The sequence below is a fragment of the Microcebus murinus genome, chromosome 16 (assembly GCF_040939455.1).
Source record: "Microcebus murinus isolate Inina chromosome 16, M.murinus_Inina_mat1.0, whole genome shotgun sequence".
NCBI lineage: Eukaryota > Metazoa > Chordata > Mammalia > Primates > Cheirogaleidae > Microcebus > Microcebus murinus.
Genome location: NC_134119.1, coordinates 50,723,646 through 50,794,934, shown reverse-complemented (window position 1 = coordinate 50,794,934; position 71,289 = coordinate 50,723,646). Strand labels below are relative to the sequence as shown.

Here is a 71,289-nt window from a genome sequence, read left to right as displayed (position 1 = left end):
CTGACTGTATTATCACTTCCTGCAGAATGAAGGACTCCAAGTCATAGCCACTGGCGAGAGTCTTTCATCAGTTCCTCACACCCTGTTAGAACAGACGCTGTGAGGCTGCTCTGGGCTGTGGGTCGGCCTGGTCCCCGTTGGAGGGGCCCTCCGCAGGGTGAGGGCATCGGCTGACAGGACACCTGTAAAATCCTATTATGTCCTTACTCTCAGGGCAGCGCCAACATCTTGCTGGTAACAGTCACCTCTTTGCCTCCTTCCAGGAGGATTAAAGGCACTTGTTTAAAAAAAAATGTTTAATGGCAATGATTTCTACGTTGAAATAGTGGTAATTACAGTATTGCTAACAATTGGCTGTTTCAAATATTTTGTTTTTAAGATCAAGATACGTATGTCTGTGCCACCCAGAGTCAGGAGCTGTAGGGCACGGTGTGAACAGATGCCGGTAGCCGGCCAGTAAATGTGACAACAGGCCTGCCATCTGTGGTGCCAGATAGAATGGCGCCCCTGATTGATGAGTTACAGATCACAAAGCATACATTTGTATTAAAAGAATAATTTCACGATAACCAAGTAGTGTTGAAGCCTCCAAGCATAATATTAAATTACATGCTGAGGGCCAGGCGCGGTGGCTCATGCCTGTAATCCTAGCACTCTGGGAGGCCAAGGCAGGTGGATCACTCAAGGTCAGGAGTTCGAAACCAGCCTGAGCAAGAGTGAGACCCCCGTCTCCACTAAAAATAGAAAGAAATTAATTGGCCAACTAAAAATAATAAATAGAAAAAATTCGCCAGGCATGGTGGCACATGCCTGTAGTCCCAGCTACTCAGTAGACTGAGGCAGAAGGATTGCTTGAGCCCAGGAGTGTGAGGTTCCTGTGAGCTAGGCTGATGCCACGGCACTCTAGCCAGGCAACAGAGTGAGACTCTACCTCAAAATAAATAAATAAATAAATAAATAAATAAATAAATTACATGCTGAGCACATCTGGCATTTTGTGCAAAATAAGACTTTCTACAGCAACCAGGGAGGACAGGGGCCGGCAGTGACCATAAACGCGCTTTATAAAGCAGCTGCCAAAGTGACACAAAGCTGGAGCAGCCCTCCCAGGACTGTTTCCATGCTGAAGGTAATGACTTTTTAAAAGCCATCTCCTCGTGCAAGAAATTATTTTCACTAACATCTCTGATGTTCATGAAAAATCTCATTATTTTTATCAGTAGTCCTATCATGAGAAATTATTGCATAACAAATTAAATCCCTATTTTGAGCTCTTGAAGATACGTTATTATAGGTTTAACTACCATTTTTGTAGTATCTACAGTATTGAAAATATTTTGATGTAGAATACCAATATTTGTGTACTTAACATATGACATTTGTTCATTTTAAAACTACAGCTGGGTCATGAGGCACTGTCCTTTTGAGTATTTTTTCAAACATTTGAGTCCTTCTCTGTCCGCCCTGTGGGTCTGGCCCCATTCCTCCTGGTTAGGAGTCTGACCGGGCCCCCATGCGGTACCCAGTCCCACCCAGGCCAGACCCAGCAGGCCCCGCCCCCTCTCCCCAGGTTCTGGCAACACTGCTCTCCGGGCCCTCTGGCCTGGAGCGCTCACAACTTTGAGCACTGTTTTGGGGGGCCATGCCCTCAATTTACCTCTGTAAATAGCCTCTTTGTCTACCTGTGGAGGGGCCCTTGGTTCCTGCTGAGTCGCTCCTCTGTGTGGTAGTTGGTACCAGTTAGGGTGCAGAGTAGGGAAGTGCATAGCCCTCAGCTTCCTCACGGAGGGGCGGGGGGAGACCTGACATCTGGGGCATGCACGCTTGGATGGCTCTGCTGGGCGCAGGTGGAGAGCCAGGGGCTCCAGCAACAACAGAGACTGCTCTGAAGATACCTGGGTGGGACGGAAGCTCCAAGCCACCCTGGGAGCCACAGAGAAAAAGATGAACTTCCAGCTTTCATCCCCCAACTCAAGCCCTGGTAGACAGCAGAGCGGGAACTTCTGTGTCCCTTGGTCACCACTCAGGCTGAGGACCCCAGCCCAGCGGCGGTCAGGGCTGTGGAGGGACGCCAGGGGAGGTGCGATGCGGCCCCATGGGGGGCTGGGGCCTGGGATTTGGGCAGACATGAGTGAGTTGGTGTTTTAATAGATTTTTCTCAAGAACCTAAAGTTGAGTCATTATAAGAAAAGTCAGGCAGATCTTCACGAGTGATGGTTGAAACTATAAAGGAAAATGAAAACCTCAGCGCCCCACCACCACCTCCTCATTCAAAGGGAAGGCAAAACTGGGCTGAGCCCTGCAGCTCCCGCCAGCTGGTGCTGACGGCATGTGTCGGCCAGGGTCCCCTGGGTAAACCAAGGCACCGCAAGGACTGCCCCACAGACCGTTCATAAGGAAACCCTTGCTGGCCTCCCGTGAACAAGGACTTGCAAATTGTAACTACAGGCTGCTCAATTCCACACTAATTATGTCGATGACAGCTTTGTCGTCCCAGGTGCGGAACAGAGAGGAGGTGAGATCAGTCAGTCCTGCAGCCTCCCAGGGACAGGTCGTCCTTCATCACACACTCGCCTTATCTTATGCAGACTGTGGATTTCCTGGGTCCCACAAGAATGGAGCCCTTTGCCTCAACCGCCCCTCCTTTTCCTTTCTGTGTGCCCCTCCCCTTAAACACTGAGGTTCCCAAATCCCTCTCCGGAGCGCACAGGTCTCAGGTGCGTCTGTGGTCTGTGTTCTTCCTGGCCGTGTCCTCAAACTTTGGCTTAATAAACCATGGATTGAGATTTCTGCCCCAGTCACTTATTTTGGCTTGTCAAAATCTTCGACAGCTAACCCTCAGGAGTGACTCTGAAGCATTTACTGCATTTACTGCTAGAAATTAAATTAAATTTGTTCTGGGCTCAGGAGACAGCAGGGGTCTTTCCAGGTCAGAACACTCACCACCCGCCCGCCTGCCTGTGTGGGGGCGTCCCCAGCAGGCCGAGGAGGGGCCGGGCTGCCGCAGGGCAGGACTCCGTCGGGTGTCCTCTGCTGCCTCCGGACAGGAACACACCCTCAACCCCTGGGCCTAGCCAAGCACAGGCTTCTTCACGAGTTCCCAGAGAAGAGGGCTTTCCCCACGCCTTCTCAAACGCCCACCGACCACCAGCAGACGCCCGGACGGGGCCCTCACGCTCACCGAGGGATCTCACCCACCTCCAGTGAGGAAAGGCTCAGTCCTCAGCCTGGCTCCCGGCCCACCCCTCCTGCCCGGGGACCCCAGCGCATCCCTGCAGCTGCCTCCCCTTGGGTGGCATCATCTCAACACACACAGGCCCCTCCCCTGGCCGCACACCCCTCCAGCCACCACCATGCTAGTCTCCTTTCCGTGGCCAAACTTCCTGGAAGATTTGTATTTTCCCCTTTCCTGCAGGCCGTGAGCCAGGCCTGTCTGGCGCGGCTGCCTCCCCCTGGACACCCAGCTCTGCCTCTGGACACTGGACCAAATGGCTTCCTCTAGTGCCACATGTGATACAATCTGAGGTGTCCAGGATGAAACTCAGTCACTCCTCCCAGCCTCTCGTCCATCTGCCACTCCTACCGGCAACCTGGGCATGACCCCAGCCCCCACCCCAAACTGGCCCAGCCCTGCCCTGCCCAGCCCAGCTCCTCATCCTCATGTCTTCCTGACCTGATCGGGCCACTGTCACCTTATGCCCAGATCACTCCAAGCACCTGTTACAAATAAACATTTGGTATTTTTATTGCATTTTCTGATTACATAGAAAAAACAAAGTTAATAAAAGCTCAAATATTGCCAAAGATTAGATAGAAAACTCTGGATAAGATAGAAAACCCTGGATAAACTTTTTTTCTTGTACAGACCTCATATTGTTGTTGTTTAACCTCCTTCCCTAGAGCTGCTACAACAAAGTACCACAAAATCGTGTCTTAAAGCAACAGAAATTCACTCCTGGAGGCCAGAGGTTGGAAACCAAGGTGCCGGCAGCTTCTAGAGGCTCTGAGGGAGAATCTGTCCCCATCTCTGCCACCCCAGAGTGGTCCCAGGCTTTCCTTGGCTTGTGGCTGCTGCCTCCAGCTCACAGAGTTTCTCAGTGTGTCTTAAATCTCCCTCTCTTTTTTCTTAAAAGGATGCTAGTCATTCAATTTAGAGCCTACCCTAAATCCAGAATGACCCCTTAACTCTCAAGAGCCTTAACTTGCAAAGGCCCTATTTCCAATAAGGTCATGCTCAGCAGTTCTGGGAACGTGGACACATCCTTTGGGGTCACTGTTCTGCCGGTAAGTGCTGCACATACTAGGCAGACTGTCATACAGCCTGCTTCTTTCCCCTAGTAACATATTGGGGTAGTTTTTCATGCTGATACATCTATTTCTTCCTCTTCCCACCCCCATGTGGCAGGACCATCCCCATGGCGCAGCCATGCCCACATGTGGCGGCTGGCTCTCCTGCGCTGAGCAACAGCCCACGCTGCGATCAGTCTCCACGCACCTTGGGGTGTTTCTGCAGAACGCATTTCCAAAGGTGGGTGTGCTGGGGCCTAAGGCACAAACGCTTACACACGTGATAAGTACGGACAGAGTAATTGCTATAGATAACGTCCAAAATAAATTAATTAGAAAGTTAAGGCTGGGCACAGTGGCTCATGCCTGTAATCCTAGCACTCTGGGAGACTGAGGCGGTGGATTGCTTGAGGTCAGGAGTTCGAAACCAGCCTGAGCAAGAGCGAGACCCCATCTCTACTCTAAATAGAAAGAAATTAATTGGCCAACTAATATATATAGAAAAAATTAGCCAGGCATGGTGGCACATGCCTGTAGTCCCAGCTACTCGGGAGGCTGAGGCAGCAGGATTGCTTGAGCCCAGGAGTTGGAGGTTGCTGTGAGCTAGGCTGACGCCACGGCACTCATGCTAGCCTGGGCAACAAAGCGAGACTCTGTCTCAAAAAAAAAAAGAATGTTAAAAGGCAAAACCGATTAATATGAGGCTGAACCCACCAAAATTGCTTATGTTCTACAGTTTTTGACCTATAAAAATAACGCATTCATATAATTTAATGAATTAAAATATAATGGAGTCTTTTAAAAAATAGACGAACTTCTGAGAAGTCTCGTTTTTTTAATGTAAAATAAGAGAACAATGAACATTTGGAGTGAAACAGCAGTAATTACAGCACTTCTGGATTAGGAGGGAATTCTATGAACAATTTCATCCCTCTGCACTCTCGAAGCAGACGGAGGGTGGCTGTCCAGGAATGCAAAGCCGGGGCACTGACTGAGGAGCCCACCCCCAGGAGGTGAGGGAACGCTGAGCAGGCCACACACGGCCCCACCCTGGTGTGTGAGGGGGCTGGGGAGAGCCCAGAGTGTGTCTTGGAGCTCGCTTCCCCTCTCCCGCCTCCGCTGCGAGGTCCCTGCTTCTCTCTGAGAAGTGGCCGCTGGCTGCTCCACTGGCAGAGGACAGAGAAGTGGCCGTCTACACAGCTCTCCGGGGACAGGGCTGGGGAGGAGAATGGCCAGGCTTGTTTCAAGGCCTGTGCAGGGGGTCACCGGAGAGTCGGGAGACTCTTAGCAGCTGGGAGAAGGAAGCAGCTCACTGCTTCACGGAAGCTGCAGGAGGAGATCCCCAGGAGGGCGAGTTTCTGAGGACCTGTGAAAGGGCCCAGTGAAAAGGCTTTGACACCCGCCAGGCCCAGAGAGGCAGACTCTGGCTCACAACAGTGCTGGTTTGAACAGTTTGGCCTTTCTCTGCTTCTCCAACTCTAAAGCGGCATAGAGGTTTTAAAATACGCCCGCAAATTCTCTGCTACCACCTGCCCCCCCACCCCCGTTTCAAGAGGAGCAGCCTAATGCCCTCTCCTTAAGCATTCGCTGCACTTAGTGACTCACTTATAAAATTCGAATCTCATGACAAGCGCAAAAGGAGCACTGCAGCCTCCTCCCCGCTCACTCTGGGGCGGCTCACGCTAGGGGGAACCAGCCACTATGCCCGGGAGCCCAGCAGCCCTATGGGGAGGTGGCAATGGGGACAGACTGCCCTTGGCTGCGAGTGCTTGGGAGTGCTCTGCCTGGGCCTCAGGTCCTCTAGATGGGCAGCCTTGGCCGGTGTCTTCACAGCACCCCCAGGACCTCCAGCCCAAGTCACTCCCAAATTTCTGACTCATGGAAACTGGTAGATAACAGATGTGTTGTTTTAATCTACTCCATTTTGGGATGCTTTGTTACCTAGCATTAGACAGAATCAATACAAACGGCTCAAGAAACCAGCCCTGGAGAGGCGGGGTTGCTGCCGGAGGGACGAGAGCAGCCGGCCTGCTCTCTCTCCCTCTGCCCCTGGGCTTCCCAGCGTGCCTATCTACACCAGCAAAAAGGCGATAGTGACAGAAACACCAATTTATCAAATACCACAAAAACTAGCAATACATTTTTAAAAAGGAAGTACAAGACCTCAACACAAAAGCCCACAAAGCTTTTGAGAAAATCTAAAGAATGTTTAAATATAGGAAAAGATATACTATGTTTGTGGTATAGAAGACTCAATATCATTAAAATGTCCATTTCCCACCATTGATCTGTAAATTCAATGCAATCTAAATCAAAATCCCAAAAGGACTGTTTTAAGAAGTTGATAAACCCAATTTAAAATTTAAGTGGAAATGAAGAGGATCTGAAATAGTAAAGATGATCTTAAGAGAAAAAGAAGGAAGTTGGAAGACCTAAGTTGTGTAATTTCAAGATTTATTAGAAAGCTACAGTCATTCAGGCAGCATGGTTCAGTTCAGGGATAGACAAGTATACATCCATGGGACAGAACTGAGTCCCAAAATAGACCAGCACAAACATTGTAATCAATGGATTTTCAATAAAATTTGAATTTCACTGCAATTCAATGGAGAAAGGAAAATGTTTTAAACAAATGTTGCTGGAACAACTGAATAGCTATGTGAGGGGAAAAATGAAACTTAACTGCTATCATGTACAATCTGCAAAATTAATACAAGGTAGATCATAGAACTCAGTGTAAAAACTAAAGTTATTGAACTTCCAGGAGAATGCTTTATGATCTTGGAGTGGTCAAAGATTTCCTAGATGAGAAACGAAAAGCATGATCCATTAAAGAGAAAAAAATACTCTTAATTAAAATTAGCATCTTCTGCTCATTGAAAGGCAAATTAGGTGAATAATAAGGCAAGCCATAGAATGGGAGAAAAACATCACAAAACATGTTCCAGTCATGCACCACATAGTGATGTTTTGGTCAACAACATACCACATACATGACAGTGGTCCCATAGGATTGTAACGGAGCTGAAAAATTACTGTTGCCTAGTGACATCATAGCCATCCTTAAATTGTAGTACAATGCCTTACTCACGTGCTTGCGGTGTTCCCTTAGGAGGTATTGCAGAGGAAGGAATTGTTATCCTAGGAGATGACAGCTCCATCCATGCGTGTTATTGCCCCTAAAGACCTTCCAGTGGGACAGATGTGGAGGTGGAAGACAGTGATATTGATGATCCTGACCCTGTGTAGGCTCAGGCTAATGTGTGGTTTGTGTTTAGTTTTCAACAAAAAAGTTTAGAAACCCCAGCCTGAGCAAGAGCGAGACCCCGTCTCTACTATAAATAGAAAGAAATTAATTGGCCAACTGATATATATATAAAAAAAAAAATGAGCCGGGCATGGTGGCGCATGCCTGTAGTCCCAGCTACCCGGGAGGCTGAGGCAGAAGGATCACTCGAGCCCAGGAGTTTGAGGTTGCTGTGAGCTAGGCTGACGCCATGGCACTCACTCTAGCCTGGGCAACAAAGCGAGACTCTGTCTCAAAAAAAAAAAAAAAAAAAAAAAAAAAAAAAAAAAAAAAAAAAGTTTAGAAACCAAAAAAATAAATAAATAAATAAATTTGAAAATAGAAAAAGGCTGATAGAATAAGGATATAAAGAAAGAAAATATCTTTGTACAGCTATACAAGGTGTTTCTATTTTAAGCTATTATTACAAAAGAGCCAAAAGAGTCTATAAAGTAAAAAAAGTCATAGCAAGTGAAGGTGAACTTATTATAGAAGAAAGAAAAAAAATTTGAAATAAATTTAGTGTAGCCTAAGTGTATAGTGTTTATACACTGTACCTAGGACATTACTATAGTGCATGGCAGCATCCTAGGCCTTCACATTCACTCACCACTCACTCCCTGACTCACCCAGAACGACTTCTGGTCCTCTCAGCCTCGTTCATGGTAAGTGCCCTATACAGGTGTACTACATTTTACCTTTTATACTGTATTTTTAGTGTACCTTTTCTATATTCAGATATGTTTAGACATAAATACTTATCACTGTGTTATAAATGCCTACAGTTTTCAGTACTGTAACATGTTGCACAGGCTTGTACCTTAGGAGCAATAGGCTAGACCACGTAGCCTGGGTGTGTAGTAGGCTACAACACCTAGGTCTGGGTAAGTGCCCTCTATGATGTTAGCACAAGGATGGAATTGCCTAGTGGCATATTTCTCAAAACGTATCCTTGTCGTTAAGTGACATATGACTGTAGCTCACAAAAGACTTGTATCCAGAATATATGAAGAACTCAATATATGAAGGTTTCAAAAGGACACTTATAAATCAATCATAAAAAACAAACAATGCAATTTAAATAGAAACAAAACATTTGAACAGGCATTTCACAAAAGTATATACAGTTGACCTTTGAACAACTGGGGGGTTAGGGACATTGACCCCCTTGCAGTGGAAAATCACATATAACTTTTTTTTAAGGGATGCTCAGTTTCCTTATTATTTTTTTATTTTTTAGTTTTTGTTGAGACAGAGTCTCACTCTGTTGCCCTGGGTAGAGTGCCCTGGCGTCAGGCTCGCTCACAGCAATATAGCTCACGTGGGTGAACCTAGCCAACCTTAAGTTTAACGATAGAAGACAGATGAGGAAGTGTACATATTGTATGGTGTTTTTATTTTAATTTAGCTGAAGTTTTTATTTCATTTATATGAATTTTGGAGCATAAAAATTAATCTGTAGAGATAGTGAGCAGTGGTTGTTTTTGGTGGGAAGGATTGACTAGAAAGATCACTGAGGAAGTTTTGGAGGTAAGAGTTCAAAATGCTGACGGCGGTGATATTAACGCTGGTTTTATGTTTGCTGAGACCCATCACACATTTAAGCTCTGGACACTTTACTGTACTTAAGTTATATTCGCACATAAAAGCAAAAGTCATAATTTAGGCTGCTTTGTGCGATGGCTTTAAATGTAGGAAATGAATCGATTGTGCCATCATTTCTGGTAGGCTGCAAATCGACGTGATAGGACGACCTTCACTTATTCAGCCTACATGTCAGCAATGCAGTGGCAGCCACGTACAGCCACGCGGAGCTCATCGGCACAGCTCCCCTCTGCCCCAGAGAGCTGGCCGGCGTGCAAGGCAGGGTTTCACTCAGTTCATTGTGTTTTTTTTTTTTTTGGAGACAGAGTCTCACTCTGTTGCCTGGGCTAGAGTGCCATGACGTCAGCCTAGCTCACAGCAACCTCAAACTCCTGGGCTCAAGCAATCCTCCTGCCTCAGCCTCCAGAGTAGCTGGGACTCCAGTCGCATGCCACCACGCCTGGCTAATTTTTTCTATATAATTTTAGTTGGCCAATTAATTTCTTTCTATTTTTAGTAGAGACGAGGTCTCACTCTTGCTCAGGCTGGTCTCGAACTCCTGAGCTCAAGCAATCCTCCCACCTCGGCCTCCCAGAGTGCTAGGATTACAGGCATGAGATGCCTCGCCCAGCCGTAACATTGTGCTTTTAAAAAAATTAGGTCAGCTAATAGGATTATTTATTTTATTTTTTAAACAATCATATTCTATACTTATATTAGCTTCTACATTTAAAATGTTCTAACCTTTTAATTTCTGATTTTATCTTTAATGTTTCTGCTTGCTTTATTTTGTTGTTGCCCCTTTAAATAATTAGAGTAGAATGCATAAGTTATTGTTTGTTTCTTTCTTCCATAATTAATACAACTCTTAAAACCTATGAACTTCCCTATGTGCACAGCAGTAACAATATCTCATTAGTTCTGATATAGGTATGGTTTCATTATTACTGTTTTCTAGAAATTCTGCAATCTCCTTTTCTGTCTTCTCTTTGACACTAGAGAGAGGGGTTTTTCATTTCTGGATGGAAGCACTTGGTTTTATTCTAGTTTGGGTGCGTTGTGATAAAGAACATCATCTGTACTCTTTCTGTGTTTTGCAATATTTTGACATTTTCATCATAGCCTAATACAGGAATCATTTTAGTGAGTATTTTGTAGGCACCCTCTTTAATTATCTGCTGAGATCAATTGTTAGCATTAGGAAAATAGTGGATTGATTCCACTAATATGACCCTCAAATAAAAAGAAAACCTTTTTCAATGACTCCATGGCCTCACATCAGACAATCCACTTCTCATCCTACTTCTCCTTTCCAACACTCATTTCCAGAATAAAACCATGGTGAGGTGGCCATCTTCACTCAAACCTCTCCAATGACAGCCTTTGCATCCTATCGGGTGGGCTTCGGCTGGTGGAGGGAAGAACCCCTCCCCCCACTCGCACAAACACAAACACGCATACACATGTGTGCACACACGCGAGCACACACTCCTGGTTTCTTTAGCCAGGGTCACAGCAACCCACAGAGTGGGGGTGGAGCTTTTCCTGGCCGAGGGTCCCCAGACGGGCTGCCCTCTGCCAGTGATGACCTTGTCCACCTGGGATAGGCCCTTCTGGATCCAAGACACTTGATTCTGTCCTGTGCCAGGAAAAGTCACTCAACTTTTATTTTAGGGCTCATACCACCTACTAGAAGGAATTTCTACAACCTCGGCTGACAGGACGTCCCTGGGTGCCTGGCTGCCTCACAGGGCATCTGGGCCTCCTCCTCCAGGCAGCCTGGGGCTATTCCTTGGAGACATTTCTAAGTGGATGTTGTGAAAATAACAATTATGTGGTTTGGGTGGATTCAATCTCTACTGCTAACCATAGAAACTAATTATAGGTTGTATTACTAAATAATTTCAAGGGAAAAACAAATCATGTTACTTGCTTACTGATAAAACAGTCAAGTATGTGTGAAGTCTTACCATCTGATGTGTGGTAGATTTCATTCAAGAATTAAGTTTTTAAACAGAATTGGCAGGTGTTAACCACCTCCTGTGTGATGTGCAGGTTAAAATAACCACAGCAGCAATTCTGGCTCAGGAAACCCTCCTGGTCAGGTGAGAGGCAAAGTCATCACCATCAACCCTCATGGGGTCCCCTTCAAGTGCCAGATGCTCTGTGGCCCATCAGCTGACTTGAGGGAGGGGCCCACTAAGCAGCAGGGGACTTGAGTTGCTGGGACAGCACATGCCAAGGTCCAGACACAGGAGCCAGAGGAAGGGTCCTCCCAGCAGTGACCTGTACAAGAGACACCGCTGAGGTCTGCCTGCCCCTCTGCTCTGGTCCGCCTGACCCACTTGCAGGAGGGGCTCCTGGAACCATCAGTGCCCCAAAGCCCGTCCCTTACAGCTGACCTGCAGTAAGAAATACATGTGGTCTCTGTCCCTGGTTCCTGGCTCTGAGGGCCTACAGCCCGTGGGATTTCCTGAGTGAGGGGCCTGTCCCTGGTTGTTACAAGGGGCCTTTGCCATCACACCTGAGCTTGTGCGGAGAAGGTGGCGCTGGGCAGCTTCAGGATGGGGGCTGTCACCAGAGTAGTGGGTGGGACTTCTTAGCCCCACCCCACCTACCCCCACCTTCGGGGAGGGGAGGAGGGTGAGGACTGAACTCTGATCTTTTTCTTTTGCTAAAAACTCTTTCCTAAGGAGGCCAGCTGGGTCAGGCTGACAAATGGTAAATTCCTACTAAGCGCCTTTTGTTAACCAAATAAAGCAGTGGTTTACTTCCCAACCTGATTCTGGTATGGCATTAACATCACCTAAAAGATAGGAAGCCCCTGTCTTAACTCAAGCATCCTAGCAGATGCCTATCATAAATTTAAAATATCTTAACTCAAGCATCCTAGCAGGCGCTATTGTAAATTTAAAATGTCCTCCTGTCTGGACTTCCCAGAGTGCTCATACCCTTATCTTAAAGTAAGCATATCCTTTCTGGTCTTCTAGATAAAGTCTAACTCTCTCAGCCAATTACCAGCCAAAAAATCTTTAAACCCACCTAAAACCTGTAAGCCCTCGCTTTGAGATGTCCCACCTTTTTGGGCCAAACCAATGTATGCCTCTCATGTATGATTTGTGACTTTGCCTGTAACCCCTGTCTCTCTGAAAATGCATAAAACTGAACTGTAACCCAGCCACGGCGAGTCCACTTGCCCAAGGCCTCTTGGCAGTGGCTCCAGGTCATGGTCCTCAAATTTGGCTCAGAATAAATCTCTTTAAAATTATTTTACAGAGTTTGGCTTTTTTCCGTCGACAAGGGCTACAGACTGAGATGTAAAAGTCCCTGAATAACGACATTCAGGAGTGCTTTTGGGTTGGTTGGTGGGTACTGCCTGCCCCTGATACTGGTACTGAGCCCCGGTGATCCACCTGGCTGTTCCAGAGTCGCACCCTTCATCAAAAACTGGTATGCAAAAGTAAGGTGTTTCTCTGAGCTTGGTCAGTCGTTCTAGAGAATTGTTGAACCTGAGGAAGAGTTCATGGGAACCCCCAAATCTGTAGTCTGCAGGGGTGTGGGTAGCCTTGGCACCCCGCTTGCAGCTGTTGTCTGGAGTGGGTGCAGCCTTGCCATTCACCTGCTGGGTCTGCAATGACTCTGGGAAACGGTGAATTGAACTGGGTCGCATCTCAGAATCAAGAGTTGGTTGTGGTGTGGACATCTCCCACCCCAGGTGCTGCACATTAATGCGGAATCCTGGGATTCCAGGAGTGACACCCTCCCCGCCTCTCTGTGCTTCTGTCTCTGCCCCCTCCCCTCCCCTCTACCCTCCCTGGCTTGGGTGAGTTGAGTTCACTCCCATCACTTGTGACCTTCTGTTTGGGGCTCAGTCTGGCTGACTCCTCCTGCCATGTGCCCAGTTCTGTGCCAGGTACACAGAGAGGGAGAGACCCACAGACAACCTGAAGGCATGAGGGATCCCAGGGAGAGGCCCGTGGAGCCAGCACTCCAGGTGTCTCCAGAATACACAGGACAGGGTGGGGCAATAGCCTCCACCAGGGCCACTGTCTGCTGAAAACACTTGTTGCAAAGTGTCCTCCAGGCTCCTGAATACACACCCCGTTGTGCAGCTGTGAAATGATCCCCAAACCAGAGTCTGCCTTGTGAGTGACATGTTTCGCTGCAGCATGAACTGGGAGCAGTTTCCCTTCCGAGAATGTGCGTGGAGTGGCTCTCCCCTGGGGCGTGCCCCTCACACCTCAGCAGGCCCCAAGTGTGACTTGCTGATCTCAACTCCTGGACTTCAAAATACAAAGGAACGCGAGGGTTTGGCAGAGACACAGAGCACAGGCTGGGGCTGGCTGCACTCTGCCAGCTGCTTCTCTGAAGACTATGACATGGCAGCACCCCGGGAGTCCTCAGGCCACTCTTTAAAGCCCCGCAAAACCTCCACCATCCTCTACCTTTGAGGGACGTCCCCTGAAAGCTGCTCATTTAAAGGTATGTTAGCAGCCTCTGAGTGGAGAGTTTTCCAAGTTCTTGCTGAAGGCTAGGAAAAGAATTTCAGGATGTACCATGTAAGCCAAGCAAGTGGCAGCTTTTTTTAAAATTGAAAGTGAAAGTACACTCTCATGGGGAGAGTGGACAGATGCAAGGGAAAAAAGTGGGTTTGGATCTTTTGTGGTCTTTCTGATTGAGGGAATAGTCAAGGCCAAGGGATTGGCTTTTACTAAGAATCTGGGTAGTAATTCCTAGAATTGGATTCCCTCCCATTTTCATACTTTATATCGTTGTCTCAGAACCATTATGGTGATTTGAAGGATGGAGAAATTTTAAAACTGCAATGTAAATGATGTGGTAATTTGCCAAGGTTCATGTAAGGTGGCAGAGAGAGGTGACAGGCGGGTTGAAGCTGGTTCTTTCCTGCAGTTAACCGCCCCTCTGGTCAGGTTCTGCCTGAGGGTTGTTTACTTTAACACCTGCCCCATCTGTCTCAACTCCGTTGCCAGGGCTCCTGCTCTAACAGGTACAGCTCAGGCTTTACCTTCCTCAGAGGCCAGCTGAGCAACTAGATGTTAACAGCTTGGGAACTCATTGTGTGGTTAGTGTGCTAACCACAGGTGTGCTCCCTGGAGGCTGGGTCATGTTATTCCCCTCCCCCTCTGTAAGAATTCAGAATCTAAGAAAAAAAATTCTCTTAGTGTGGCAATACACCCGTGATTCACGAAATCATACTCTGATCATCTTGTTATTTTAACCGTACAAAACATGCCCATAGGACAGGGGCAGTGGCTCATGCCTGTAATCCTAGCACTCCAGGAGGCTGAGGTGGGAGGATCACTTGAGGTCAGGAGTTTGAGACAAAACATACCCATAAATCATTCTGAGGAATGGATGTGAATCATATGAAAGAAAGGAATCTGGGAAGAGTAATAAATGCATGAGCTTTTCCGATGCCAAAAATAGAAATATATAAAATATAAAAAGATGCACATGAAATGACTTGAGTCTTGTTTAAAAACTCCTCAGCAACACGTGTCCATGAGTTCATAAAGACCTCTGTTCAAATATTACTGCTGTGAAACAGCTCACTAGTATGAACGAGGTCTTTCTCCTGACCCTTGGAGACCACAGACAAGCTGCTTCCATTTGGATAATTCTCATTTCTCCTTAATCTGTAATTACCAAAGACTTGAAAGATCTTACATCGCTGCAAAATATCGATACTCAATGCTTCGGGTCAGTAAACAGAGCCCACTCGAGCCCTTACCCTCCAATCCCAAATCAGAGATGTAGGGCGGAGGTGGAAATGTCACACATCAGTTGATATATGTGCATTTAAAAGCTACAAAAACTGTTCATTAATTCACTCATTTATTGATCCAAGAGTCACTGATGCCTACATTTTGCCTGCCTATAGTATCCATAGTATATTTGGATTAGCAAAAAAGTATAATTTTCCCATTTCACCTTCATTTCAACAAGGTCAGTACATATTCCTATTCCTTCTTGCCTGTTAGGGCACAAATTCTGAACTCTGACCAGAGATGGGGCAAGTCAAGGCAGGCCAGCTTCTTTCACAGAGGAGGGTCCCGAGGTACTCAAGCTTTAAAGCCATCCACCTGCCTGGGGCCTTCTTCACTTCCACCCACCTGTGACGGGAAGGGGCATCTTCCTTTGGCCCCAGATTTCTTCTTGCTGTTTGTATTATTAATATTACTTTTACTGAAGCTAATCTTTCCAGAACCAGCTTCTTCAAAAAGAGAGGCCATGCCCCCGAATCAGAAGCATCTGGGGCCTCCGACCTCTCCCACAGAGCTCCCAGCCAGCCCAGCAGGACGTCTAAAGCTGCTCCGGAGCTGTGCACCACATCCACTGTGCCCGTGGCGCCCATGCCTCACTTGCATGCCAAATTTCCAAGATAAACAGTTTTCCAAAACTGGCTCATTCGCATCTGAGATGGCCATTAAAACATAACCTCCTGGCCGTGCAGGGGCCTTTCACCTGCCCAGGCAACAGGACCTGGGGGCTCACTCCCTCAAGGCCTCTGCAGTAGGCTCTGATAGAAGAGCTTCTCCCCCAAAGAGCTGTGTTCACACGAAATGGGTGGCGGGACTCATTGGTCTCACCCAGGTGAGCCAGAAACATGGAGATTCTCTCTACATTGTGAAGAGCAGTGACCACTCACTCACCAGCAGGCAGCCTTTCTCTCTACCTAATTATCTAAATTCCAAACTGGGGGCCAGGGATGGAAACACTTGGTAACTCCCACAGGAAGGTTCTGTCCAGGACTGAGAATAGCTCTCTGACTGCCTGACACCTGCCTCAAGCCCACTCCTCTTCCATACACCAAAGGCCACAGGTCTCTGGCTTAAAATGTCCCACATGCTGGAGCCTTCTTTCTTCCACAAATTCTAGTCCTTGAGCTGTGCCATGTGTGTCTAAATGGCTCTGGCATCAGTTACTGAGACACCAAGGTGCTAGGCACTATCTTTTCTACCAGGGCGCTAGAGTGCTGGGCACTGTTGGGTACTCTCCCTAGTCTACCATCTGAGAAGGAAGTAAGCTTCCAGAAAATGCTGTATCCAAAATGCAACACACCAAAGCACTGTTTATTTTGGAAAAATGAGGTGTGTACTGGGTGAGGTGAGACTGGGAAGACTGTCCCCTCCAATGACGGGCCTGTTACATGAATACCATATATATATATACTCTGCTAGAACAAAAGGCATAAGAGCTTTCTGCTTATGTTGTCAAAACCACAAGAGGGTTTGGTCTAGATCCAGTTGCTTGTTGCACAAGGATCCAATTATTGAGACAAGGATTGCCAAGGAAGAAATTTTAATACAAAAGACATCTTGCCTGGAGAAGGGGAGAACAGGAGAAGCTGCCTCAAATTGGTCTCTCCAACTAAAGGAGATCACAGGCTTTTAAAGGAGGGGCTACATGCCTTGGGGCAGGTCGTGGTGTAACTGACACAGGGCTACCTGCATTGGGGGCAGGTTTGGGGGATGGTGAGTCTTAGCATGAGGAAGTCTGCCCAGGAACCTTCAGAATCTTAGCTCCTTTGTCTTACAGAAAATCCACTATTTCTGGGAAATAAAAGTTCAAGTAGTTAGTTAAGGCAGAGGATACATAGGGGTCATTGGAATTTGTTCAATGGGGCCAGTTACAATATCTAGGGGAATGCTCCCTGGGGTAAAAAAAAAACCCCAATGACTTAAAATTGTTTAAAAGAGGCATCTACTTCGTTCTCTCAAAGAATGGAGTCTCATGGCCCCAAAATCATAGGTCCCTCAGAGTTCAGGGGTAACCATACCCCATAGGGTCCACCAGCCAAGGGCCCCAAGGTTCTAAGCCACACACACTGGTCTGGTAAACATGGCCAAGTTCCCAGCATATTGTTCCTCTGTGCAAACTGGCCAGCCATCCAGGATCTGGGTTGGGGCATGACTAAGTAGGTATCTTCTTTACACTAATAGAGGTTGTTTAGAAAGCACCAAATAATTTAAATGCATTTTTATCTTCAAATACAAAACAAAACCACACCCTAGAATAAATGAACCAAACTGTAGGTTTATACCACTTCTTCAACAAGCAAACCTCTATCTTATCATCCTTAAATATTCCTGACTGTAAATGGCACTAGGTTGTGATCATTTTGCCACAAAAATGAAACCTGCATCCTTTTCTTTGAGTTAATCTTGAATCCCTGGTGAAACAAGAGCAGTCTCTAAAGAGAACACTACTGTATATTACTGTGACCACACATGGCAGAGTGCCAGACATGATGATGAAAGAAAGTGACCAAGAGCACATAGTGCACAGCTACATTTACATAAAGTTTAAGAAAACTAATTTATGGCAGGGAGGTCACAATGATGGTTACCCTTGGGGGATATAGACTGGGAAGGGACAAGGGAGTCTTTTGTGACACAGGAAATGTCTTAAATCTTGACCAGTATGGTGGTCATACATAGGTGAAAATTAATGGATCTGCCTTGTTAAAATGTGTGCACTTTACTGTAAAATATACCTCAAAATGTCTCAAAGTACCTGGCTGGCTGTAGTATGCAGCCACATACTTGAAGAATAATGCTCTCCTCAACCTTGAACTCCTTGATAAAGCAAAAATAGGTAACCACAAAACCAGCTCCGTCTTTTTCAACTTTGTATAATAAAATGGTGAGTTGTTTTTCAGTTGCCATGGACCCCTGTTGCAAGTCATCTAACCGAGCAAGCCCAGATGAACCATGCATTCAACCACAGGTGGAACCAAACTGCTCCGACCAAGAAATGGGGACCGAATTAAGAAGTGGACACCCCACAACATGATCTAGTGGGATCACATCTCCTGGTATAACTCTATTGCAAGGTCCAATCAGATCATGCCACATACCTATGAAACCTTCCCCAGCCCCTAGTTCTGGGAGATGATTTCAGCACTACTTCCTTTGTCTCCTTGTCAGTCGACTTTCTTTTCTCAAAAGCTGGCACCACAGTATTGGCTTCTATGTGAGTCAGGCAGTGAGCCCACTGCTTCCTTGGGAACAAATATTCTATTACCTTATTTTATTCTAAAAATGATGGTAGGTTTCTGGCATTCCACTTCTGATGTGTAGCAATTAAAACTCCTGTACATCTTCCAAGTAGACATTCTCCATTCATTGCTATGTCACCTTAGATGTTTTTTTCAGAAAAAATCTCTAATATTTTAAAAATTGTTTAGAAATGAGTTATGTGAAACACAACAAATGACTAGATTTGGAAGTCATTTCCTAATTAATAAAACTTAATTTCATTTTTATTTTTTAAAAGGTGGGGGAGGAGACTGGTGATATGTGAAAGGATGAGAATGCAAAGCAGCTGAAATCATACTAAAGCGCTGCCCTGGCAGCCAGGGCCGCATCACGGCAAGATCTCTAACCCCAGGGCTGCGACCCGGTACCGGTCCGTAGTCTGTTAGGAACCAGGTTGTGCATCACCGCCTGAGCTCCTACCCCTCCACGTCGGTCCGTGGGAAAATTGTTTTCCATGAAACTTAGGAACCGGCCGCACAGCAGGACGTGAGCGGCGGGCCAGCCAGCGAAGCTTCATCTGTATTTACAGCTGCTCGTCGTCAATAGTGAAAACAGGCCAAAGGAAAGTAGTCTGCTGCACGCACAGGTGGCCAGGAGACGTGTCATCAGCGCCCCGCCACAGGGAATGGCAGTCGTGGGGGACCATCCCCACGGGTCCAGCCGCCACGGGACGCCATCGCCACGGGGCACTGCCGCCACGGGAGAGCCCGAGTGGCCCCCAGCCACGCCCCTTGTGGACCCCTAGCGCCAGGACCCCGAAGTCCCCCAGCCCGTTCGGGCCCGGCTCCGTCCCCCTGAGCCGCAGTCCCCCTGACACGGTCGCCTCCCCTCAGCTAGCCATAACTAATCAACCGGGCAGCCTGCCCGAGCCCCGGCCCCTGCGGCCTGGACCCGGCCGGGAATTCAAGAAGGAAGCGCCAGCCAGGGCTATTGCGATTGGCTGATCAAGAGGAAGACCGGTGGTTGATTGGTCCGCGTCTTCTTCCGCCACCAGGCCGACTGGGCGGTCGCGATTGGTGCTGGTGCGTCGGCCCGCCTCCTTCCCGCCGCCCCGGCCGGGCGCGCAGTCGTCATTACCCGGCGTGCAGCGCGCCTGCGCGTCCCCTCCGCCCGCTCATGTTTTGGCCAAGCCAAGATGGCGGTGCAGGAGTCCGCCGCTCAGCTCTCCATGACCCTGAAGGTGCAGGAGTACCCGACCCTCAAGGTGCGCGTCTGCGGAGCGCAGGCCGGGGGGAAGCGGCTGCGCATCTTGCCGGTGTCCGCGGGCGTGGGGGGCGGCCTGGAGCAGGCAGTGGGCAGGGGTCAGCGGGGGCTGGGCGCGGCCAGACCGGGCGGGCTCTCGGGGGCGGCGGGCTATGCGCTGGGGCAGCTGCGACCAGTGCGGCCGGTCTGTGGCTCTGCCCGGCGCCTCGCTTCGCTCTCGGAGCCCGATTGTGGGTCCTTCCGTTTTATAAAGAGCGTGAACCGAACCAGCGACAACCTTGGGGGTAGGCAGGCTGGTGTATTTGGGGACTGGGGTAGACGCCGGAATTTACGGGCTGCATGGTCGCGGACGCCCAGCCAGAGTGCCCCCTGACTCGCGGTTGGTGTCTAGCTGTCCTCCCGGAAGCTTAATGCTCGAAGGTATGGATGTGTTGGCTTCCGGTCACTAATTAGGGAACCTGTAAGGAGAGACCTAACGACCTAATGGGGAACTCTTTTAGCTGGGCGTCACCAAACCTGAAAAACAGCTCTTGCCACTCGGTTGCCAGTTGCGTGACCTTGGGTGGTCACTTAGCCAAGTCGCATTCCATTAGAATGAAATTTGTGTTTTTAGTAAAAGGAGCCGGTACTTGCTCTTACTCAGTAGTAGAGGGTTTGATGGTGATTGACTAAAATGAAGCACCTGGGAAGACGTTCCTTCAGTGATCAAGGTCGTAAAATTCCTAGGAGAGCTGTGGCTAAGCTTTAGTGAGTCTGCATTCCTTTCCTGGAGAGCTGGGTAGCTTTTCTCTCCTTCCAGAAAATCCTAGTCTTCCCATTCATCTCAGCGGTGACAGGTGGTGGTGTTTGCAGTGTGGCCAGGATGCTGTGAGTCCCCCCAACCCCAAGGCTGTTTAGCAACGGACTGAAGAGCATAGGTCTGGGCCATCCTGCTGGGGTTTGAATACTGCCCTGCTATGTTCACCACGTACTGGTAGACCACAGGGTAATCGTGTAGTCTTGTCAAATGTATGTCAATAATGACAACACCTGTGTCACCTGAGGGTGAAATGAGTGACCATACATGGCTTAGAGCTGTGATGGCACTTATTAACAGGTACCTGTCATAGCTATCACTCTTGAAGTCAGACTGTGCCCTGGCATAGTTGGTCTTCATAGGAAAGCAGAAGCAAGACTCTGTTCCTCTTCATTAACTAGTGGTTTAACAGTGATGTTTCCTAGCACTTGTGTACCCAGCACTGGATCAAAGAAAGGAGAGGGAGTGTTGCTGACTTTACCAAAGGCCTCTTTTCTAGACCCCTTTAAATTGTAAGTGGTTAATTTTTTATATCATTTTCATGACATTGGTGGGTTACTGTTACTTTAGAGATGAAGACCCTGGGGCTCAGAGAGCTCTCTGTGGTGATATCACGCTGCCATAAGTGGGGGAACCTTTAACCACTGACCTTCAGTCTCAGTGCACCTCCAGGTTTGTCATTTCAACTGACACACAAGAAGACGTAAAGATCTCAGAACTATGGTGGTTTGTCATTTTTGATATTGGCTGGTGAATATGGGAAACACCAGACAGGAAAGGTTTCTGGAAATCTGTTCATTGCTCATTGAATGAGCTAGGAAAAGACATGGAAAGACTCAGGAAAAGATTCTTCTTCAAGTTCTCTGTTGTTTCATAATTGTAAATGTAATTTGCATTCTGGAATTACTACATAGCCTCTGATTAGAAGAGTCATGCAGATACCCATACAAGTAAAGAAATACAGTGTAATGATTCCTTTATTCTATTGATGCTTGTATTACTGCTAAGTTAATACTTTTTTCCTAGATGTTTTCAGGAGTAATTCCTAGTGGATAATAGGGAAGTTTTATAGGCAGACTGGGAATCCTAGATTAGAAGCATTTGTTAAGGCCAGGAGTGGTGGCTCACACCTGTAATCCTAGCACTCTGGGAGGCCGAGGCGGGCAGATTGCTCAAGGTCAGGAGTTCGAATCCAGCCTGAGCAAGAGCGAGACCCCGTCTCTACTAAAAAAAATAGAAAGAAATTAATTGGTCAGCTAAAAAATATAGAAAAAATTAGCTGGGCATGGTGGCGCATGGCTATAGACCCAGCTACTTGGAAGGCTGAGGCAGAAGGATTGCTTGAGACCAGGAGTTTGAGGTTGCTGTGAGCTAGGCTGACGCTACGGCACTCTAGCCAGGGCAACAGAGTAAGACTGTGTCTCAAAAAAAACCATAAAAAAACAAAGAAGCATTTGTTAATATAGAATTAAACCAAACATTTGTAGAGCTGATAGCTCAAGAGCTGTACTGTTCAGTCTTAAGAAAGGGTCCAAATGCAGGTGCAGCAGTGTGAATGTTAGAGAAGGGAGTGAGGGCTGAAGGGGTGGGGGTTTTAGAAAGTGTAGGGTAGATGTTGTGGTTCTCTAGTTTAAGAGCATGTTCTCCTTTATGGTAGTAGGAACTGGCATGTTCTAGGCTAGATCTTCACCTGGTAAGAATTAAACTGCTGTCCTGCCGAGTAAATCCTCCACAGACAGGTGGGGCATTCCTCATTCTTCAGAGGGTCCATAACCCTTGAGATATATGCTTCCTCACAGCCTCATGGCTGGTGGTGGGGCTCCTGGGTACCTGACAGATAACTCTTTTTGTTTTCCTTGTGAAGTGGGAAGAGAATAGAACAGCCATGAAGTGCTGACCCTATGTACATCTCTCCTCACTGAGCTTCCATGTCTACCACAGTGGATGGGCTAGCCTGTGAACATTTGGGCTGGATGATTCTTTGTTATGGGGGCTGTGTTTAGCAGCATCCCTGGCCGCTGTCCACCAAATGCCAAGAGCATGCCCCCAAAATGTACCTAGATATTTCCTCCGAGGGCAGAATCATTCCCATGAGAACCTCTGAATTGGATATTGCTTTAGGGAACTTGTTTCTGTGCTCTTATGAGCACAGAGGTATGGTTCATGAGGACTTGCCCTTTGTTCTGCCTGTGCCTGTGAGTCTTTTTTACAATGGAATGTTGACTGCTGCCAGGCTGTAGGTTATGCCCCTCAGGATGGGGAAAAACTTGGATGCGTAGTCCAAGTTCTTTAACTGGAAGCCTGTTTTAATTATTTTAAATTTTTTTCTAACTATAAAAGTAATTTATTTTTCTCTCCAAATTCTGCTGCACAGATCATTTCATTAGTATTCTGGTGTATTTACTTTTATTTTTTTTCCTTCAGTTAGCTGAAGTAAAATAGTATCTTGGAGACATTCAGGTATAGTCTGCATGGCCCAGGGGGTGGAGCTTGGCATTCATTACTGGGAGAGCTGGCTCTGGATCCTGAATCCTCTCCTCAAATCTCACCTGGGCCCTCCATCCTCTCCTGGTGCCCCAGCCAGGGGTGTCCAGCTTGGCTCTGTTCTCTGATAGCCCAGTCAGTGATGCTGTCCTTTGTTCGCAGGTTGACAGGCTGAAAAATATGGGCATGTTGTTCCTGAGCTGGGTATCGTGTGCCTTTGAATTCTCTACAGGAATATTTACATTTTCAGCTTTCAATATGACAACAGTCTGGTTGACCAAGTACTGTTATGCAGTTTCAAAGCCTGGGTTAGTACTTGTCATAGAAAGTTTGAGTGCCAAGTATATGCCCCAAATTATAACTTTTAGTGCAGTTTCTTAAGTTGGTCTTGGCTGGGTTTAGGAAGATGATGTGTTCTGAAGTGTGAGAAACACTGGTAACTGTGAAGCATTTGGCTTAACAGATAAACATGTTGGGTTTGATCCTGGTTATGTTGTGTCCTAGATAGTAGCCATAGACTAGGTCTTCTTTTTTACACCTTAGATTTTTTTGGATTTACATAGTAGAGCCAGTTCCTCCCCAGAAGGTGATTGTGTTCACTAAAGACACTGGTCCTCTGTCTTGCCCATAGGCACTTAATAAACCATAATGCCCTTCCTGTTAGCAGGCTGAAAACCTTATTAGACCTTCAAAGCATGTCTGCTCTTATCTGAAGTAGCCTCATATTACGTTGTGGGATCCTACCAATCTCTAGAGCACCGGTGGAATTGCTTCTTGGAAGAGCCATGCCTACCATTTGTGCCCTGTTTTCCCCTGCTCTTTCTCATCTTTTGCACCATTGTTGGGTATCAGACCCTGGGCTGTGGTGTCCCCTTGGTGTTGGCCCTGGATTGTAAGTATCCATTGACATGCTTCTGGATACTCTGCACTGGCAAACCTTGCCTCTTGTGCCTGGGCCTTCCTAGCAGGATAGATGTAGGCTGAGACGAGGATGTAAAATGGGATTTCCTGCTAGCTATGGGGTAGTTTTTAGTTTGTTGGCTTTTTGTGTATTATTTTTAACGAATTTTGAGTCAGGAAAAGAAAGGACTTTCTAGTAATACTTGATTGTCTGTCTTGGACAGGCTGGGTTAGAGGCAGTACTGAAGTGAGGCCTAGGGACTTGAGCAGTGGCACAACTAGGGGCCTGCAGAGCTGGGGTGCCAGCTTGTTGCTGCCTGATGCCAAAGCCTACACACATACCTTCTCACACCTTCTTATGTGTGCTCCTTCAGCAGCAGTTTGAGAGCTTCCATGGGCCAGGTGCTGTCAAGGGCCCTGGGATGTTGTGAAGAGGCAAGTAGAGTCCCTGTCTTCCTGCAGCTTACTCTCTGGTGGGAGGGAGACATTGAGCAAGTAAACATTGCAGATTCTTTAAGACAGAAATCAAGATTGTGTTGGACAGCAAGAGGTGAGGGGGGGAGGTCTCCCTGGGTGAGTGGGACGACTTGAGCTGGTGGTCAGGGGAGTTGGTTTTGGGGCCGTGAAGCTGCCTGGCTGTTTTGAAGTCTGGGCAGACCCCAACCCCGGTAGTCCCATTGGAAACACACACAGCCAGGGATGTTCCCTGAGCCATGCAGAGAGATTCTAACAAGGGGGACCAGTGAGTACCTAGGCTGGGGACATGGCCTGTGTGTGCAGGGGTCAGCAGAATGGCAAGCCCGAGGAGACACACTGGCGGCAGATGGAAGAGGAGGCTGGCCAGTGTACAGCATGCAGACTTCCCCATCTGCAGAGGTGCAGTGTGGCAGAATGCCATTCTCTCGGGGACTTTAGGTGGAGTGGGGATATCTGGGTGCTTACCTAAGTGTCACAAAGCAGTTTCTGCCAGAGGTAACTTGATTATTTTTAAGTAGTTGTTTCAGAACCATCATACCTAGGGACCATCATTTTGAAAACCTGAAAAAAACAAAAGAATTACTCACTGTTTTAATAAGTACTCAGTGATTATTCAGCCAAATGTGGCTGAATGGACAAGAACACCCAGATGTGCTGATGGCCTGGCTTTGAGTTCCCAACCGTGAACCCATAGTGCTGCCGGGTGCCTGCCCATCTCTGGTCCAGTCTCCCTCCTCTGCTCCCAATGACTGTTGCACACCTGCGCCTCTTTCAAACCTCCTCTCCCACTCCACACTCACCATGACCCCACTACACAGCTTTTGCTGACCCGTGCCTGCTCTTGCGTCCACTGTGGGTCAGCACCCTGTCAGCATTCCCCTGGTGCTTGGTGTCCGTTCCTTCTTGCCTGCTCTCTACCAGTTGGCTCTTCTCTCTCCTGCTTCGTCATTTTCTCCCTATCGACTAGGTCCTTCCATCAGCGTGTACATGGCTCTGACTCTTCCCATCGTGAGCTAAACTGCTTCCTTGTCCATGTTTTCCTGCAGCTCCTGCTCCCTTTCTCTGCGACTGTTTCCCCATGTCTCTCTTCCTGTTTCCTTTAAATCAGGTTTTTCCCCCAACACTCCACCCAGACGTTTCTGTTGAGGACATGATGACCTGATGCTGCTAAAATGTTAGGTCCCCCGTTAATCACTGCCCCTTGAGACACTTCCTTTACAGGGCTCCCTGACGCCATTCTCTGGGCTCTCTCACTCCTCATTGCGGTCCTTGTCCACACTCACTGTCTCCCTCCTGTGACTGGGGATACGTCATCTGCACCATGCCCAAGGCCAGCCTCTCTGTTCATGCACTGCTCTCCACCCCCCACCATGATTTAAAGATGCACACGTACTGCTGTCTTCCAGTTAACCCACAGGTCACCCTTGTTCTGATCTGGCCCTCAGTGTCTCTTGAATTGCTTCTCATCTGGTTTTGCTCCCAGTTACTGCCCCATCGTGGTGCTGTAGCCGGGTTATCAGGTGACCCGGTAGCACTGTTCAAACCCGTGATGGCTTCTCTGTGTTCACCTTGACCTCTCAAAGTGCTACAACCACTGATCACTCCCTCCTTGAAACATTCCTGTTTGGCTCCCAGAGCACCATACTTGCCTGTTTCCCTCCAGGCTGCTGTCGCCCCTTGTTCTCCCTTGCTGGCCTCTCCTTGTGGTTTTGACCTCTTGAGTGTTGGAGTGCCCCAGGCTCAGGCTCAGGCCCAGGCCCAGGCCCTGGCCCTGGCCTTCTCTGCTGATACTCCCTGTCTTGGGGATCTCATATCGTCTCGTGGACTTTAAGCACCCTTGGATATATCGACTCCCAATGACTGTTGCACACCTGCGCCTCTTTCAAACCTCCTCTCCCACTCCACACTCACCATGACCCCACTACACAGCTTTTGCTGACCCGTGCCTGCTCTTGCGTCCACTGTGGGTCAGCACCCTGTCAGCATTCCCCTGGTGCTTGGTGTCCGTTCCTTCTTGCCTGCTCTCTACCAGTTGGCTCTTCTCTCTCCTGCTTCGTCATTTTCTCCCTATCGACTAGGTCCTTCCATCAGCGTGTACATGGCTCTGACTCTTCCCATCGTGAGCTAAACTGGATCGACTCCCAAGTTGATCTCTCCCCAACCCCAGAACCCTCTGTCCAGTAGCCTAGAAGACATACTCACTTGGGTCTCTGGAAGATAACCTTGACATATTTAAATCTATACTTTTCAGCTTAACTACCTCCTGCCAAACCAACTTTCTATGTCTTCCTTTTCTCCAGAAAGGGCAGCCCTTCCATCTCAACGGGCTCAGGCCAGACCTTGGAGTTAGCCTCAACCCCTCTGTTCTCACACTCACATTCAACCCTTGTGCATGTCCTCTTTGCTCTAACTTCAGAGTGTGTACAGAATCCACCTGCTCCTGTCTTCTCTCCTGCTGCTTCTGTGGCTGAAAACATTGTCATATCTGGGGTACTGAAGTAGCCTCTTAGCTGGTCCCCTGCTCTGCCCACACCCACTACAGTCTTTTCTTACCCCAGCCACCAGATAGCCAGGTTATGCCATTCTTCTGTCCTGGTAGCTTCCCATCTTACTTGGGGTAAAAGTCAAGGTTTTTAGAGTAGCCACCCCAGGCCCTTTGTGACTTGGCCCCTGCCTTCTCTTCCACTCTCATTGGGTACTTAGCCATGGCAGCCTTTCTGTTGCTACTAGGCCGTGCCAGCGTGCTGAGGCCTCTGCTCTTGTTGACTTTGTACAGAATGCTCTTCCCACAGATGTCCACGTGACAAGGCTCCCCACCTTCTCCTCTTCTACTCTCCTCCTCCTTAGCCATTGCAGCCCTCAGACATAGTGTATTTGGCTTCTTTGTCTGTTTCTGACCACTGAGATTAGAAGCTCTCTTGGAGGACAGAGAAGAAACACTTCTTCAATTAACAGATGAATTATTAAATATTATTTTGGCCATTCTGTCCCAAGCAGTAAGAATTGACATAGAACTAAGTAACTATTAAGAAAGGTTGGCTGGGTGTGGTGGCTCATGCCTGTAATCCTAGCACTCTGGGAGGCCGAGGCAGGAGGATCACTCAAGGTCAGGAGTTCAAAACCAGCCTGAGCAAGAGCGAGACCCTGTCTCTACTAAAAATAGAAAGAAATTAGCTGGACAACTAAAAATAGGGAGTTTGAGGTTGCTGTGAACTAGGCTGATGCCATGGCATCTAGCCTGGGCAACAGAGCCAGACTCTGTCTCAAAAAAAAGAAAGAAAGGTCAGCACAGTAACTGGGCACTATTCTGTTTCTGACAATAACCAGTTAGAACATATGGGAAATATCCATTCACAACAACCTAACAACAGAAATAAAATTAACCTTAGCAGGCAGGGTAATGAACACATATGTTTTAGTGAAGGCCTGAAGGAAGACTGGCATTAGCAGAGAATATCGTGTTTCTGTATGAAAATTGTGATGACATCATGTTACTTTTTTGTGCTTGATAAAATATTTCTTAATTATAAAAAGGGGGAGCACCAAGAAGAGCTGAGCCCTCTAGACACCAAAGCCAGGTGTGAAACTGCTGAAGTAATGACCTTGTTGCAAAACTGCTGGTTTCCATTTAAATATTTTATCTGAAAGTGGGAAAAGTAAGCTTTGCTGCTGTTATGTATATGAACTGACACTGGTGCCTGCTCGAGGTTTGTGTGTTGTGTCTGGTCAGTGAGCTATCTCAAAGGAGGAGCACACTCGGCTGCATGGAGGCATGACCCTGGCACTGCCCATGTGCTGGCTTTGTGGCTGGTGCCACGCTGCGGTTTGTGCATGCCGGCTGACTAAGGATGTTAACTTATAAAATGGACCAGTGGCATGAAAAGTTTTCTGCAGGGAACCAGCAGCCTGAGGATGACCCTACTAGTGTGAGCACACGAGTGGAGAGTGTGGTGGTGCTAACAGCTCTCTTCCCACAGGTTTTGTCAGCTAAAACATCAATCTCATCATGTCCCCCTAGAAGTTGACCAGAAATGTGCTGTTTTTCAAGACGCCCATTTAAAATAGGGGATTTGAACGATTCTTGTCCTTGGTGAGTTTCCATCAGGGTGTATGCTGTGCTTGGGAAGGTTAGCTGAGGATGGCATAAAGCCACTCTGATTTGCAAGACCGTCCCATGCCATGCACCAGAACATGGGACTGACTTCTCCAGGATGTGGAGGGACATGCGCTGCCATTCAAGGCTCAGTACAGCACTTCAGAAGATGTGATTAGCTTTGTGATAAATATTTAGAAATCTCTTCTGAGGTTACTTGTGAAAGACAAAAAGCCTCATGTCATTGGGGAAATGTTTCCTTCCTGTGCTGGTAAAAATGGCTGAAAACATGATGAAAAACAAGAATGCATGTTTTTGTCAGCAAATACTGTCAGAAAATCGACAGCAAACATTGGAGAGGATTTGAAGAAACACGTACGAAAGCAAGTGACACAGTGTGGGAGGATTGCTATAGAGCTGGATGAAAGTACAGATGTTTTATACAAGTCTCAGCTTACGGTGTTTGCTGGATTATTTCAGTTATGAAAACAGGAAGGATTACTTTTGTGAGTCACTAAAAGGGAAAGATGTACTGGAGGAAATACAATTTAGCATCAGCTGACTTAGTAGAGAAATCCTGTGATGCAGAGAAAAGCTGTAATGGAACAAATTACCCAGGAAAAATTGAGTAGATTTGATAAGTAAAAATTTAAATCTTTGGTATAATCAGGTAAATAAATATGACTAGAATTTAAAACCAAGTAACAAACTTAAAAAAATCACCAAATACAAACCACGGAGAGCTGATTCAAATTGATAAGAAAGATTCATGACCTCTCTATGGAATGTTGGACAAGGGACAAAAACAAAAAATGTGTAGAAGGACAAATGTATTAAGTAGAACCATATAAAATTATTATTTTTGTAGGTTGAAAATGATAACTGAATAGGCCTGTAACAAATAAAGAGATTCAAAAAGACTTCTCACAAAGAATAGACCAGTACCAGATGTTTTTCCCACTGGTGAATTCTGTTAAACATTTAAAGAAAAATTAGCACTATTTATAAACTTTTCCCAAAAAACAAAAGAGAGAACATTTCCCAACTTGTTCTCTGAATTATTACCCTGAAATGAGACAAAGATATCACAAGAAAACCACAGACCAGTATTCCATTGAATGAATGAATGAATATGCTAAAATCCCCGACAAAATATTAACATACTGAGTCTGGCAGCATATAGAAAGGATTATGGTATCATGCATGACTAAGTGGGATTTTTCTCCAGAAATGCAAGGTTGGTTCAACATGTGAAAATTTAGGTAATATACCATATTAATAAAACAAAGGACAAAAACTACATGATCATCTCAATAAATACAGAAAAAAAGCACTTTACAAAATCCAATACCTTTTTATGATTAAAAAAAAAATCATTCAACAAACTAGGAATAAAAGGGAGCTTTCTCAGCCTTACTAAGAGCATTTCTGAACAACCCACAGCTGACATCATGCAGCATGGTGAAAGACTGAAATCTTTCCTGATAACAGCAACAAGACAAGGATATCAATTCTCACTTACATTCAGCATCGTCCTGGTGGTTCTAACTAGGGAAGTTAGGCAAGAAAAAGAAATAAAAGGCATTTCAGATTGGAAAGGAAGATGTAAAACTCTATTTGTAGATGATCTTGTTTATGGAATCCTAAGAAATACACACAGACAAACAATTAAAACTAATAAACTAGTTCAGCAAGGTTGTAGAATATAAGATCAATATATAAAAATAAGTTGTATTTCTATACCCTAGAAATGAACAATCAAAAAGGAAATTAAAATTTAATTTACAATAGCACCAAAAATAGTAAAATACTTAGGAAATAAGACTTACTGTTGTTCAGATAGCAGTACTCCCGAATTGATCTACAGATTCAACATAACTCCCGTCAGAATCTTAGCTGGCTTTTTTGCAGAAATTGACAAGCTGTTTGTAAAATCCATGTGGAAATGCAAGGAACCCAGAGTAGCCAAAACAATCTTGAAAAAGAACAAAGTTGTAGGACTTGTATTTCTTGATTTCAGAACTTATTACGAAGCTATGGTAATCAAGACTGTGTGGTGCTGGCAAAAGAATAGGCATGTAGATCAATGGAATAGAGTTGAGAATCCAGACATAAACCCACACATTTGTGGTAATTAAGTTTTAGCAAGCGTGCCAAGAGAATATGGAAAGAATAGCGTTCCAACAAATGATGCTGAGACAACTAGTTTTCCACATACAAAATAATGAAGTTGGATCCTCTACCTTATACATGTATAAAAATTAACTTAAAAGGGATCAAAGACCTAAATGTAAGACCTAAAATTATAAAGCTCTTAGAAGAAAACAGAGGTATAAATTTCCCTGACCTTGGATTAAGCAGTGGTTTCTAACAATACCTAAAGCACAATAAACCAAAATAAGATAGATAAATTGGGCTTCATTAAAACGAGAAGGTTATGTTTCAAAGGACAGTGTCAAGAAAGTGAAAGGATTATAGTTGTGGGCTGAATGTTGGTGTTCTCCACAAATCCGGGTATGTTGAAACCCTAATCCCCAATGTGATAGTATTTGAAGATAGGGCCATGGGAGGTAATTGGGTTTAGATGTAGTTGTGAGGTTAGAGACCCCATGATGGGATTTGTGCCTTCAAAAGGAGATGAAGAGACCAGAGCTCGCTCTCTATGTATATACCAAGGACATGTCCAGGAAAGGGGCCCTCACCAGAACCTGACCCTACTAGCACCCTGATGTCAGGCTTCCAGCCTCTAGAACTGTGAGGAATAAATGCTGTTTAAGCCACCCAGTCCATGGTATTTGTTATAGCAGCCCGAACTGACTAAAACAACTACTCGCAGAACGTGGAGAAAATATTTGTAAATCTTATGTCTGATATGGGTCTAGTATTCAGATTATACAAAGAACAAGCGTTTTAAATAATAAAAAGGCAAAAATTTTTGAATGAGCAAACAATTTGAAGAGACTTCTGCAAAGAAGATATAAATGGCCAATAAACACATGAGAAGATGCTTGACATCATTAGTTATCAGGGAAATATAAACCATAACCACAATGAAATGTGACTTCATACCCACTAGAATGGCTATAATCAGAAAGATAGGCAATAGCAGGTGTTGGGCATGGATGTAGAGAAACCGAAGTCCACATATAGTGCTGGTGAGAATATAAACTGGTGCAGCCACCTTGGAAAACAATCTGGCAGTTCTTCAAAAAGTTACACATAGAGTTACTATATGACCTAGCAATTCCATTCCTAGGTATATCCCCAAGAGAAGTGAAAACATATATCCACACAAAAACTTGTGTAAGAATGTTCATAGCCTCGTTATTCATAATAGCCAAAAAGTAGAAGCAACTAAAATGTCCACCAACTTACGAATGCATAAACAAATAGGTATGTTAATGCAGTGAAATACTATTCAGCCACTAAAAGGAATGGAGTACTGATACATGGATAAACCTTGAAAACATTATGCTAAGTGAGAAAAGCCAGGTACAAAAATCCACATAACGTGTAATATAATAACATTTATATGTCATATGCAGAATAGATCCACAGAGACAAAGTTAGTTGGTAGTTGATTACCTGAGTCTAGGGGAACTGCAGTGGGCATGGGCTTTGTGGATGAAAATATTCTGGAAGTAAATAGTGGTGACTGTTGCACAGCTTTGTGATTATACTAAAAACCACTAAATTGTACATGTTAAAAGGGTGAATTTTATGGCATATGAATTTTATGGATATGAATTATATCAAAAATTAGTAAAATTAAAATTGATGGCATATTAGCATTTTTTTGTATGATTTGGCTCAGTAGACAATTAAAGAATATCCATGCACAATGCTTGCAAGATTCAGGTGGGTATCCATGCTGTGTAGCCCTGCACACAGGTACTGCTAGTTTTTAGGATAGGTCCATAGAAGTAGAGTAGCAGGGTCAAGAGGTGAGGCACAGTGTGGGGAGCTCCTGTCAACACCACCTCCCCCACAAGTGGCAGGGTAGGTCTCATTCCCTCAAGCCTCACCAGTCACACTCCTGCAGCAGCACCGTCTGCACAGCGGCTGTGAGCCCTGTGTGACTGTTGGGCACCTGAAACATTACTGGTCCAAATTATGTGCTTTTAAAGATTTAGTATAAAGGAAAACATGTAAAATATCTAATAATTATTTATATTGATTATGAGTTCAAATGAAAATATTTGGGGTATGTTGGGTTAAATGTATTAAAAGAAATTTTAGGTGTTTCTTTTTACTCTCTAATGTGACCACTAGAAAACTTGAAATTATACATGTGTGACTGTCATTATAGCTCTGTTGGATGGTACTGACCTGTGGCTTTATCCTTTTTTTTTTTTCTGACTGTTCCCAAGTGATGTTTTGAAAAGGAAAAACTTACTCTGATGTTACCGTGTTTCCATGGCCATCCACATTTACAATGATTATTAATACAGTGGACTTATTCCTCACTATCTTATTTTGCTTTCTATTTGGTATGCTTCTATCTTTTTCATTTCTTTTGGTGGATTGATAAGGTTTTCTTTGTTCCATTTCATTTCCTCTTGTGGTTTGGCCAGTTCAAAGCCACATTCCAGTTGTGACAAATCAAAAATATCTCCACACATTGTATCACCTGGGGAATAAGTTGCCCCAGGTGGAGGCCACTGCTCTAGGTGGGTCCTGCCTTTGTTGGAATGCCATGTGAATGGAGCCCTGTGCTTATTGCTTAGCTCAGCTGCTTTCACTCTGCTTCTGTGTCTGTGGCGAGAGTCCTACCTTTGATTGCTGGTCTGAGTCCTTCGTGTGGGTGCATCGCAGTCTGCCTACCTATCTCTGTTGAACATTTGGAACTGCTGTGAGCATTTGTGTACAAGTCTCTTTGTGGGTATTAGATGTTCATTTCTCGTGGGAGTGGAATTGCTGAATTATCTGGTCTCTTTATCTTTTTAAGAAACTCCAAACTCTTTCCAGAAGGATCATCTAAACCACTGCCAGCAACAGTCCAGGTGTTCCTCAGCTTTGACAACACATGGTGATGGCCTGTTTAATTTGAACTGTTCTTGGTGCCAAGGTTCTCCAGAGAAGCAGAACCAATAGGACGTGTGCATGTTTGTGTCTATGTGTGTGTAAAGAGAGATTTATGGTAAGGAATTGGCTCATGTGATCATGGAGAAATCACAAGATCTGCAGCTGATGAGGTAGAGTCCCAGGAGGCTGAAGTGTAGTTCCATTGTGAGTTTAGAGGAACTGAGAATCAGGAGGGCTGGTGGTGGAAGTTCTGAGAGCTGGCAGGCTTGAGGCCTGAAAGAGCCAATGTTTCAATCTGAGTCCAAAGGCCAGAAAAGACCAATGTTCCAGCTCCGGCAACCAGGCAGGAGGAGTCCATCGCATTCCTCCTACCTGAAGATGAGGCCTACCCTGTTGGAGATGGCAGTCTGCTTTACTCAGTGTACCAGTTCAAATGGTAATCTCATCCAGAAACACCCTCACAGACTCGTTGAGAATAAACTAGGCCATGCATGTCTGGGTACTGTGGCCAAGTTGACACATGGAATTAACCATCACACCTCCTGTTGTGGTTTTAATTTGCCTTTCCCTGATGACTAGTGATGTCATGCATCTTTCTATGTATTGCTAGCCCTTCGTATATCTTTTGTGATGTTTCTATTCAAATTTTTTACTTGTCTAAAAAATGGGATTGTTTATTGGTAATGAGGTCATTGGAGTTCTGAATATATTTTAGATAAAAGTCCTTTGTCATATATAGTATGAATGTTTTCTCTCATTCTGTGGCTTATATTTTCCTTTTCTCAAATTGTTTCTCGAAGTTTTTAGTTTTAATAAGGTTTAATTGATCCATTTTCCTTTTACAGTCAGTGTATTATATTGTTTTAAGAATTCTTGACCTATCTCAAGGTTATAATATTAATATTGTCTCCTGTGTTTCTTCTAAGAACTTTTACAGTTGTAGCTTTTATGTTTTTAGGTAATTTTTGCAGATCATATAAGGTACAGATTGCAGTTCATCCTTTTCCCACGTGGACACCTAGTCCTGGCACCATGGTTGCAGAGGCTGACATTCCACCCCACCCCTGAATTGCCTTGGCCCCTTGGATGGAAAAAAATGGATGCATGTGGGTCCCTTCCTAGTTCTGACGCTGCATTGATCTCTTATCTACCCTGTTCCTAGACCAGCGCCGTACTGGCTTGATTGCTGTAGCTTCACATTAAGTCTGGAAATAGGTGCCATTGCCTATATTTAATCAGCCATTAGAAATTTTTTGTTAAATTTTTTTTATTAAAAAGGTATTAATAACTATATTTTTATATATACATAACATAAAATATACCATCTTAACCATTTTAAGCATACCTTATGGCAGTATTAACTATATGCACATTGTTGTGCAGCAGATCTCTGAACATTTTTGTCTTGCAAAACTGGAAACTGTATACCCGTTGAACAAATCTCTCTCCTCTCTATCCCCCATCCCTGGCAGCCACCATTCTACTTTGTCTCTGAGAGTTTGTTTAGATACCTCATGTAAGTCGAATTGTGTGGTATTTGTCTTTTTATGATTGACTTATTTCACTTAGTATTATGTTCTCTAGGTTCATCCATATGATAGCATGTGACCGGATTTTCTTCCTTTTTATGCCTGGATAATAATGCACTGCATGTTGGATTAGGGCAGGCGTCCTCAAACTACTGCCTGTGGGCCACGTGCCGCCGCCTAGGACATTTATCCGGCCCGCCAGGTGTTTTTGCCGCTGCTGCCTGTCCTGCTTAGCAGCCGACTCATCCCAGCCCCACAGTGCGCACTCTCCAATGGTCTGAGAGACAGTGAACTGGCCCCCTGTTTAAAAAGTTTGAGGACCCCTGGATTAGGGTTTTCTAGCAAGACAGAACCAAGAGCATAGATAGAGATGGATATAGATATATAGAGAGGGAATTTTTTAGGGTTTTTTCCTCAGGCAGTTGTGGAGATAGAGAAGCACCACTGTAGGCTGCCTACAAGCTGCAGACCCAGGGATGCTGGTAGTGTGGCTCGGTCCAAGGCCAAAGGCCAGAGAACCAGGGGGACTGCTAGTGTCAGTCTTGGAGTCCAAGGGTGGAGATGCTGGAGTTCTGACATCCAAGGGCAGGACAAGAAAGGGGTCCCAGCTACAGGAGGGAGAGAGAGAGAGAGAGAGGAAAACCTTTTCTCTCCTTTTTTATTCTATCTTAGCCCTCAGCTGATTGGATGATGCCTACCCACATTGAGGGCAGATATTTCTCTTTCATTCCACTGACTCACAGGCCAATCTCCTTTGGAAATATCCTCACTGACACACCCTGAAGTGATGCTTTACTGGTTCTCTAGATAAGCTAGTCATTTACCATCATTAACCATAACCATATAATTAACCATCACATATGTATATACAGTCATGTGTTGCTTAACAACATGGATACGTTCTGAGAAGTGTGAGTAGAAGATTTCCTAGTTGCGCAACCACAATAGAGCATACTTACACAAACCTAGATGGCATAGCCTGCCCTACACCCATACACCTAGGCAATATGGCATCACTTGTTGCTTCTAGGCTGCAAGCCTATACAGCAGGTTACTGTACTGAATATGTAGGCAACTGTAACAGTGGTGTCTGTGTATCTAAACATATCTAAGCATAAAAAGATACAGTAAAAAATATGGTATCATAATCTTATGAGATCGCCCTCATGTAGTCCATCTGTGACCAAAACGTCAAAATGTCATTATACCATATTTTCTTCATTCATTGCTTGATGACATTTAGGTTGCTTCCACCTCTTGGCTGTTGTGAATATGCTGCAGCAAACATGGGTGTGCAAATACCTCTTTGAGATCCTCCTTCCAATTTTTGTGGATATATTGCTGAGCACTTGGTAATTCCAGTTTTAATTTTTTCAGGAGCCTCCACACTGTTTTTGCACAGCTGCAGCACCATTTACATTCCCACCAGCAGTGCACAGGGTTCCAATTTCTTCACATCCCTTGCCAATGCTGCTGTTTTTTTTTTAAAGTAGGTATCCTAGCAGGTGTGAGTTACCTCATTATGGTTATGATTTGCATTTTCCTGATGGTTAGTGATATTGACCATCTTTTCACATGCTTCTTGGCCATTTGTATACTTCTTGGGTAAAATGTCTATTCAAGTCCTTTGCCCATTTTGATTGGATTATTTTGTTGTTGTTGTTGTAGGTGTTTTTAAAATATATTCCATATATTAACCCCTTGTCCAGATACATAGTTTGCAAATATTTTCTCCCATTCTGTAGGTTACCTTTTCACTCCATTGGTTTTTTTCTGCTGTACAGAAGTTTGTAAGTTTGATGTAGTCCATTTGTCTGTTTTTGTTGCTGGTTCTATTTAGAATATATATTTTTTCTTCGTTGTCATCGTTTTTTTGTTTTGTTTTGAGGCAGAGTCAGTGGCATCATCATAGCTTACTACAACCTCTGACTCTTGAGCTCAAGTGATCCTCCTACCTAAGCCTCTTAAGTAGCTGGGATTACAGGCATGAGCCACCACGCCAGGTTAATTTTTCTATTGATTGATTGTAGGGCCAGGGTTTTGATCTTGCTTAGGCTGGTCTTGAACTCCTTGCCTCAAGCAATCCTCCCGCCTTGGCCTCCCAGAATGCTAGGATTCCAGGTGTGAGCTGCTACGCCTGGCCTAGGAATATGTTTTTAATACTTTTCTTTTTCATGATTCTTAAGGTCTCTTAACTTTATAGCCATGTTATCTATCTTCATTTAGGCTAACTGTATCTTTTATTAGTTTTTTCCTTTAGTATTATTTCTTGTATCTTATGATATCTTCCCTCATTGATTTATTAATATTAGTTTCACTGAGCAGTATCTCTGAGTAATTTTCCTCCTGGAAAGGGTTTGTAGGTGCTAAACTGTTAGTCTTTGCATATCTGAAGGTATCTTCATTTTGTCTTCATTCTCGAATGATAATTTGGCTTGGATTAGAATCTTCAGCATTTCTAAAATCCCACTCATTCATCTGTCAAATGCCCCTTACAGAGCAGCCTATGAAGCAGCTTTTGGTAACCAGCCAGCCGGGGACAGTTTGGGAAAGCCTGGGGTGGGGAGCTTTTCAGACAGGCGAGAGTTGAGTGCTGGTCCTGTCAGAAGAAGTTGAAGAGCGGTGGCTGCTCCCCAGGCCTGGCCACCATGTTTCTCTGGGAAGAATGGATGCTGGGAGGATGCTGGCATGGGAAGCTGCTCTCTGGTTCAGTAGCTGCATATGTGATGTGAACTCTAAGAGTCCTGCAGGAGTGAGAGGAGCTGCTGTGCACATCCCTGAATTCAGATGGGGTACCCTTGAGTTCCAGGCATCTGACCAGTGCAATGAGGAGGAGGGAGGCTGGAGGTGCTTACACAAAGGTGTGGATGGTGGGGCAGGTGAGATAGGCCGGGGGGTGGGGGGACAGCAGACGTGGGCTGGGCCCTGAGAGCCACAAGTAGGGAGGGTGAATCCTCACCTGGGAAGAGCAGCTGCAAGTAGAGGCTGGGACCATTTGGAGATCAGGATCGGAAGTGGTGTCCTTGCTGCCCAGTAGAGTTGGGGTCTGGTGCAGGTTTGGAGGAGGATGTTCAGAAGTTGACAGTAAGCGTTTAGGAGTTGTAATTGACAGATCTGTGACAACCCAGGACAGCCCAGTGACACAGTCTGTGTTGTGTGGAGCATAGGCTGTGCCCTGCATGAGCACAGTGGGCCCTCACACCCCTGGTGATGCGTTATAGTTATTTTGTTACCTCCACCCCACAAGTGTACCAGATCCTGAGTTGGTTTCTCTCATCAAAAGATAGTTAAATTTAACTGTGACCTTATAATATGAATTGTTAGGACTGGATACTGATGGTGGACTGAAGATCAGTATTACAGCACCACCTGCTTCCTTTTTGGGATAATAGTTAAGAATGGATATCCAAAGCTTGTGGAACTTGCTCTGCCTTTGGCTCTGTGGGTTGAGCTCCTCTGTTGAAATACAGGACCACTCAGACAAGTCCCTCCTTCAAGTCATTGTGCTGTCATCTGTGTAGGTTAGGTTAGTTCACCAGCACAGAGCCAGCTCATTTATCATGTGAGATCCAGTAGCTGTTGCCATGCTTGTGTTGTGTTTGGTGTCTGTGGTGGGCATTTGAAGCAGAGGCCCTTACCCAGCTTTGCGGCTACTGTTGTGGATCTGCACATCTCACCTGGCACATGCTGGAATTTCCCTTTCCTATCTTATGTTTGCTTTATGTCTGTTGAAATGTAATTTTTTTTTTTTAAGACAGAGTCTCATTCTGTCACCTAGGCTAGAGTCCAGGGGCATGATCATAGCTCACTGTGGCCTTGAACTCCTGGGCTCGAGTGATCCTCCCACCTCAGCCTCCCAAATAGCTGAGACTATAGGTGTATACCACCACGCCCAACTAATTTTTAAAAATTTTTTGTAGAGACAGGGTCTCGCTATGTTGCCCAGGCTGGTCTCAAACTCCTGGTCTCAAGCGATCCTCCCACCTTGGCTTCTCAAAGTGCTGGGACTACAGGCGCGAGCCATCATGACTAGCCTTATTGAAATGTAATTTTAGGCCAGGCGCCATGGCTCACACCTGTAAATCCTAGCACTCTGGGAGACCGAGGCAGGTGGATAATCCGCTCAAGGTCAGGAGTTCGAAACCAGCCTGAGCAAGAGTGAGACCCCGTCTCTACTAAAAATAGAAAGAAATGAATTGGCCAACTAAAAAAAAAAATATATATATATATATATATATATATATATATATATATATATATATATATAAATAAAATTAGCCAGGCACGGTGGCCCATGCCTGTAGTCCTAGCTACTTGGGAGGCTGAGGCAGGAGGATCACTTGAGTCCAGGAGTTTGAGGTTGCTGTGAGCTAGGCTGATGCTATTGCTCTCTAGTCTGGGCAACAAACTGAGACTCTATCTCAAAAGAAAAAAATGAAATATAATTTTAATGTCTAAATCTGATAATAAAACTTTGGAGCTTTTGTTTATTATGTATCTTGGGATTTGTTTCAGCTCATTTTTTAGTAATTAAATTTTATTTTGTTTAATGAAAGTGTCCATCTAGGTCAGACAGGAAACAATTGACCTTCTCCCTGTGAATGGCTTGCAGGGCCCTGATATGGGCCCTCCTGGAGCATGGGAGCTCTAGTGAGAGGGAGCAGGGGCTGCCCCATGGAGCCACCTTCCCAGTTTTCCCGTGCTCACACATGGTCTTCTGTCCTGGCCTTGCCTGCCCATCACAGCACACCCAAGGGTGCCTGGCAGTAGTTGCAGGGAAGCCTGCGCTAAGTTTATCAGGGCAGAGCTGACGACTCAGCCCCTCATGTCCCTGGAACCAGGGCTCTCTTTTCAAAGCAATAAAATTTATACCTGCACATGGATTAGAAAGTATCAAGACTCTGAAAGGGCTGTCCACAGACTCTCAGCTTCAGCTCCTTCCCTCCCGGTCCCTTACGCTTTCCAGAGGGAGCCTGGCAGATACACACGTGCGTTGAGATCTGTCTGCTCCTGTTTTGTTTTGATTTTATTTATAATTTTTCATTTTGAAATAATTTTAGACTTACACAGAATTGTAAAGGTGCTTCCCTAGTAATCACATCCTCAAGGGGCTGTAAAGGCAGGAAAGACCTAGTCCTGGCGTAGGCCTCAGATGTGGCAGGGGCCATGCAAGGAGATCTCTCCTGGTGGCTGTTTGGGAATGTGCTTGTGTCGCAGATGCTATGAGTTAATCCGGGTGAAGATGGCTGTGCAACCTTGTCTTCTCACAAAGATTTTCCTTTCCTGGTTGTGTGGAACCCTGGTGTCAGAGCAAAGACTAAGTGCACTTTATGCCCTGCAGAAATTCCATCTCGTGGCAGGACACACCCAGATAGAATCGAGTGGGGGAGAGTTACACTGGGAATGGTGTCAGGTATGGGAGCACAGCACCTTGGGGGAGGCCTTTGGCACCTTACCCTGGGTGGGGGGAGGTGTCTCATGTTTGTACTCTGTCTACTTTTATTCATTGGTCAGATGTTTGTTATGCACCCACTATGTGCCAGGGACAGTGTTAAAGTGCTGTCTGTTGTGACTTCCTTGTCCACTGGATATAGAAGGAGGAAAAAAAGAATCCCCACTATGCCTTTTTCCCCCCACAAGAAGTACTGAATCCTTGGGAGAAATCTTCCTTGAAGGCAGGCAGTGTGGGGCGATGGAGGGTCCCACAGGCCGCTCTGGCTGGCCTGGGGGTGCTGGCCCCTCAGCAGCACCTGCTGGCCCCACATTGCAGAGCCTCCGGAAGTGATGGCCAGCACTGCTGCTGAGCCCATCCCAGGAGAGCATGTGCGGCACACAGCACCTCGCTTCAAGCATCTCTCCCATTTCCTGCTCTGTTGTCAGTGTGTTAAATATGCTGTGGTTTGATAGCTTCTCTACCCTCCTTTTCGTTATTGGAAGACCAGCACATGTGAGTCCCTGCTAGGTAGCAGACAGTAACGTTAGCCGCTGTCTGCTGAGGCCTCCCAGTGTGGCAGATGTGGCTTATCTAGGAGCATTCCGTCCTTTTGTTGGTAAGACCCGAGATGTGAACAGGAATGTATACAGACTGCATACTGCCACCTGTGGTGGTCCACATTGTCTCCAGGGGATAACTGGGCTGAGGGCAGCCTGGACAGGGGAGTGGGCAGCTGAATGGGGAGTGGCAGCTAGGGGACAAACAGTGCTGGCCTTGCCACCAGGCTTGTGTTGCCGTTTTCAGGAAGAAAAGTTAGTCTTTGGTGAAGAACCTGTTGTGCAGCTCTATCTTTGGCTGAGGTCAGGCTCATCTCTGCTGTCTCCCCGGCTGTCCCTGCTCTTGGGAGAACCAGCCAGTCTAGGTCTCCCTCCTTGTGGCCCAGCCTTCCTCATTTGGCCTCCCTGCTAAGAATGGTGGCTGGTGCAGGGTCAGTGCCTGCCTGGTGTGGGTGGAGCTGGCAGTGCCCAGAGACTCTCTTCATTTCTTTCGTGTTTGTTCAGGTACTGTTGTGACAGCAAAGTCAGAATCAACAACACTGTGAGGCTGAGGTGTGGTCACACTGCCAGCCACCAGTGCAGCTGGTGTGAACAGTGTTTCCTGGTGGATACACAGCCTGGTCTGTTGTGTTCAGACTCGTGGAGCACAGTAAACGGGCAGAGAAGAATGTCGGCAGCAGTTCCCTAGGAGGACAGAAAAATAACATTGACTTTAAGATTTTTTTGTGTGTATTATTTTCCTAATTTTCCATAGGGAATAGGTTATTTTGTAATTGGGATAAAGCAAGCATTTTCTCATGGAAGAGATACATTTAGTGCGTGCTCATGATTTCACGTGAACATGTATGGCTTCACTTTATTTAACCCTAGTAAGTGTGAACTGCGTGCCCTGTGTGTCCTTGACCCTGTACTGGTTGGCGTCTCATAGTGTTGTCTCTGCTGCACGGACTTGGTGGTCACCAGTTGATCCTGTGTTTTACTGTCTGATAGAGTAAAGCCCCCGTTACCACTCCTTTTTAGTCGTTTCCTTAACTGTTATTCTAGACAGACTTTGGGATTATTTTGTCAATATGCACTTTAAAATCTTTTGGAGAAAATTGGGGTTGCGCTCTGTCTGCAGATTTGGGACAATATGGGTCTTTGTATTAGTCGTCTTGTCCAGGGATGTGGGCTGTCCCTCCATTCACCAAGGCTTTTGTGGGTCTTGGTCAGGTTTTAGAGTAGATATATTTTGAGAGGACTAAAAGTCTGACTTTTGCATTAAAAATGCCATGAAGGAGATGTGGTGTGTTCTGAACGTGGAGCTGGTGGTGCTCACACACCAATCAAGTGGATTCTTCTCTAGGTTCCCTATGAGACACTGAACAAACGCTTTCGAGCTGCTCAGAAAAACATAGACCGGGAGACGAGCCACGTCACCATGGTGGTGGCAGAACTGGAGAAGACCTTGAGCAGCTGCCCTGCCGTGGACTCTGTGGTTAGCCTACTAGATGGCGTGGTGGAGAAACTCAGCGTCCTCAAGAGGAAGGTCAGTTTTGCTCCACCTAATTTATCTTGAAAATGAGCTGTCTTCTGTGGAAGCTGGGGCGTAACTGGCCAGGAAGTCCTAAGATGGAGAGATGAGCTGTAATGTTGGGAATGTGGGGGATGCAGTGTTGGGGCCCCCTTCCATGCTGTGTCCTGGTGCCACTATTAGGCTAAGCAGGCCAGCTTTCTTTTCCTGTAGGGACCATTGTCTTGGCTACAGAAGTGTCCCATGCCCAGATGGAAGGGAGGCCAGGATGTGTAGCAGATTAGTTTATTATTTTTGTAATTGCGCCTCAAAATAGCACATGGGGTTTATTATTGGGACTAATCTGCCCACTGAAAACAACTCAAAAAGTGGGATATTTTAAAACATGTTAATGAAAGTATCATGTTTTATCTAGAAGTTATCTAGAATATGCAGCACAGAAATTCAAAAAATGAAAGTACATAAGAGAGTAAGAGAGACAGAATAGAATGAAACTTCCTTTGTGTTTAGCCAGAGGGTGGGGGTAGGCAGAGATGGTATAGGGAGAAGGACCAGGAGATATTCAGAACTGAATAAAGTCACCAGTTCAGAATCCTAAACAGAATAAATGAAAATAAACCTACGTAGGATTTTCACATGGCAAAATTAAAGAAAACAGAGACAAAGAAAAAAATCTTAAAAGCAGCTAGGAGGGAAAAGATCACTTCCAAAAGAGCAACAAATAGCCTGACAGCTGACAGCAATTGGAAGCCAAAAATAGCGGAATGTGCTGAAAGAGAACTAAATTTTCTTTTAGTTTTCTTTTAGCCAGAATCCTAGATATGCATTAATACCTAGCCAGTAGCCATGTGAGCCATTAAAATTTAAATTAAATAAAATGAAGAATTCATTTCCTCAGTTGCATTGGCTGTACTTCAAGTGGCAACTGTATTGAACTGTGAAGATATAGAACATTTCTATTTAGTTTTAATTTTGAACAACATTGACTTTAGAAAAAAAGTATTATAAACAGCAGGGTATAACAAATTTAAAATTGTATGTGTCTGGCAACATGCTTCAGAATACATAAAGCAAAAAATAACACAACTGAAAAGAAGATGCAAACCTACAACGTGGTAGATTTTAACATACCCCTGCCAGTAATTCCCAGATCAAGCACAAACTTGCCTGCTGGGCATATGCAGAACACTATTCCTTTTATTCTACCATACGGTCCCATGACATCCCCAACTTTTATTTCTCCTTGGTTTTCTTTTTGTGAGCATTCAGGGTTGTGGCAGCCTGGTTCTTAAGGGGCTGGGGCTGCAGAGGTGTGTTGCCATCTGATGAATGGGTCTTTGTTGTGTGTGCGTGGCTTAGGCAGTGGAGTCCATCCAGGCTGAGGACGAGAGTGCCAAACTGTGCAAGCGTAGGATTGAGCACCTCAAGGAGCACAGCAGCGACCAGCCTGCTGCAGCCAGCATGTGGAAGAGGAAGCGCATGGACCGCATGATGGTGGAGCACCTGCTGCGCTGCGGCTACTACAACACAGCCGTGAAGCTGGCGCGGCAGAGCGGCATCGAGGTGGGTCAGGGAACGTGCTCGAGGGGCAGGCATGTCCTGGGGTGGCTCTGCACAGGAGCCACCCACTGTTTCCCACCTAGCATGCGAGTCTATGCCCTGGTTAACAGTTTCCTCATCAAGTTTTGAGGCTCCTCCCCCTTCATGTAAACATTCTCAGGTTTTAGCTTTTTGAAATAAGGAAGTCAGTATTTAAAAATGACTATAGGTGCTTCTCATTTGCTTTTGGTCATTTAAACATGCTCTGATTAGGAAAATGTGGAAAGGTATTTTCCCCACCTGATACCTGCGTCTCCAACAGTGACACACTTTGGCATGTTTCTGTCACTGCTTTATTATTGTGGGAGCTTTGGGTTTATCTCAGATATGGTGCATTTTCCATGCAGCTATTTTTTTTTTTTTTTACCTAATTTTTTTTTGTCACCCAGGATAGAGTGCAGTGGCATCATCATAGCTCACTGCAACCTCAAACTCCTGGCCTCGAGCAATCCTCCCACCTCAGCTTCCCGAGTATCTGGGACTACAGGCATGCCACCACACCTGGCTAATTTTTCTATTTTTTGTGGAGACGGTGGAGACGGGGTCTCACTCTTACTCAGGTTGGTCTTGAACTCCTGGGCTCAAGTGATCCTCCCGCCTCTGCCTTCCAGAGTGCTAGGATTACAGCATGAGCCACTGTGCCTGGCCAAGTCTGTTTTAGTGGTACCAATGTTACAGCTATAGAATTAAGCAACACTCTTGCCTTCAGAACATGTTCCAGCCAAGAGCTTCTGAAAGAAGCATGCTGGATGGTTTTGAAGTTGTGGCCTCAGGTTTCCTTGCTTCACTTTTTCAGACTTAGCTGCGACTTTAGGCCCAGGTAGCTGGGGAAGGCCCCTCTGTTGTTGGGCAGTCACCCACCACTGTGGGGAGCCTGGGTCAGTTGGAGCCTCCCAGGTGAGCATGCGTGCCTGGCCCTCATTCTTGTCCAGATCCCTCTGTTGGTGCCTCACCCATCTTGATGTAGGTGATGATGTGTCCCATGTTAACTGAAATGACAACATTCGGAAACCTCTGGTGGCAGAGTCTCTGAGAGCAGTGTCCCTTCATTGTCCTAGGTCCTGGGCAGGACACTCCCTAGCCCTCTCCTCTGACCACCTGCTATGGCTTCTCCCCCATGTGCGTAGCAACCACCAAGTCTCCCCCCACCTGAGGCTCCTTCCTTCATGTCAGCCAGCCTCCCTACTGCGCACTCCTCACTGCAACCTTCCCACTGTATCCTCCCATCTGCAGCCTCCCCTCTGGCTTCCCTGCTACATCCTCCCATCTGCAGCCTTTCCTCTGTGGCCTCCCCATTGTGGCTTCCTCAAGCCCATCTTGGCCCCCTCTGTCTAACCCAGGGACCCTATCTCTTCTTATAGCTTAACTCCCACCATTTGTATGTGACTCCCATCTGGGGTGTGACGGGCCTGAGCCCTGCCAATCTTAACCCTCACACAGGCATCTGTAGGGCCTGCCTGTCTGCACTCGCTGTGCTCCCTGGGCCTGGTGTCCACTCCAGGTACCCCCTCTCCATTCTTCCCTCACCATCAGACTGACCTCTAAGAAAGGTGAGCTGGACACTGCTCCTCAGCCACTTCTCCCTGCTCACCTGCTCCAGCCCAAGGCCTTTGCCCTGAGCCTGAGCATCTCCCCAGAGCAGCCTCCTCCAACCACCTCGGGTAGAACGGTGTCCCCTTCCCTGTCTGTCCATCTCCCAGCATGCTTCAGGGCGCTTTCCTGCTTATGTCTGTGTCCTCTGTCTCACCCACCAGGAGGGAACTGTGTGTGGCTCTTTTTGTGTTCAGGTACATGATGCCCTCTGTGGTGAGGAGCCCCGCTGAGACCTGTATAGGTGTTGGTGTTGCTTCTGAGGCTGCCCTGTAGGGTGTGGTGTCCCCCGAGTATAAGCGAGCTGACACATCAGGGTGAAACACCCATGGTCCTTGGTCGGTGACCAGGGCTGGTGCTCCTGGACATACAGCCTTGACCAGCATCTGGTGTTTCCACTCACAGATGCACCCTCTGCCCCGGCTCCTTGAGGGCTCTGGTGTGCACACCTGACGGGCTTGTTCCCTGGCCTGGGTCATCTCTGTCCTGCCTCTGCTATGCTGCCTGCCTGAGCCCCTGTGGCCACCAGAAAGATCCCAGAGAGACAGAGACTGTATGATGGAGGATACACAATTGGAAGTGGACATGTGGGCAGCAGACAGGCCAGGAGCCACCTCTTGGAATTTAGAGCAAAATCTAAAAGCAAAGTTGGAAAATAGGGAAGAAAACACAACTTAAACTTTGTGAGGAAGACCCAATGGTTGGGTTGCAGAAAAGAGAGTGAATTGTCAAAGAAACAATATCAGAGAAAACACCTGTGAGGCATTAAAGTTCCTTCTCCCCACTTAATCAGTGGAGAAACTGAGGCACAGGAATGTATGTATAGTTGTGGTGGCAGTCACACAATGGCACTTATTTATGAGTTCAGGGCAAAGGACAACCCACTAAGGCCCAGAAGGACTATGGAACTTGCCCAGATTCCACAGCCAGGAAGTATCAAAGCAGGGCTTGCACCCGGCTGACTGGCTCCTGAGCTTGGGCACTGTCTAGTGCCACAAGGCCACTGAGGGCCAGTCAGGTTACAGCCCAGCTCTGGTCTCCAACCTCCAGGCCCCAGTACACTCCCATGGCCTCCTCCCCACTCTCCTCGAGTCCAGCGAGGTGTGGCACTGTAGGAGCTGAATGGTGACCTGTCTGGCCTCGCCATGGGCAGTTGGGGTCTTAAGCTATGTAAGGTCCCATACTCCACCATGGCTCCTGAGGAAGGCCTAGTGCCCCCAGGGGTCACTCATAAGGACCATGGGCATAGACTGCTCTTGAATGGGGCTTGGCCTGAACTCTCACTGCCAGCCTTGCAGTGGCTGGTGAGGCCCAAGAGAGGGGCCTGGGTCACCTTGAAAGAGCTCACCCTGGACAAATGGCTCCCTTTGGCCCTGGGGGCAGGTGGGCTGCTCTCCTGCTGCCACAACTGGACTCTGGGCACCCAGCCTGTGCTCGGCCACTTATAGGGTCTTGATCCTAAGCCTGTGAGTTGCCTCATTTCTTCTTGTTTTCTTAATAAATTATTGGTTTTAACTGCTGCAATATTAGCCATAATGTGCTTTTTTATTATGCGTTATTCACTTACTATTTGTTTTTGAAATGGAGGGGCTGCCAGGAAGGGCTTGATGAAGCCAGTCCGCATGTGCCCTCTACTGGCCCAGGTCCCCCACACCCTGCAACAGGCTCAGCCTGGGTTTCCTGCCCCGGCAGCTGCTGTCTACGTGGCATGTGAACCCCACCAAGATTCCCATTCTTCGTGGGCCGTTCTGTTCCCAGGACCACGAGGAAGTTCGGCACTCTCGCTCCCAGTGTTCCAGGCTATCCATGAACCCCAGAGGGGTCTCCATGAACATGGAGCTTGGGTGTGGACTGGAGGTGTTCCATGAACGGTTGGCAGGACCTAGGCTGGGCCCTGAAGAGGCTGGGCATGGGGGCGGCATGGGGTCCTTAGCCGGGTGGTTCTAATTAGAGCCACCTCCTTCCTCTAAGGACCTGGTGAATATTGAGATGTTCCTGACAGCCAAAGAAGTAGAGGAGTCCCTGGAGAGGCGTGAAACGGCCACCTGCCTGGCCTGGTGCCATGACAACAAGTCCCGGCTCCGGAAGATGAAGGTGGGTGGGGCAGGGCTCCCTGTTGGGTTGGAGGGGGCTGCATCACCTGCCCTAGAACCAACGTGCCCTCCCCTGTTGCTTGGCAGTCATTTGGTTTTGGTATAACGTGGAGGGTTATTTGGTTTGCTGGGGATTTGGTGGTGGTTTTCCATTTTTTAAGTTTAGACCCTGAAAAGTACACTCTCCCTCTGCATTAGCGTGTGGACTGGTGTTCTGGCATGGGGTGTTCTGGGTGGGGTGCAGGAGGCTGGCCAAGTGCAGGCAGTATGTTCATTCAGGCTCCTGTGCTTGGAGCCGGGTGGCGGGTCGGTCCCACTCCACGTGGGTCTGCTCTGTGGTCCCCCAGCACTGAGAGACACAGGAAGCTGGTCGGAAGTCCTTGTTCTTGTGAGGCTGCCCTGGCTGTGGTGTTCTTATTGAATACACACTTCTCTAGAGACCACTAGAGTCTTGAGAAATAGGCTCTTAAATGTAAACTACAGGTTTGTTTTTTTTGAGACAGAGTCTCACTCTGTTGCCCGGGCTAGAGTGCCGTGTCATCACCCTAGCTCACAGCAACCTCAGACTCCTGGGCTCAAGCGATCCTTCTGCCTTAGCCACCCGAGTAGCTGGGACTACAGGCATGCGCCACCATGCCCGGCTAATTTTTTGTATATATATTTTTTAGTTGGTCAATTAATTTATTTCTATTTTTGGTAGAGACGGGGTCTCGCTCAGGCTGGTTTCGAACTGCTGACCTTGAGCAATCCGCCCACCTCGGCCTCCCAAAGTGCTAGGATTACAGGCGTGAGCCACCACGCCCGGCCTATATATATATATTTTTTAGTTGGCCAATTAATTTCTTTCTATTTTTAGTAAAGATGGGGTCTCGCTCTTGCTCAGGTGGTTTTGAACTCCTGACCTTGAGTGATCCACCCTCCTCGGTCTCCTAGAGTGCTAGGATTACAGGCATGAGCCACTGCACCTGGCCTAAACTACAGTCTTTAAACCTGCTTACTAAAAGATGATGTTGCCTACAGCTTGCAGAAATATTTTAACTTATATCATCCAACCCCCACCTCCGTTAGAAATAGTGTGTTCTGTTTCCTAAACTGAGCACTGCTCTTACGTCACCCTGGTTGAGCTTGTTGGGGTCACATAGTCACCAGCCAAGAGGGACCCCCTCTGCCACTCAGAGATGGGTGAAAAGTACAGCAGCCTATGGCTCCCCGCAGAGAGTGAGGATCTTGGTATAGAGGCCCTAAAAGGGAGGCCAGAGTTGGTGTTGACCCACCCCACACAGCGCCAGCCACACTCCCTCCCAGAGGGGTCGCGCCTTGCAGTGGAAACTCTCCCTGGGTGTTTTCTTGTGAACGTCAGAGGGAAGATAGGATCCCTCCATCTTGATGGGATATTTCTGTAAGCCTAGCTACCTACCAGATAGCTGCTGGAGAGCCTCGAGGCCGGCCCGGGCTATGCCACACGGGCTGCAGTCTGCAGCTGGTGTGGGGCCCAGCTGAGTGCACACCCGGCAAATGAGTGTTGTTTTAGTGTTTAAAGAAGTCAGGATTCAATGGAATAAAAATAGCTGTCCCCAAGTGCATCTTAAAGACTACCCAATGATATACAAACATGTCCATCAGGAATGTCAGCTGAACACAGCCAGATACACGATGTCTGTGCAGTCTGTGTGCACATGGGAGCCAGGGAAGAGCCACACACTGCACTGACGGGTCCCTCGGGGCAGCCTTAAGCATCTAGATGGGAGAAGAAACTTTTGAGCCATAAGTTTCACCTAGTCGGAAAATAAATTTTAAAATAATGAGGTGCCAAGTTAGTATCTCTTAGATTGACTTGGGGCTCTCGACCCCACAGGACAGCAGAAGCAGTGGTGTGTGCGCCACATGTCTGTGGAAGTGCCAGGGCTGCCGCCGAGCATGCACAGTGCAGCTGGTGTTGCACACTTTGTGATTGTGTGTACTTGTGTGTCATGGTATTTGAGTCTGAATACCTAATTTTCACTACATAGACATACTTACCTATTAGTCAACTATTTGAAAGTTAACCCAGTAGAGCAAAGAGCTGTCTTAAGTAATAAAGGGTTTAAAAAGTCCATTTTGTAAAGCAGTAACCTAGCATTTACCCAAAGTATTGCCCTTCTAGAATGTCCACACAGTGGCTCCTTCCCGCTTTTCAGCAGCTGAATGACACACACCAGTTGTAGAATCAGCAGTCGCTGGGGGGCCCCCGGGAGGCAGGCAGGGCCTGAGGAAGCTGTGGCCTTGGTGCCGACCAGAGCCTGTCCATTTATCAGTGGGGCCAGGGCTCGGAGGGAGCCCTGTGGGTGACCTTGTTCCTCTCACTGGTTTGTACCAAAGCTGGTGCTCACACATGGAGTCAGACAGACTCCTGTCCCAGCTTGGAGCAAGCGAGGGAGTTCTGTGTCCAGCTTGTATACTCGTATGCCTGGGTGCTGAGGGGTGGGCTGAGGGATGGGGAGGGGAGGAGAGAGGGTCAGGGACACCCCCCTCCATCCATCCTTGCTCTGAGCACCTGTTGCATGGCATGTCTGAGTCCTACTCTGGAAGGTAAGTGGCTCTGGTGCTCTGGCTGGCTCCTGGGTCCGGGCAGCCCAGTCTACCCTCAGAGTTGCTGTTGCAGGTACCTGTGTGTCGGGGCATGGGGCTGGCAGGTGAGGTGGGCCAGGGTGAAGGACAGTCCCTCAGAATACCCGTGTACACATGGCGGAGGCTAAATGGGAAAGGAGTTGTTATAGACAAGCTTCGAATTTGAGTTTTAGACATTGGGGGTTGATTTATTTGCTTGCTACGTAGAATTTCTGTTCATGCCATCTTGTGATCTGGAGGCTGTGGAACTCAAAATGACAAAATGAGGAGAACCGTAAGACCTGTCGTATTCAATTCACTCCATATATCCCATTTCTGGTAGAAAACTCTGAGTATGCTCTGAAACCATGTTGAAGACATTAAGGTTTAAATCATTCCTTTTGTAAAATCTAGCTTCTCATCCAAGATGGCAAAAGTTAATTTTGCTGCTTATTCCAGCCACAAGAGTTTCAGTCCAGATTGGGTTGATATCACTAAGGGTTCAGAGTTAGCGTGGGCTTCTGTAGTGTTCCCTGAGTCACGGGCAGAGCTCTTGTGGCAGATGACCTTGGGACTCAGTCCTGCCAGAGCCTAACCCCCAATCCTGGCCTTCCCAGCTCTGTCATAGCACCCTCTTCTTGGCAGTCCCCAACCCAGCTCTGTCTCCCTCCTGCCCTTTAGGGGAACCACCCTCACCATCTGGACCTGGGCCTCAAAAGTTGAGACAGGAGCTTATACCCCACGTGCCTGAGCCTGGGCTCTTGTGCCTGGAGTCTTCTCCCCAGGCGTGTAGCTCCCACCCATAAGTCTTTGCTGGAGTGTTTGCTGCTCAGCAAGGCCTGGGGCTCCCACCTCTCCGCCTGTAACTCTGCTCAGGCTCCCCTGTGAGGCAGCACCCCACACCCCACACCATCTCCTCTCCACAGGTGTCTCCCAGCGTAGTCTCTGGTGGGAGTGGCACCCAGTTCCCACTGTAGGACAATGTTCCAAGGCCCAGGGGGATAAAGGAACACATTTAGGTGAAGAAACCTTTTTGAGTGTGCTCATGTGCTTTTAGGACTGTGATGACATTCTAGTAGAACCCAGAAAGCTGTTTTGTCCTTGAGGAAAGGTTAGTACCTTTCCTTCACGCAGTCACGTGTCCTGTGACCTGGGGACAGCCTGTGGCAGCCTCCTGTGGCTCCTGCTCACCCTCTGAGTCACTTTTTCTGGGGTCCTGTAGCTGCCAAGTGGCTGTACCTGCTGCTTCCGCTCTCCCTGCGTCCCCTAGGGCTGAGCTCCTCGGTAGTCCTCAGTCATCAACTCCTGGTTTGAAACGTGGGGCTATCACACCCTGCTGTGGCTGCCTGAGATGGGGCTGGGCTCTGACTCTCAGAACCAAGTTGGTCCTGCTAGAAAGTATCTGCTGCAGCTTGAAGTGGCAGTTTGGGCATCCACCTGCCTTCCAGGTACCTGTCTGAGGGGCTCAGGGCTTTGGTCTTGGGGTCTGCTGGTGGACACAGCATAGCACCTGATGTGCTGTCTAAGCCCTGCTCTTGTCTTTGCCCTCAGAGCTGCCTGGAGTTCAGCCTAAGGATTCAGGAGTTCATTGAACTCATCCGGCAGAATAAGAGACTGGACGCCGTGAGGTAGGACATTGCAACGCAGGTGCGGTTTCTCATGGGAGGGCAGGACGCTTGCTGCGCACCTACCTGGCCTGTCCCCTTGTGGTCTGGGTTCTGGGGAGTAAGTACAGGGTGCCCCATGGGTTTTCAGTGTGACTGGCCCTGTCTGATCAGGCAGCATGCTTCTCTCACTGTTCCTGGGAGGCAGGGGTGAGGCCTGGAGCCCGGGCAATGTCCCCAACCAGGGTATGGTGACAAGTGGGTATCCAGGCCCCCAAGGCTGTCAGGTGAGCCAACTTTGGCATCATAGCCATTCACATAAAACATGTGGACACAGGGCTTTGAGTACCCTCTTCTCATTTGGGAAAATGTCATCAGCTCCTTGTAGCCCAGGAGCATCCCTGACATGGTTGGTCCTTAGTTTGGGGAATTCCCACGTGGTCATCTGGAGAACATTGATGACACATGGCACCCAGGGCTTCCTGCATGGGCACATCTGAGTTTCCTTGGCCTATCTCTGACCCAGAGGTAGCAATGGGCTTGGGACAGGGTTCAGGGCACTGAGGCTGGCTGCTCATGCGACCTCAGCCTGGTGGGGCCCTGGCAGTCAGGCATAGGGAGAGGTCGCTGGCCTACTCAGCCTCACTGGGGCCCAAGGTGTTCACAGCGTGAGAGAGGCCAGGTGCTAACTTCTCACTCACTCTCCAAGCTGGATGGCGTTGGGCGCCGTGAAGCCTCCCTGTGCCTGGCCTGGGCGGTGCTGGTCAGTTGGCGCTCTCCACATCCGCAGGCGGAGGCAGTGGCAGCTCCTCTAGTGCAGGGTCCTCTGGCTCGTGTTTGTTGAGGCTCCTCCAGTGAAACCTCGCACTTTGTGAGTAGGGTGGCTGTGTTGGGGCCGTGACTGGTCTGTAAATGGGTGCGGCCACAGGTGCCTGGACAGCAGGGGCTGAGCTGCCTGGTGAGTCTGCCCAGTGCATGTACAGCAGAGATGTGCTTGCCAGGAGGTGGGGCACCGCCTGCGATAGCCAGCACCTGCCGCAGACTAGGTGGATAACGGCTTCCCACAGGGGCCCCGTGGAGGAGCGGGAGTCTCGAGATGGGATGGCAGTGAGTCCTCATGGCCACATCAGCAGGGTGCAGGACCTCAGGGCTCAGGTCAGAGAGTCCAGGTGTCTGGGCGCCTGCTCTGTCCCTGGTACGGGATGTGTACAGCTGGTGGGTGGGGTGTGCCAGGCTGTGCTGGCTGCAGCCTGGGGGTGTCCCTTGTAAGTCCCTAGGACAGTCGGGAGGCACAAGAGCAGGTGGAGCAGAATGTCACTTTGGTGGATCCCAAAACAGTATGGCAAAATATGTACAGGTATTGAGTGGCTTCTATGTTTTATTTGTATTCTCACAAATGGAATGTGGCAGAGGTGCTTGTGCCATCAGGCAGGTCTCCTGGAAGAGGTGGGGTCAGAACAAAGGTTGGAAGGTTGGCACCTTGCATTGGGGCCGAGGACTCTGATGGGAGAGGTGCAGAGTGTGGGCCTCAAGCTTGTGCAGAAAGGGCTGAAGCAGGAGGGAAAGGGCCAGCTGGGTCCAGGCAGGCAGGGTGAGTGTGGCTGGAGCTGATCATATGGTACGTGTCCCATGGTTGTCTTCAACGGAAGGCAGAGAAGTTGGGCCACAAGTCTCCTGAGGGCTCTGGCTGGGCCCTCACGCCAGGTGCCCTACACACAGCAGCATTCACCAGGCAGAATTCACCAGAGCCCTCCGGCTGGAGACAGTGGAGAGGCTGGTCCCAGCCTGCAGGAGCTGCCTGCCTGCCCAGTGCTGAACTCAGTCCACAGGGTCACTGGCATGCGAGGTCCAACTCCAGGGCTGCGGCTGCCCGGCCCCAAGTCAGGGTGCGGTCGGCAAGGGTGAGGTCCTGCCTGGCCTCCTGCACCTCAGTCTGGAGCAGGCCAGACCAGGCTGTGGACTTCTGCCCTGCCCCAGGTGTTTGTGGGTTTGCCAAATGTGAAAGTGTGAGCTACTGGTGATCACTTTTAACATTTTTAATTGTTAATAAATGAGTAACCCAATGCCTGACCCCAGGTGGCTGGGATGTGGCGTGCACTTCACTGGCTTTTGTGTGGAGGATAGCCTGTGTTGTCACATACCTGTGCCTCAGCCTGGCCGGGTGTAATTTATGTAGTTAGTCTTCTAGGTATTTTTGTCATACATGTTCATGTGTTCAAAGAAAAACTGTCATTGTTTCTTATATTGGCTGTGTGGTGTTCGTTGAAGAAAGGTCATGGCTCTATCTTACCAGCTGTGGATGCACGCTGGGTTGCTTCCGCTTCATCTGCTCCTCCTTGTGCCTTTGTGACAGCACCTCGGAGCAGCTCTCTGGTGCTGGGGCTGTGTTTTGTTATTGTAAGGTCCGAGGAGTATCACCTATCACTTTTCCTGTTTTCTGTTTCTGTCTTGGTGTCAGGATTTGTAGATCAGGGTAATAGTGTTATGTGGCTGTCCAGCTTGGTTAGCAAGGTGAGAGACAGTGTGTCCTGCATTTCGCTTGGTGGGACAAGAAATGTAAACCAGATCATGCACTTAGTTGAATTCATAGATATTGAAAAAATGTAACCAAAGAGACCAAGGAAATTATCCCTTTAAATCAGGTCTGGTAAGAGGTGAGATGGCCAGTTAAGTGAAACAACTTAAATATTTGTTTAACTGAAACATTTGGACCATATTCTCTGCAGTTTCTCAGGGACAAAAATGATGGGGAAGGGAGGTCGAGGTGTTGTTTCTAGGGGCAGAAGCTGCACCAGAGCCTGCATTGGTAGCAGAGTGATGAATTTAGTCTTTGATAAGGGAATTAGGGCATCCAGTGGGGTCTCTTACTGGATTAGACTCTCGTCCATGCCTACCCACAGCTCGTGGGGGTGCCGAGGGCATCTCAGGCCTCACCAATCCCTCCCCACACTTACCCTGTAGGTGGACGGTGTGTGGGCTTGCTCTAGTGCCTCCTGAGCCCGGACGCTGTCCCACCCCTGCTGCCCTTTTGGTGCTTCTGCCTCGTGGCCGCCTTGCTGTCCCTCGGGCTACTCAGCCCCTCCCATACTAGCTGCAGTCCAAATCCACGTTTTCTCCGAGGCTGCCATAAGCACCAGTACCTGGAGGCTTCGTCTCTGTCCCTTGTTGCTGACATAGCTCAGTGCCGACCTCATATGGGACATGGGCCCTGATTCTGCTACATTGGCCCCGATCCCTGGGGCAGAAGGCCATTTTGGGGAGAAGGGCTTTGAGTGCAGAGGACATGGTAGTGGACCAAGGGCATACGTGAGGGCAGGTGTGCTCTCGGGACTGCCAGAAGGTGGTGACCACCAGTGCCCAGTGGCCTCACCCAGGGGGAGCACTTGGGAAGGAGTCCAGCATTTAAAGTGTGTGAGAACGGGGCCCTTGAGGTGAACAGATACCCAGCGGCACTGTCATGTTCTGCTTCAGTCTCCCAGCTGGGCAGGAGCTGGCCTCTGTGCATCCTGCAGTGTGTTGGCTCAGGAGAGGCGGTGGCCACATGTGGTGTTTGCACACTTGGGGCTGAGAGGGCCTGGCTAGAGCTGCCAGGAAGTCCAGTCTCTGCACCCGAGTGAGGCTGTTGTTCTTTGTCGGGTTGTGCTGGGAGCCACTGCAGAGAGGGAGGGTCCCCTGGGGCCATAGGGTGAGCATCCAGGGCATTTAGAGTCAGGGCTTTGGCTTCCTTGTAAACCAGAGTTGCTTTAGAGGGCTCCAGGCAGGGGTTTTCTGTGTGGGATTCCACATGCCCTGCACATGCCCACCCAGGGGTGCCTGTGTGACTGCTCTCCCAGGCCCTGGTCCCCAGCAAGTCAACTTGGAGTGAGGTGCCTACTTTGTACCTAGGCTCTGACATAAAGACTGTTAGCTCATATTCTTAAATTTGAAAATGTGGACTTAAATATGCCAAAATGTTGTTTTTTAGACATGCAAGAAAGCACTTCAGTCAGGCTGAAGGGAGCCAGCTGGACGAGGTCCGCCAGGTCATGGGCATGCTGGCCTTCCCGCCAGACACACACATCTCCCCGTACAAGGTAATGTCTGTGCACCTGCCTGCAGCTTCCTGCTGGCCCTCGAGGTTGAGGTGTCCACATAGGGGGTTGCGGGGGCGGGGTGCCTGCCGTCTGGGGTCCTATCTGTAGCTGCTTCCACAGATCAGGGCCTGTCCTGGCTACATACCCTGTCAGACCTGTCCAGCCAGCTGGTTCTTGTTTTATTGCCATCTTATGGATAAGAAATCTGAATCTGAAAGGTTCAGGAAGCATTTCAGCCTAGAAAGTTCAGCTGGGGGGGAGGGTAGGGAGAGGGTTTTCTCACCTGATTCCTTTGCCATTTCATTTTCATTTTTCTCTTTCTTCCTGCAGTCCTTTAGTCAGAGTCACACTGGCGTGGTCTGTGTTTCTCTTACTGGTATTTTGTATTTTATCTGTAAATGTTGGAGCCTCTGAATCTCTGTGGCCCTAGCAGGGGTCTCATGCTGGTTCTGCCTCCTTTGGCCCTTCCTGGTTCCTGGGCATTGCTCCCCCACTTGTCGTGGTCTTCCTCTTCTCTGCCTTAGGGTTACTGGTCTTCGGTCCTCAGCCCTCCTGCTGAGGATCACCTATTCTTTGACCTTGTGGGTTGATGTGGGGCCTCATGAGAATGTGGTCATGCGCCATCACTATCCAGGTGCCCCGTGCTCTGACCCGGCCCTACCAGGTGGGGCCCTGGCTGCTCCTCCATTGGGGCGGCTCAGCCGCATTGCAGGAGCCAAGTTCGCCATGTGCTCACCTGGCTGGTAGCGGTTTCAATTCTTGGGCAGAGAATAAAGTACAATCTCTTACTCATGGAGTTGGTGAAGTTTGTTCTCTGGGCCATGAAATTGGTCTCTGTCAAAGGCCAGGGTGTTTGCCCTGTGGCCCCCACCCACCCCACGGGGTTCAGTGTGTCAGGACCACCCACTCAGGGATGCCAGCAAAATCTTGCGCAGATCCAGCCTCTCGGCCCACTACCTATGGAAGGCTGCTGAGAGCTCTCTTACCCTGCGTGAATTCACACCGATCAAAGGCATTTGGGACATATTATAATAAAAACCTACCAGATCATGAGGATCTTCAGGTGTCAAGTCTAAACTCAGATTTTAAATTAGCATCTCATGTTTCTCCCACTTGTTCTGGAGAAGACTTGGTTAGAGGTGCAAGAAAGGCTGACTGCCTTTGGGGTGAGATGTGTGGCTTATGGGGGCATGGAGCACATCTCCTCCTGGAGGTGGCCTGACAGTGGCAGTGAAGAGTGAGGCAGGTCCTGCTGTCCCACCACCTCGGGAACAGCATGGACATCCTCCAGAGCTGAGCCTGTCCCCTCTGCATGGGCTTCCCCAGTGCCATACCCACTCACTGCCTGGCATGCTGGCTAGGAAGATGCCAGTTACTGCCCATCACACTGGCTTTTTAACTGTGAATGACGGTCAGAGGGATTTGGCAACACAAATAATAAAGACCAAGATACACACGGAAAACTGTGGCTTGGCGGAGCAGGCCATTTAGGGAACAGAAAACTTAAAAGGAGAGTTGAGGCAGTGCTGTGTTTTGGAACCCAGGAGCAGAGAACCAGGGCATTCTTAAGGTTCTCACAATCACCAAAGGAAGGAACAGGGCATGTCTAAATGGATCTCTTTGTTCAGAGAAAGGCAGTAGCCATCAGAGGCCTGAAGGCAGAGGATCAGGGGAGTGGAAGGTACCAGGGCTGTTACTTTTCATTGAGAACCTTCTGGATTGTTTGTTTCATCCTGTGTAGACTTTGCTTTGATAAAAATAAGACTAAAAGCAACTTTTTAAAAATGTTGGAGTTGAGTGTGATGTTTTCCTCAAACTCAAACTGAAGAGCTCACAAAGAATGGCTCATGGTGCCCTTGGTGACGGCCTCCCTTCCCCAGCATGGCATCTGCCGGCCAGGCAGAGTCACTGGGGGCCTTTCTGGGCTCCTGTGAAGGTTTTCTCTCTTGCTTGCATGTGTATTTGTGCATGTACTCTGACTCCTACATGCTCTCTGAGTCAAAACCTGAGGTTTCTTAGGGACAGATAGATGTTCTAACCCAAGGAGGAGTGGCTGTTTTCCATCTAACAAATCATTTCTCTGAAGTAAGACTTTTCTCTTTAAACCTAATGCTCTGAAGCTCACTCTGGGCTGTGCTGTCCGTCCAGCCCATTGAGTCCATTTTTTGTCACAAGGCCACAGGGTCCACATATTCCAGACCATTTGAATCGATTCACATACAGGTGAATGCCGACAGCTAAGTTGACAGTGGTCCTGCAGTGTGTTTTAAACCAAGACCCTGGAGAGCTCCATTTTGTGCTGACCTGCAGGGCAGAAGTGTGTGGGGAGGGGGCGGGGTAAAGGGGTGGACACCTACCCCCTCAGCACAGCTACTGCCGAGAGCTGTCCCTCTTGGGCCTCCCCGGAGCTGCCCTGGGAAGGTTCCCATCATGCTCTGCCCTCTGTCTTCTAGGACCTCCTGGACCCAGCCCGGTGGCGGATGCTAATCCAGCAGTTCCGATATGACAACTACCGACTGCACCAGCTGGGAAATAACTCCGTGTTTACTCTCACCCTGCAGGCTGGCCTCTCAGCGATAAAGACACCGTATCCTTCCCCTTGTGCTTAGCCCTGCTTAGTCTGGGGCTTGTGTCTTTGGTCACATTTTAAGACTGACCGTGCACCTTACCACTCTTGTCCTCTGAAAACATGTGCTGTGGTCCACTGTGAAAAGATCCGGGCTCCTGCCTCTTGCTGTGCCTGCACAGTGTTGAGAGGAGCCTTGGACCCATGTGAAAAGGCTGTGAGAACCTGGACTGCGTTACCTCCCTCTCATAATCTGAGCTGTTGCTGTGGACACCTCATGTTGACCAAAAAGCAAATGTTTGCATATGTTCCGGCAGCTGGAGCATTAACCATTCAGAGTAGTTTCCCCATTTGATTCCCAGGAATACTGTAGAACTTGAGTGGTCTGAACCCTTGCTGTGCTAGGAGGGGGTTTTTCTTCTCAAATTAGCTCATAAGAAGTGGTCCTGTCTCAGCAGAGAGACAGCTACCCTCTCCAGAGAGCACCAAGATGCCAGGCCCTAGATGCTGTCTGCATCTCCATCTGGATCTGATAGCTTCCTTAAGTGCGAGTCTCAGTCCCCTGGAACTGCCGTCTTGTGACACCAACAGACCTGCTAGTCCCCATCTCATAGCACCACCATCTAATGCTGGGCACCTCAGCAGTACCGATGAGTGGCAGGACTCGAGTCCTGTCGAGGAGGACTCAGTCCTTCATGTGATTAGCCCTGTCCCCATGTGACTGGCCCTGTCCCCTCCCTGTAACTGACTCTGTCCCCCTGTGACAGGCAAGGGCCCAGAGGGTGGTAAGTGTCCTAGGATGACTCCTGGGACCCAGCTGTCTTGGGCTTTGAATCCTGGCTCCAGCCCCTGGTTCTTGCTGTCTCTGTGGTACCCTGTGTGGGAGGAGCTTGTGTGTTTGCACTGCCATTTCCCCGTTCCAGGAGAACATTTCTCTTGGCTCCCACCTGTCTTGCTGAGAGGTTGCAGGGGATGGGAGAGGACATGTGGACGGCTGAATCCTGGGGGAGGGTAGTGCTCTCAACTCTTTATCCCTAGTCAGGCTCCACTGAGGCTTTTTTCCCATTGAATGGGAAACAATGTCTTCACTGTGGAAGACAGCCCTGTGTGTTTTCTATGTGGTGCCTGAGTGGCCAGGAAGGGCCTTGTCTCCCCCTGGCTGCCCTGATAGGCCCCAGAATCCTTCCTTAACCCGATGCACAGACAGTGCTACAAAGAAGATGGCAGTTCCAAGAGCCCGGACTGCCCTGTGTGCAGCCGCTCCCTGAACAAGCTGGCGCAGCCCCTGCCCATGGCCCATTGTGCCAACTCCCGCCTGGTCTGCAAGATCTCTGGCGACGTGATGAACGAGAACAACCCACCCATGATGTTGCCCAATGGCTATGTCTATGGCTACAATGTGAGGGGCAGGGAATGGGCAAGGCTGGCAGGTGTCACATCAGGGCAGGGCTGACCTCCCCCCATCTGTGCCTGGTGCACCGCTCTTAGCTGTCATTCAAAAGTGGGCGAAGGGGTGGGAACGACGGGTGAGCAACCCCAGGATTTCTTTGACAGGTGTACCTTTAGGAAGTAACTTTGCATAATAAGATGGCTTATCCCCTGATAGTTCCTTCTGTGGGTTTTTAGCGGAAATCCTAATGTATATTGTGTTAGTCTAATGCATTTCCAATCTTATTTTTCAGTCTCTGCTTTCTATCCGTCAAGATGATAAAGTTGTTTGCCCAAGAACCAAAGAAGTCTTCCACTTCTCACAAGCCGAGAAGGTGTACATCATGTAGGCCCTGCGTCGCCAAGCACACGCCCTGGGGGCAGGGGCCACCGTGGGCAGGGGCCAGGCCCCTCCTGCCCTGAGCTCTGCCTGCCGCAGCGTTTCTGTTTCTTGCGACCAAAGATCAATGAGCAACGATAAATACTCTTAGGAAGAAAGGAAATAAGATTTAATAAGTTTGTACTTGAAAACATTTTGATTGGTAGGGTTTTGTAACATAAGTCAACAATTTGATGCTTCTGAAAAGTACTTTCAACTTTCAGAGGAAACGTTTCTTTAAAGACTGACCTAAACACCGAGGGAAACTCTAGAACATTTCAAAAATAGGAATCAATGGTTTTCCTCATGTTTCTCAGTTTCCTCCCTTCTGCTGAAGATGAGACTTGGAGAAAGGTTGGTCCTTCACCAAATCACGTTGGCCCTGACACGGCCTGGGAGAGGTGGTGACTGTGGTGGTCTCACCTGCAGTGACCCGAGATGCGGTGCCAGGAGGGTCACTCATGACTTCATTCTAGAGCTGCTGCCAAAATGCCCGGTGCCACAGCCCGTGGGGGGCTGGCTTTGAGGACTGCCCCACCTGCCTTGTGGGCAGTGCCTGTGGACTATCTAGTATGTGCATAGGTTCAATATCACATCTTTCGTGCGCCGCCTTACTTCCTGCTTTGAGAATGTATTCACGTGGAAATCCACTGGACCGAGTTTCTGCAGAGGCCTTGCTGGATGGTTCCATAACTTTAGAGTCTAAATGCTATTCATTACAGAAACTAATAGTTCAGTTGAAATAAGTACTGATGACTTTTCAAAACAAATGAACCATTGTAGTTTACACAAAACCATATTGTAGAGGTTTATATTTAGCACTTATTTTTGCATGTTGATGTTGATTAGCTAATAAACTGTAAATGTAAAACATGTTAATAAAAGGGTTTTCTATTTCTTCTTTCTGTGTGAGGCAGAAGCTACTGTGCATTTCTGACACTTGAGTTGTGTTCTCCCTTCTGCCTGGTCAACATGGCCATGTCGGGCCTGGGTTTGCCACTTGTAGCCAAAGGAGGGCTCAGGGTGCGGCTGGAGACCGCACTAGCCCAGGAGCTACCCTGAGGGACGATGGCACCAGCATCTTGAGTCCTGAGGTCAGAGCTGGCTCCTGGCAGGAGGCACAGGCCTGGGGTGTGGCCCTGGCCTGGCCTTTGTTTGGGGCAGGGGCTGAGGTCCTAAGCTGGGGAGTAGAGGGGCTGAGAAGGCCTGCGGGCCATGGCCACCAGCCCCTCACCCCCTCACTGCCCAATACCTGGTCTCTCCAGGGCCCTGCCCCCTACTCCCCTGCTCCCCAGTTCTGTGGGTGGCCTTGGGCCCCTCACCCTTGACTCTTCCTCATGTCAGCTGCCTTGGCCACTCCACCCCTGCCATGCTTCTAGGGCGCAAAGGTGGTTACACATGTTCCACTAACAGAAGCAGGCACTTGTGCTGCCCCTTGTTGTCCTCTGCTCCTTGACTCATCCCAGTGAAGCCACAGCCTCCAGGCCATCACCCTGTGCTCTGCTGTGGGTCTCCCTGTGACTTAGGCAGTGCGCGTTGGCCACATACCACCAGTTGGCACCTCTATGCTCAGGGAGGGGTTGTGGCTGGCCTGGTGCCCACCTCCTCCACCCCTAATGCCTGCCAAGGGAGATGCAGGGACATAATGGCACTTCTGTGCCCTCCAGGTGTGCCCAGGACCCAACTAAGCCACCCTTGGCCCACTGCACACCCAGCACCACGCTCCTGATGCTGGTGACCCGAGCAGCCTGGGCTGTCATGAGTAGGGTCTTATTGTGCCTTGTCTCCCGCTGTCTGCTGTTCTGTTGAAGCGTACTGTATTGGAGCACACACACAAGGAATTTCTACATCACATGTGCATCTGACCACCATGCAGACTGCTCCAGCTTCCCAGTCAGTATTCTGGCTACATCATTAATCACCATAGTGGCTCAGCCAGTTCTTGAACTCCATAAAAATGGAGTCCTATGAGGTGACCTCCCTCAGCTTTGTGCCTGGGTGGTTTGTGTTTGGCACAGCAAGCTTCCATTCTATTCAGAGCTGTGTGTCCCATCAGAAGAGTAAGCACAATGGCTCATGCTTCTACATGTTATCTGGAAACATCTGGGTTGTTTCCAGATAAGCTGCTATGAACACTTTCCTACATGACTTTTGCTGGACACGTGTGTGGAGATACTGGGGCGGGGCATTGCTGGCCATGTTTAGCTTCCACAGATGCTGACGGTTTGCAAAGTGCCTGCACTAGCTTCTACCCATCAGCAGTGCGTGGGAGCTCTGCCTGTTACATGTCCTCACCACCACTTGCAGGGAATCTGTAGACATTCCGTTGGTTGTGAATGTTATCTTAATGTGTTAATTAAGGTAAAAATTACATCAAGATGCACCTATCTTAAGTAAATACTCAATATGTCTTAATAAATTTATACCTACATGTAACCACTACCTACGCCGAGGTGTAGAACATTTCCATGACCCCAGAATGCTACACTTTATATCATCCAGGCCATCCCCAACCCCCACACCATCACTGCTCTGATTTGATCACTAGAGGTAAATTGTGCCTTAGTGGAAATCAAATCATAGTGTCTGTACTCGTGCCTGGCTTATTTCACTCAACAGGTGCTTTTGAGATTCAGCCACAGTGCTGCACGTATCAAGTTCCTCCTTTGTGTACCAAGTAGCACCTACAGTAGTATCCACATTTAGGTATACCACAGCTTGTTTGTCCATTCTCTTCTCGATGAACATTTGGCTGGTCCCCTGTTTTGGGCTAGTATGAATAAAGCTGTTATGAACATTTGTGTACAAGTCTTCTTATAGACATTTTCATTTCTTTTGGAAGTAATTCTCTGGAAGTAGAATTTCTGAGTCATGGTATTGCTGTGTGTAACTGTACAGCTGCCAAAGACTTTTCCAAAGTGGTGATGGCATTTTACACTCCCACCAGCAGTGGGTGGGGCCAGTGGCTCCATGTCTTTGCTAGCAGTTGATTTGCTAGCAGCTGTTCTTTTTCATGTTGGCCATTCACAGGTTTGTGTACTGGTACCTCACTGTGGTTTTAATTTGCTTTTCTCTGAAGACTAATGGTGTTGAGCTTCTGATGTGCTGACTGGTTATTCATACATCTATTGAAATCTCTTGCCCATTTTTAATTGCATTATCTTACTGATTTGTAGGAATTTTTTGTATATAAATCCTTTGTAGATATATGTATTTACGTTTTATTGTTGGTGCCATTTGATCAGCAGAGGTTTTAATTTTAACGAAGTTCAACTTACCAATTCATTCTTTCATGGCTAATGCTTTTCTATGTTCTAAAAAAATATTTGCTAATCCCAGGATCACAGTAATGTTCTCTTATATCTTCCAGAAGATTTAGTTTCAGCTTTTATGTTTAGGTCTGTAAGACATCTTGAATTAACTGTGGTCTGAGGAAGAGCTTGAGGATGATTCCCCACCCCATCCAAATACGTTTATTCTCTTATTCCAATATCATGTGTTAAAAAGACCTTTCTCTTCCCTGTTGAATAATGTTAGTTCCTTTGTTTAAAAATACAAAATGTCTCCTGGCTCTGTAAATTTGGGTTTATTTCTAGATACTATCTTCTGTTTGATGGACCTTTAGGTCCAGCCTTCTACCAGTACTGCATTATCTTTACTCTTGTAATTTCAAAGCAAATCTTGAAACCAGGTAATGTAAGTCCTCCAGGTTTTTTTCAAAATTGTTTTGGTTGTTCTAGGTTTTTTGCATTTGCACACAAATTTTAGAATCAGCTAGTCAATGTCTAGTGAAATTTTTTTAAAGCCTGCTGGAATTTTATTAGAATTGCATTTAACCTACAGATCAATTTGGGGGCTGTATTAGTTTGCTTGGGCTGCCATAACAGAATAGCATAGACTGAGTGGCTTAAACAACAGAAACTTATGTCCTCACAGCTCTGGAGGAGATGCTGGCAGCACTGGTGCTTGGCAAGGCCTCTGTCCCTGGCTTGCAGATGGCCACCTTCTCACTGTGTCCTCATAGTCTATGCGTTTGCATCTCAGGTGTGTCTTCCTCTTGTAAGTGCGTCAGTCCTGCATCAGTCCTTAGGGATCTAACTTTAGGATCTCATTTAACCTTATTACCTCCTTAAAGGCCTTACCTCCAAATAAAGTCACATTGGGAGTCAGGGCATCAACATACTAAGTTGGGGCAAGGGGAGGACCTAATTCATCCTTAACAGGGACTTAAAAATCTTAACAATATTGAATCCTCAAAATGATGAATATGGTGTATCTTTGCATAGATTTAGATCTTTCTCTTACCTAAGTTTTATAGCTTTGAGTATATATATTTTGTTAATTTAACTATGTCATGATTTTTAATGCTATTGTAAATTTATTTTTAAAATTTAACCTTCCAGTTGTTCATTGGTAATACATGGACATATTTATAATTGATTTTTGTGTATTGCTCTTATACGTACTGTGACCTTACTAAACTCATTCTTTGGTTCTAGTAGCTTTTTGGTAAATTTTTAATGATTTTCTATGTACACAATTAAATCATCTGCAAATAAAGACAGTTTTGCTTCTTCTTTTCTAATCTCTATGCCTGTAGTTTCTTTTTCTCTTATTGTACTAGCTAGAGCCTCAGGTATGATGTTAAATAGGAGGGGTGAGATGGACATCCTTACCTTTGTTCCAATCTTAGGCAGAAAGCATGTCTTACACGAGTAAGTATGATGTTTACTGTAGGTTTTTTGCAGATGTCCGTTAATAGGCTGAGGAAGTTCCACTCTAGTTTCCAAGTTATCAGGAATGGATGTTGAATTTTGTCAAATGTTTTTTTTTTTTCATATAATATTACCACATGATTTTTCTCCTTTATTCTGTTTATATGAAGAATTATTAATATGTTGATTTTGAATTATTAAACTTTCCATTCCTGGGATAAATCCCATTTACTGTGTATATTGCTGGGTTTGACTGGCTGGTACTTTGTTAAGGAATTTTTGCAACTGTGCTCATGAGTTATTGGTCTGTGGTCTTTTTTTCCTTGTAATGTTTTTGTCTGGTTTTATAATAGTTATCAGGATATTCGAAACTCATGAAGTGAGCTGCAAAGTGTTCCTTTCTCGTGTATTTTCTGAAAGTTTATGTAAAATTGGTATTTCTTCCTTAAATATTTGATAGAATTTAAGAGTGAAACCACCCAGGTTTGGAGTTTCCTATGTGGGAAGGTTTCTAATTGAACTCAGTTTCTCCAATAGTTACAAGACTAATTAGCTCTTTTTCTTAAGACTGTTTTGATAATTTTTGTCACTAAAGAATTTGTCCATTTCATCTAAATCATAGAATTTGTTGGCATCAAGTTGTCCATAACCTACCCTATTTTGGGGGAAGGAGGTAGAGTCTTGCTCTTTTTCCCAGGGTAGAGTGCAATGGTGTCCTGGTAGCTCCAACTCCTATGCTCAAGCCATCCTCCTGCCTCAGCCTCCTGAGTAGCTGGGACTACAGGCACCCACCACCATGCCCAGCTATTTTTTAAAATTTTTTTTGTAGAGACGAAGTCTTGCTATGTTGCTCAGGCTGGTCTTGAACTCCTGGGTTCAAGTGATCCTCCCCCCTCTGCCTCCCAAAGTGCTAGGATTATAAGCACGAGCCACCACACCCAGCATGAGAGGCTTACCAATTTTATTCACAATTTCAAAGAAACACCTTTTAGTTTGATTGTTTTCCCTCATTATTTACCCATTTTCTATTTAACTGATTTTAGCTCTTATTTTCTTCTGCTTATTTTGGGTTTAATTGTTTTTTTTTGTTTGTTTGTTTTGTTTTTGAGACAGAGTCTCACTTCGTTGCCCAGGCTAGAGTGAGTGCCGTGGCATCAGCCTAGCTCACAGCAACCTCAAACTCCCGGGCTCAAGCAATCCTACTGCCTCAGCCTCCCAAGTAGCTGGGACTACAGGCATGCGCCACCATGCCCGGCTAACATTTTTCTATATATATATATATATATATTAGTTGGCCAATTAACTTCTATTTATAGTAGAGATGGGGTCTTGCTCTTGCTCAGGCTGGTTTTGACTCCTGACCTCGAGCGATCTGCCTACCTCGGCTTCCCAGAGTGCTAGGATTACAGGCGTGAGCCATCACACCCGGCCTAATTGTTCTTTTTCTAGCTTCTTAAGGGGGAGATATTAGATTACTAATTCGGGGCCTTTTGTTTCTAATGTAATTATTCCATAAACTTTGACGTGTTTTTATTTTCATGTAGTTCAAAATAGTTTGTAATTTCTCTTGTGATTTCTTCTTTGATCCATGAGTTATTTACAAGTCTGTGGTTAATTTCCAAATACTTTTGTTATCAAATTCTAATTTAATTGTGTTGTCAGAAAACATACTCTGTATGGTTTCAATCCTTTTAAATTCATGGAGACTTGTTTAGTGGCCCAGAATATGAGCTATTTTGGTGAATACTGTATGTGTACTTAAAAATAATGTGTTGTACAAATGCCAATTGGGTGAAGTTGCTTGATGGAGTTGTTAGTCTTTCATATCTATACTGGTTTTCTTTCTACTTTTTCTATCAATTACTGAGAGAAAAGTCTTAAAATCTACAGCTATAATTGTGAATGTCTCTATTCCCCTTTTACGTCTGTCAGTTTTTGCTTTATGTATTTTGAGTCTCTACTATTAGATGCATACACATTTAGGATTAATGCCTTCTTAAATGATTCAGCCCGTTATCATTATAAAATGACTCTCCGGTAATATTCTTATTATAAGGTCTACTTTGTCAGATGTGAATATAGCCACTCCAGCTTTCATATGCTTAGTATTTGTACATTATACCTTTTTCAATCTTTTACTTTTAACCTATCTTAGTCCTTTTGTGTTGCCATAACAGGGTACCCAAGACTGGGTAACTTATAAAGAGGTTTATCTGGCTTATGATTCTGGAGGCTGGGAAGTCCAAGAGCATGGCACCAGCATGTGCATGGCTTCTGGTGAGGGACTCATGCTGCATTATAACTTGACAGAGTGGAAGGCGAAGCAGGCATACCAAAAAGGTCCACACATGAGATAGCTGTACTTTATAACCCACTCTCAAGGTAAATAATCCAGTCCCACAAGAGAACTCACTCCCACAAGAATGCATTAATCCCTTCATGAGGGCAGAGCACTCGTGACCTAAACACCTCTTAAAAGCCCCAACACCTCTCAATATTATTACATTGGCAGTTAAATTTCAACATGAGTTTTGTCCAAGACAAATCACATCCAAAGCATAACATTATCTGAATCTTAAATTTGAAGTGTTTCTCATAGACAGAATATAGTTGACTCTTGCTCTTTTTAATCCAGTTGGACAGTCTTTGCCTTTTAATTGGGGTGTTTGGACCATTAACGTGTATGTTGTCAATGGTTAATTTAATGTTGTTGGTGGATTTAAATCTGTTGTTTTGCTATTTGTTTCCTATTTGTCCCATCTGTTCTTTGTTCTCTTTTACATCTTCACTTACCTTCTTTTGGGTTAAATAGTTTTCAATGGCTCCATTTTATCTTTCTGGATTAGCAATACTGAATTCGTTTGTGGTTGCTCTAAGAGTTCCATGTTCATCATTAACTTGTCACCTTCAAATAATACTATACCATTTTGTGTAAAAATATAAGAATCTCAGAACATTTTGTGTTACTCTAACAGGATACCTGCGACTGGTCCAAATGTAGTGAGTTATCTCAATTGATTGTTCCCAGTTACAAATTGAACTCCTTTTTCTACTCTTTCCCTTTCCCTTTTTCTTACTGCAATTGACTAATCTTAAAAAAAAAGAAGAAAAAAACAAGCCAGGCACAGTAGCTCCCGCCCATAATCCTAACACTTTGGGAGGCTGAAACAGGAGGATGGCTTGAGCTCAGAAGTTCAAGACCAGCATGAGCAAGACCCCATCTCTATTAAAAAATAATAAAAAAAAAAGTCAGCAAGGAGTCATTTGTGTAAGCATTTTGATGCATATACAATCCTAGGCTGACAGTATTTTTTCTTTAACTACTTTAAAAATGTTCCATTTTCTTGACTTTTTTTTCCTTTTGGCCTAGAAAATCTGTGATTTATTATCTTTGCAACTGTATGTAATATGCCTTTTCTCTGATTGCTTCTAACATTTGTCTTTGTCACTAGTTTTCTGCAATGATTATGATGTACCTTGAGTGGTTTACAGTTTCAGTTGGTTCTTTATAAGTATCTTCTCTCACCATGACTTATCTTGGCTTTATAATTTTTGCATTCAACATTCAACAAATATTGAGTATCTACTGTGTGTCTGACATCATGAAACAAAACAAAGATCCTTGTCCTTATGGAGCATATGTTCTAATGGTGGACAACGGGGGGAACCCCAATGAACTAATAAATAAGTGCTGTGGGGAAAAGTAACAGGTTAAGAAAATGGAGTGAGGGGGTGTTATAGTAAGGGGGGTGCAAGGCTGCAGAAGTGTTCAGGGCTGGAAGGAGGTGAGGGAACCCTGCAGGTACTGGGGGAAGAAACATCCACAGAGGAATGAGCTTCACAGAGGCATCGGGCAGCTGGAGCAAGGCAGGGGAGGGCAGCTCAGGGAAGTGGGCAGGGGCAGCAGGCACAGACCAGGATGCCTCCTGCTTTCCCTCTGGGATAGGAGCCATCGGAGGACTCTGCATGAGGGAAGCATGTGGTCTGACAGCCTTTCTAAGGTCACTCCGATTGCTGTATCATGGATGTCAGGGCAGAAATGTAGAGATAAGTGGTGACTGCAAGTGACCTCCAGGGGTGCTTGCTGGGACCTGGCATGAGGTGGTGGGACGTGCTCAGATCTGGATATATTCTGAGGGTAGCAGGACTATGCAGATTTACAAACGGGAGGGACATGGGATGAAAGGAAGAAAGGAGTCAGGTCACTGCCTGAGTGAACAGAAGGATGTGTGCCCAGCCACCAACAGAGGGCAGTGGGCAGACAGCTCAGGTGTGGTCCTGTGGAGCCCGAGACCATCAGGACACCCCCCAGGCAGCGTCACAGGGGAGACTGGATTTAGCAACCCAGCCATTACTGGTGATTGGGAAGGCACAGGCAGAGGAGGAAATGAGGCGCAGAATAACTGGACAGACCTCTGGGAATTCTGCTGAACAGGGAACAAAGAAATGGTGAGAGAAGTCTGATAAAGAGAAGGTTTTGTTAGGATACGAGAAACAACTCTTTTATGCTGATGAGAACAATCTAGTAGCCAGGCAAGACAAAATCACACTGTAGGGGACAGAGGAGTGCTGGATGACTGCCTTGAAGCAGGCCATGAGGCCTGGGACTGGGCGAAGGGGTAGGGGTGCTGGGGTAGTCCGTAGACACGCAGCCCCATTTGTTTCAGTGAAGCAGGAGGCAGGGCAAGGGAGGGGTGAGGGGATGGCCAGGCACGTTTGTGGGGTTCAGGGAGAGGAGTCAGCCTGTGTGGCTGTGGCTGCTGCAAGCAAGGAGCTGGCCAGAGTCCAGTGCAGTGAGGGGGAGGGCCTGGCCGTGGCTGTGAGCGAGGACACACAGCTGCAGAGGGGGCAGCACAGGACAGAAATACGGCCAGATTCCCTGTGGGAATGGACAGTCTGGGAGTGGGTATTTATCACTTTTTATTTTCATTTTTAAATAATTGCTTTATTGAGACATAATTCACATACCATGAAATCCACCCTTCAAAACTATACAACTCTATGGGTTTTGCTCTGTTTTGTTTTAAATTATTAGGTTTCATTAAACAGCCCATTTGGATACTTGGTCACTGGAATTTATTTCTGCTTCAGACTCAGTTCTTTGAGAAATGCAGAAATTCTTTTCATAAGAATATTAGCCTGACCCAGAATGTTAAAAAGTTAGCAACCCAGAACTACTGTCAGCTCCAAACTCAGATCTAAAAACCTAGAAGATTAAATGTAGCAAAGTATGAACAGAAGACATTGTTTACAAGTCATTTAATAACAATAATTGCATAGAATTTTCTCACTTTCAAATTATTTTTCTGAATACCAAATTTGTGAAATAAAATATACTATGTGATGCTTAGAAGAGGAGTCAAAGGGTGGATTGGCTTCAAGGCAAAATCTTTTTCTGTATTAAGAAAGGTAGGGGTGGGCTGGGCACGGTGGCTCACGCCTATAATCCTAGCACTCTGGGAGGCTAAGGTGGGTGGCTAGTTTGAGCTCAGGTGTTTGAGACCAGCCTGAGCAAGAGTGAGACCTCGTCTCTACTTAAAAAAAAAAGAAAGAAATTAGCTGGACAACTAAAAATATATAGAAAAAATTAGCTGGGCATGGTGGCGCCTGCCTGTAGTCCCAAGCTACTTGGGAGGCTGAGGCAGGAGGATTGCTTGAGCCCAGGAGTTTGAGGTTGCTGAAAGCTCGGCTGGCGCCATAGCACTCTAGCCAGGGCAACAGAGTGAGATTCTGTCTCAAAAAAAAAAAAAAAAAAAAGAAAGAAAGAAAAGAAAAAAAAGAAAGGTAGGGGTGCACAGAAATCCTGTGAGGTATATTTTATTATCCTCACTGTGGACAGAAGAGAAAAGCAAGGCTCAAAAGGATGAAATAACCTTCTGGAGGCCACAGCTGACTGTCAATGTATGTCTCACTGGGTACTGCAAACTCGGTCACTTTTAAAGGAAGGAAATTTTAAATTGAGTGCTAATTGCTACTCACAAAATGAACATATTAATATGATAAATGACAAAGTATTTCACTGATGTCTGTCCTTAGAAAACCAAGATTAAGGGTTCCAGATTCAAATAGGTCCCTTTCAAATATAAAATATTCCTAATTTTCCTGGTCTCTGATTGGGGGTGAAGGGGAGATACTTGCTAGGGCTTAAAAAACAAACACAGCAATTCCATGCCTGGGTATGTACCCAAAGAACTGAAAATAGGTATTGAAACAAATATCTGCACACAAACGTTCACAGCAGGATCACTCACAACAGCCAAAAGGTAGAAACCACCCAAATGTTCACCAACAGATAAACTGATAAACAAAATGTGGTATCCAAAGAATGGAATATTATTGATGGGGTTTAGCATACTACTAATAACAAGGTTGTGCAAGGTTGTCCAGATCTACTTCCACAACATGTTTATCACTCCAAACAAAACA

General features: G+C 46.9%; 1 protein-coding gene across 2 annotated transcripts; it reads left to right on the top strand.

Annotated features, from left to right (window-relative positions):
* Positions 1 to 19,288: 19,288 nt before the first annotated feature.
* MAEA (macrophage erythroblast attacher, E3 ubiquitin ligase) lies at positions 19,289 to 61,049 on the top strand. Of its 2 annotated transcripts, XM_075992910.1 has the most exons (10): positions 19,352 to 19,423; positions 28,057 to 28,169; positions 42,063 to 42,245; positions 43,590 to 43,793; positions 47,391 to 47,513; positions 51,650 to 51,726; positions 55,667 to 55,775; positions 58,229 to 58,362; positions 59,545 to 59,740; positions 60,024 to 61,049. In XM_075992910.1, the coding sequence occupies exons 3-10, from the start codon at positions 42,138 to 42,140 to the stop codon at positions 60,117 to 60,119; spliced, it is 1,047 nt and encodes a 348-aa protein (XP_075849025.1). In that variant the 5' UTR covers positions 19,352 to 19,423; positions 28,057 to 28,169; positions 42,063 to 42,137; the 3' UTR covers positions 60,120 to 61,049. The 2 variants fall into 2 exon arrangements, with proteins under 2 accessions (XP_012638829.1, XP_075849025.1); XM_012783375.3 differs by lacking the exon at positions 28,057 to 28,169 and having other exon boundaries at positions 19,289 to 19,423.
* The last annotated feature ends 10,240 nt before the right edge of the window (positions 61,050 to 71,289 follow it).

Coding starts and splice junctions, on each gene's coding strand:
- MAEA (XM_012783375.3), top strand. CDS start 19,355: ATGGCGGTGCAGGAGTCCGCCGCTCAGCTCTCCATGACCCTGAAGGTG. Junction 19,424..42,062: donor AGGAGTACCCGACCCTCAAG/GTGCGCGTCTGC, acceptor ATTCTTCTCTAG/GTTCCCTATGAGACACTGAA. Junction 59,741..60,023: donor GCTATGTCTATGGCTACAAT/GTGAGGGGCAGG, acceptor CTTATTTTTCAG/TCTCTGCTTTCTATCCGTCA.